At 38.6% G+C, this 65,259-nt stretch overlaps 1 protein-coding gene and 1 long non-coding RNA gene across 3 annotated transcripts; one reads left to right on the top strand and one right to left on the bottom strand.

Annotated features, from left to right (window-relative positions):
- Positions 1–17,579: 17,579 nt before the first annotated feature.
- FAM241A (family with sequence similarity 241 member A) lies at positions 17,580–60,896 on the top strand. Its single transcript, XM_019962302.2, has 2 exons — positions 17,580–17,923; positions 58,710–60,896. The coding sequence occupies exons 1-2, from the start codon at positions 17,753–17,755 to the stop codon at positions 58,953–58,955; spliced, it is 417 nt and encodes a 138-aa protein (XP_019817861.1). The 5' UTR covers positions 17,580–17,752; the 3' UTR covers positions 58,956–60,896.
- On the bottom strand, positions 23,795–57,195 carry LOC139183585 (uncharacterized). Of its 2 annotated transcripts, XR_011567066.1 has the most exons (5): positions 56,947–57,195; positions 50,688–50,758; positions 34,032–34,183; positions 30,657–31,036; positions 23,795–26,374 (listed from the first exon to the last, which is right to left on the bottom strand). It is a non-coding gene; the product is annotated as an uncharacterized lncRNA (long non-coding RNA). The 2 variants fall into 2 exon arrangements; XR_011567065.1 differs by lacking the exon at positions 23,795–26,374 and having other exon boundaries at positions 29,379–31,036; positions 56,947–57,193.
- Positions 60,897–65,259: the final 4,363 nt, after the last annotated feature.

The following is a 65,259-nucleotide window of genomic DNA, read 5'->3' as shown; positions in this document are numbered from 1 at the left end:
TTGGAGATTCAGCTTCAACATCAGTCCTTCCAATGAATATTCAGGGTTGATTTCCTTTAGGATGGACTGGTTGGATCTCCTTGCTGTCCAAGGGACTCTCAGAGTCTTCTCCAACACTGCATTTTGAAAGCATCAATCCTTTGGTGCTCAGTCTTCTTTTGGTCCAACTCTCACATCTGAAGTTATGGAATAACCATAGCTTTGACTATATGGACATTTGTCAGGCGAAGTAATATCTCTGCTTTTTAATACACTATCTAGGTTTGTCACTGGAGAAGGCAATGGCACCCCACTCCAGTACTCTTGCCTGGAAAATCACATGAATGGAGGAGCTTGGTGGGCTGCAGACCATGGGGTCGCTAAGAGTCCAAAACGACTGAGCGACTTCACTTTCACTTTTCACTTTCATGCACTGGAGAAGGAAATGGCAACCTACTCCAGTGTTCTTGCCTGGAGAATCCCAGGGACGGCGGAGCCTGGTGGGCTGCCGTCTATGGGGTTGCACAGAGTTGGACACGACTGAAGCGACTTAGCAGCTGTAGCGGGTAGGTTTGTCACAGCTCTTCTTCCAAGGAGGAAGCGTCTTTTAAGTTCATGGTTGCAGTCACCATCCACAGTGATTTTTGTCAGCACATGTTAAAAATATCTACTGAGACCAATAATCTAGGAAATAGTTCATAATAGACTACGTCCTTGAATATGAAATAGCTACAATTTTGAGGAATATTATACTGCCTAAAATAATTTTTTAAATGACAACCCCAAAACTATAACTATATTTCTACATATGGTATTTAAAACCAACTTCCATCAAGACTTTTTAATCTTAAAAAATTAAAATATGCATGTATAAAACATATATGAAAAGGGAAGTGTTAGTTGCTCAGTTGTGTTCAACTCTTTGCAACCTCATGGACTATGGGCCACCAGGCTCCTCTGTCTATGGAATTCTCCAGGCACAAATATTGGAGTTGGTAGCCATTTCTGACCCAGGGATCGAACCCAGGCCTCTTGCACTTCAGGCAAATTCTTTACCATCTGAGCCATTAGGGAAGCCCATATATACGTGTGTGTAAAAGTCCATTTTTTCAGCATTAGGAAGATACACTAGCACAGCATATGATTACTATTACTATCACTTTAGAAGACACCACCTATATTATCTAAATATGTACTAGCTTGGAGAAAGTCATAGGCCTTTTATGGATTTTTAAACCTAACCAATTATATCTTTAACGTTTTAATCTTGAAGTCTAATATGCAAGAATATAAAGCAGATTTTCCTGGAGATATACAGAAAAGTCAAGCAAAATTTAGTAAAGGACATTTCATTAAATAACCAAAAATGAACCACTTCAACAATACTTAAATAAAAATGGCTGAGTAATATGTCATTTTATATGCTCAGGGCTATACTGTAACCAGTTAATCATATGGTTTCTAACCATAATTGTCCTCCTCTCTTTACATGAATCTGCCAGTTTAGGTCTATAACAAGGCAGAACAAAGATGTTTTTCAGAATAGAAACCTTTGAAGACCCTAGAGATGTTCCATTAAATTGCTTTAGCACTTTATCTCTTATTCTTACTTGTGTAAATGTTATATAGTCCCTATCAGATTTTTAGCACGTGACAAGGAGGATCTCTTAAACAAGCATGTGTTGCTAGCTAGAAAAAAAAAGAAAAATAGTATCAGAAGATAACATTAAATAAGTTTATATTCTTGGTGACCCAAAAGTTTTAAATTTCAAGGAATATTTTAGAAAAAAAACTTAAGAGTTCCAAACCTTACACCTAGAATGTAACTTGAAGTGAAGTGAAGTCACTCAGTCGTAAAATGTAACTTAAGTCCGTGTAAATCATAGCACAAAAATTACAATCAATTCACTCCCTACCCCTACAGTTAGGATGAGGATAGTATACACTTTCATTGGTAGATCATTAGATTTGTACCAAATAATATAATTAAAACTAAAAATAATAAATATGTGCATTAACTATATCTGATGGAACACCGAAGCTGGAGATAAACTGTCTTGTAAGATACATCAAAACATAGGTCCAAAACCAAAGGCAATCTTTAACCCAGACCCAAAATCTTACTAAATCAAAGGCAAAACTTGAAGGTTGTTTTAGCACTACTGCCCAGAAACTTTAAACCAATTAGGTACCGAAAAAAACCGAGGTTTCTTCGAAACCACCCACACAGTGGCTGTCTTCCTGCTCCTCTCAGGCCTGCCCGAGGAGACCAGCTTCCAGCTCAAGCGCGAGGAGCACACGGTGCGAATGGAAAATCTTAGAGTCAGCCAAATTCCCACCCACATCAGTTCCTCTCCTCAACAGCGCCCTGACAACCCACAGAAACCAATAGGCTCCATGCGATGCGAGATGAAAGCAGGACCCGCTTCTCTTGCAGAGACTCAATCAACCCACAGAGCAGATGAATGAAGTAGCAAGAGTTTTAAACAGCAAAAGCCGAAAAGATACATGTCATTAAAAATGCAGGCTTGAAGCATGGAGCAATTGTGTTTTCCTAATTATACTTGGAAAAAGGAGCAAAACGTATTAAGTGGTCACATAAAGAAAACATATGGTAAATAAAATCCATTTTAAGGGAGTTAGAAAAGGAAAAATACTTTGAGTAATGTAAACAAAAATTTAAACCATTTCTCTTCAGAATCACTAGTGAATGAATTATGGCATGCAGAGATTTTGGGAGAGCTGGATGGTTATCCTTTAACTGACACATTGTAAACAAATTTGCCTTCTCAAATGCAAACCTTTCTAAAATCTGTTATTTTATTTTAAATGATTATCTATTACTTTGCTTTCTTAACTAGTCTTAAAGGCTTATGATAAGAAACACTGTATAATGATTTACAAACTCCAGCCTGAGCTCGGATTCTAGGTTGATTTATAAGAATCACCTGAGAAACCTTATAAAAATATGATTTACTAGGGCAGGAGTGAAGCCTAGAAATCTGTGTTTTTAAAAACCTTCCCAGGTGATCCTGGTCAGATTCATGACACTTAGAGCATAAGAGGAAGAACACTTGCCTATTTGTATTCAAATAGCTTTATTTCTAAGACCTGTGCATGCATTCAACATACAATGATAGGGCATCTAACATGTCCTAAAATTGAGCACCTAATAGGGTACTCCGCAGAAGGCAATGGCACCCCACTCCAGTACTCTTGCCTGGAAAATCCCATGGACAGAGGAGCCTGGAAGGCTGCAGTCCATGGGGTCACTGAGGGTCAGACACGACTAAGCGACTTCACTTTCACTTTTCACTTTCATGCATTGGAGAAGGAAATGGCAGCCCACTCCAGTGTTCTTGCCTGGAGAATCCCAGGGATGTGGGAGCCTGGTGGGCTGCCGTCTATGGGGTCGCACAGAGTCGGACACGACTGAAGTGACTTAGCAGCAGCAGCAGCAGGAATAAGGTACTCGGTATACAAGATGAATAAAACAAGATCTCTCAAAGAGTGCATGTTCAAAACAGAGTAGCCAAATTATAGTATAGGTCTGTCCAATAATAGGACACAATGAAAATCCATCCCTAGACAATGAAAGACCTCCTCAGTCTCAGCCTGGGCTCCCTGGAGAAGATGACATCTGAGTCCTAAAGACTGAAATATTAGCCAAGTCAATCTGGAGACAGAATGTGGAGAGAGAGAGGGAACAATGTGCCAAACACCCCCTCCCCCATTATATACCCCCATACAGTATAAGGAGTGGTAGGAAGCAGAGAAGGGCTGGATAGGGATTCAAAATTCAAGTTCCCATCTTGCAAGCAATGGAGGCTACTGCAATACAATCAGTGAATGTCACCATCAGATTTTCATTTCAACCAGATGTCTCTGGCTGTATAAGCGGTATGCAGATTTAAGAAGGATAAGAAATGGAAAAACACCAATACAGTATACTAACGCATATATATGGAATTCAGAAAGATGCTAACAATAACCCTGTGTACGAGACAGCAAAAGAGACACTGATGTATAGAACAGTCTTATGGACTCTGTTGCAGAGGAAGAGGGTGGGAAGATTTGGGAGAATGGCATTGAAACATGTATAATATCATGTATGAAACGAGTTGCCAGTCCAGGTTCGATGCACGATACTGGATGCTTGGGGCTAGTGCACTGGGACGACCCAGAGGGATGGTATGGGGAGGGAGGAGGGAGGAGAGCTCAGGATGGGGAACACATGTATACCTGTGGCGGATTCATTTTGATATTTGACAAAACTAATACAATTTGTAAAGTTTAAAAATAAAATAAATTTTTTTTAAAAAAAGAAAGAAATGGAAAGCGAAAGATGAATTAGGAACCCATGGAAGAATTCCAGACAAGAGATATTGAGGGTCTGATATAAGGCAGTGAAAACTGAGATGGAAAAGGTAATACAAATTTCAGGAAAACAAAGACAAAAAGACAAAGTGATAGCTTAGATGGAGATGGCAAGTGGGAAGGATGGAAAAGTTGGAGAAAAAGTAAAAAGGAGTCAAGGATGAGGCCAGCCCCATCGCTACCAGACTGAAGTGAGTGACTTACCCTTTCTAAATGTCGTTAATAAAATATGGAGCCTGGATGGGCTTTAAGAGAACTTCTAATTCTAGGAATCTATGTATTATTTTACAACACTGATTATTGAATTATTCAATGATGTCCTCAAAGGCTCTTAAAGTTGGCTTTACACTAAGTGGTTCCTGGACATTTCAAGTTCACGTGCCTGCTTTCTAGAATATTGCCAATTTATTTCTTAATGTTAAATCATCAGCTATAAAAGTAGTGGCTGACAGCATCCCTGCCGAAAGCAGCTCTTCCCTCTTCTAAATTTGCTATTCTAGATGTGCACTGTAGGTATGGAACTTAGGTAGATAAGTAATCTTCCTCTCTTCTGAATTACATAGCACTTCATGTGTAATTCCTTATGACACTTTCCTCATTCTACACTGCTTTATTCTTAGCTGTGTAAATGCTTTATATGGCTTATTTAAGCACCTGAGAATATGAAGAGTCTCAACATTCTTTGCACTCCTCCACATAAACCATTCCATACACAACTACCTTGCATACAAAATTTAGACAATATATAGGTGTCTTTTTGCACCAGGACCATTAGAATGTGAATAGACTGTGAGTAAGGACCCAAGTAGCATTTTTTTCTGAGTAGAGGAACTATAATATAGTGCTCAAGAGGCTTAACAGTCTTTCAGAAGATCTTTTGCTTAGTTCTTTGTTCTCAGTTGGGTTCTGGATAGATAGGATTGTTAAGAGGCAGAGATAGAAAATAGCAAGACATCATTAGAGCAAGAAAAATCAAACATATTAAAGTACAACTTGAGAAAAGAGGCAACTACCAAGTAAAATATATAGATAGTCCCCTGCTTTTGCATGTAATGCAGTTCTGAAAATCTATAAGAGGGTTAACTGTGTACATTCTCAAAAAGCTAAAAACTACAAAAAAATCTTTAGGTACATCTTATTGGTGTAATTTGAAAAATATGTCTAGCAATATGTATCAATTATTTATTTTTACTTTCCCTCATAAATAAACCTCACAGATAACTGAACAAACTTAAACTAGATAGTGTATTGTTAAGGCCAAAATTGTGCTATTAGGGACATGCCTGATGAGTTTTACTGTTGTTAAATCACGACTAAGTTTATGAGGCCTATACTGCTCATGTTTCAACAGAACTTTAATTTTCTAGCACGTAGCTTCATATCTATAAAAATTTTATATCGAAGTTCAACTGAATAGTTAAATTGTCACTATTGTGTTCAGAAAAAGAAAGCAATGTGGCCAAAACCGAGTGACTGGCCCTCTTCCTCTAATGGCTCAAAACAATCTTTTTCCAGCTGCTGAATATCACACCACCTGTGTTATCTGTGAGTGTCAATTAATGACATGGAAATTATAGGTTTGACATAATTTCAGAAGTTATGACTTCGAACTACCTATAATTTGAATATTTGAGAAGACATGTAATCATAGAATTTTGACTTTGTTTTTTAGTATTTAATGTATAATGTGTCTATGAGGTAGAAAAGAGCCAGTTAGTATGTACAAAAGATCTAAAACTTTTGCATCTCCAGGGTCTTCTATATCTCTATTTCCTACTTGAATTCTGTCCTACATGAACTCTGTAAAAGGGTTTAGCCATCAGGGGTTTACTGTTCTTTCTCGATTTTTTTTTTTAATTGGAGTTTAATTGCTTTACCATGTTGTGTTAGATTCTGCTGTACAATGAAGTGAATCACTATATGTATACATATATCCTCTTCCACTTAGACCTCCACTTAGACCACCCCACCCCCATCCCACCCATCTAGGTCACCACTGAGTTGAGCTCCCATGCTGAGCTCCTATGCTATACAGCAGGTTCCCACTAGCTAGCTACCTATTTTACACGTGGTAGTGTATATATGTCAACCCTAATCTCCCTGTTCATCCCACCCTCCCCTTCCCTCCAAGACCACACGTCTGTTCTCTATATCTGTGTCTCTACTCCTGTACTGCAAATAGTTTCATCTGTGCTATTTTTCTGGTTTCTACATATATACATTAACATATGATACTTGTTTTTCCCTTTCTGACTTACTTCACTCTGAACCACAGACTCTAGGTCAATCCACACCTCTTCAAATGACCCAATTCCATTCCTTTCTAGGCCTGAGTAATACTCAATTGTATATATGTATCATATCATCTTTATCCATTCATCTGTCAATGGATACTTAGATTGCTTTCATATTCTGGCTATTGTAAATAGTGCTGCAGTGAACACTGGGTCTCTTTGAATGTGTCTGTTTGAATTATGGTTACTCAGGGTGTATGCCCAAGCAAACATCTTTTTGCTCTTAGTTTACTAGCTATAAGATGAGAATTTTCTAAATGTATTTTTAATAAGAAACTAAGGAAGGCAGAAGGCTTCAAAAGAAGCACAGAAATGGAATGAGTTTTACAGGGTAAGGACTTTTAACCCAAATCTAATCAAAAGTTAGATACACCCAAATCAGCTCAAACATTGATTATGTACCCACTACATACATGACTGCAGCCATGAAATTAAAAGACGCTTACTCCTTGGAAGAAAAGTTATGACCAACCTAGATAGCATATTCAAAAGCAGAGACATTACTTTGCCAACTAAAGTCCATCTAGTCAAGGCTATGGTCTTTCCTGTGGTCATGTATGGATGTGAGAGTTGGACTGTGAAGAAAGCTGAGTGCCGAAGAATTGATGCTTTTGAACTGTGGTGTTGGAGAAGACTCTTGAGAGTCCCTTGGACTGCAAGGAGATCCAACCAGTCCATTCTAAAGGAAATCAGCCCTGGGATTTCTTTGGAAGGAATGATGCTAAAGCTGAAGCTCCAGTACTTTGGCCACCTCATGCGAAGAGTTGACTCATTGGAAAAGACTCTGATACTGGGAGGGATTGGAGGCAAGAGGAAAAGGGGATGACAGAGGATGAGATGGCTGGATGGCATCACCGATTCAATGGATGTGAGTCTGAGTGAACTCCGGGAGATGGTGATGGACAGGGAGGCCTGGCATGCTGCAAGTCATGGGGTCACAAAGAGTCGGACACGACTGAGCGACTGAACTGAACTGAACTGAACATACATAACACTTTATAATGCACAAAGGGTAATAGTGGGTCTTCCTTCTGGAAACTTCTATTCCAGTTAGAGAGACAAACTCATAAATAAAGGAGTTGCTATAATGCGGTAATGCTAAGATAGACATATGCACATAATACTGGTTTGCTAACAGGCTTGATGGAATATTTCATTTAAATCTAGTAATATTTCTCTCTCAGCCTTAAATGTATTTACTATCCAGTTGTCAACTTCACTTCCCATTCCTGAAACTCACTCTGTTTGTCTTTCAGACCTAGATCAGAGAGGTAAATGCACAGCACTTGTGCCATCACTCATATCTCCCATGCCACTGCAGTTATTCTTTCCCCAGAAGTTCTCACAAGCTATCTTATACAGTGTACCAGGCAGCCATGAAGAATAATTGGCACGTGAGATGTAACCCATCTGCTACTACCAAACTGCTAGTTTTACTTCCACTAGTACCCTGTTGGCAGAAGCTACTTGAAACTTTCAGCACGGGGTCTAATTTCTTGCCCAGCCAAAAATACATACTCTTTCATTTCTGTTTCAGCTTTTTGCATTCCCTTTTGGGCCAACCACAGATTTATTTCCCATGTGAGGAATCTAAAGGTCCAGCGTTATTTGGAGAGCACAGATAACTATGGTTTCCTACAAGCAATGACAAATCACACACATCTCATGTGAGCTCTACTCATATAATAATACTAATATGCTTAATATTAATACTAATTAATAGATGCCAATAATAACTGTATTTTGAAAACATGATAACTGAGGATTAGAGAGAGCCAGGATTGAAAATCAGGCAATTCCTTCTAACCTTTTGCTTTGGAGAATAAACCTCTCCAACAAGAACAACTTGACCAATTGGGATAAAAGCAAAGGACAGCAGCCAAGACACTCAGGTTAAACCTGGAGGTGAAGTCACATAGAAACCATAGAGTTTTAAAGCAGGAAGGGGTTTTTCAAATTGCCTAGTTAAACTTGCTCATTTTACTGATGATGAAATCCAGTATCAGAGACTTTAAATGAACTGCCCACATTTCTTCAGCCTGCGAGTAGCAGAACTACTCATTTCTTTTGTATCCCAGTTTAGAGCTTGTATCACTTAACTTTTTCAGTAAGTGACAAAAAGCCAAGCCAAGATGATGTATGAAGAAAGAGATGGGGAAGAAATGGCATTATTGTGATAATTTATTGGCTAGCATATTTGAAAAAACTACAGGATACAGGGATAGCTCAACTTTTGGAGTAGTTAAAAGCTGGCCTTAAGAAACTCATCTCTCAGTCATGAATTCTGCAGGACAGACTTCATTCTCAGGCCCTATAAGGTGGTTCACTTGTAGTTTCAAGCTCATATCATCATGCGCCAATCCTGTAGACAAGATCTGCTTTTTCTACAGTACAAAAACCCCAAAATTGAGTTTCACTGGCCATGATGGACCTGACTGGGGCCATGTGCATATCCTTAAACCAGGTCACTGTAGCCATGGGAGGTAGGAAGGGTAAGATGCATTTGAATTACTTAGTGAAGTTCATATTCTCCACTCCTGGACCCAAGAATAGATTTATCTTTCTCTGAAATCACAGACTGAGAGTGAAAGAAAGTTGAATCAATGTTAAAAAAAAAAAAGTTGAGGTACTGTTAACATAAGAAATAAGAAGTAGGTACAGATAACAAATGGCAAAATCTACAAATTCTACATCCTATCCATAAATAAGAGTTGAAAGAATAAAGGCTAAGAGAAGACAAAAATTGCCTTTTTAGAAACATCCAAAAGACTGTCTTGAGGGGAAAAAAAAGATTAATCAATTCTCTCGTATTTCAAGAAAGAACTGAACCAGTAGGCAGAGACAAGAATACAGATTCAACTCAGTAGATGTAAAGAACTTTCTAACAACTAGAGAGATCCAGTAATTGAACAGGTGGCATCATGAAGTAATGAATTTCCCATAGTTGGAAGCCTTCAAACAGAAGGAGGGTGACCATCTGTTATGAATGTTATAGAAGGGATCCCTATACTGGGTGGGAGTTTGTTCTAAACTGCCTCTTAGATTCCTTCCAACTCTAAGATTCTAAATTATTGAGAACAGCATGAATAAAAGATCCAAAAGTCCATTCAAGAACTAAATTATTCAACAAAAGGTAATAGAACTTTCAGCTATGAAGTCAAGTCAACCAGACTTTTCGTGCCAACCATCCGATTTTACAAAGAAAACAGAAACAGATCTATAAAAATGATTATTTTTAAATTACAACATTAAAATAAATTTTACAAAGAAACACAAAATCCAGAAAGCATTTAAAAATTTTCTCTTATGAATTTTATCTATACATTCACATAATTTCACTTCTGTCAGCTTTATCCCCTAAGTTGAACAGAGTTAAGTTCCATATTACTCTTTTTATCTTCCCAGCTCCTGAGATGTAGGATAGCTAAGTGGCTTTGTTACCATCAGGCTGTGCTTTTTCATTTAACATTTTATTAAATATGTTTACCACAATGATATAAAATCTTCATCATTACTGTTATAAGGTCTCATACATTTAATTGTTGGTATACCATAGTTTTGGAGAAGGAAATGGCAACCCACTCCAGTGTTCTTGCCTGGAGAATCCCAGAGACAGAGGAGCCTGGTGGGCTGCCATCTGTGGGGTCACACAGAGTCAAGCACGACTGAAGTGACTTAGCAGCAGCAGCAGACCATAGTTTTCTCAGCCATGTCCCTATTGAAGGGCAGGCTTCTCTCAATTTTTTACTATAGTTTTGCCTTGAACATCAAACAGTTTTTTTTAACCTCTTTTCAATTTTTTCCTAGGTCTGCAGTTGGGCAAAAGGGTATGGATATTTTTATGATTCTGAATATATGCCATATTCAGAATCATAAAAAAAGAATACCATCAGTTTGTGGTGAACTAGCAGTAATTGATTTAACCATTTCCCCAAGACATTGTCCACATTAGGCTTTATTCAACATTTTAAAAACTGCTAATACTTATTAAGTAGCACTTTATAATTGTTTACATTTCGATTTTTTTTCTCTACTAACAAGTTTGAATAGCCTTCTCAACTCTTTTTTTTTTTTTTTTAATGAAAATGCAATTCTTAATCTACTTTGCTACCATTAGGAGGAAACTCATAGTACATGTGGGTGCAAAGAAGCCACATCAGAAAAAGGGAGTAAAACAGTTAATGTAAACAGATTAGGCCCAAGATGGAATCACTCATGCTAAACCCTACCTTGGCAAACCAAAACTTAATTGCTTTGATCCTTGGAAAAGGCAGGCCTAGGTCAACTGATCAGTGCTTACTTGTCCAGCACAAGTTATCTCACCAGGCTCTAAGACCTCCCTTTGCTCCATGTAAGGGAATAACCCTGCTTTAAATGGCAACCCACTCCAGTACTCTTGCCTGGAAAATTCCATGGACTGAGGAGCCTGGTAGGCTACAGTCCATGGGGTCGCAAAGAGTCGGACATGACTGAGTGACTTCACTTTCACTTTCAACCAATCAGCAAATGCCCAGTATAACTTTCCTGTTCCTGCTCACTTTGGTCTATAACACTCTGTTGTACAATTCTTTGAAGCTTCTTTCTATCTTCTAGATTGGACACTGCCTGACTCATGAATGGCTGAATAAAGCCAATATTATTATTGTTTTTGTTTAGTCGCTAAGTTGTGTGCAACTCTTTTGTGACCCCATAGACTGTAGCCCTCCATGCTCCTCTGTCCATGGGATTTCCCAGTCAAGGATACTGGAGTGATTTGTCATTTTCTATTCCAGGGGCTCTTACCAACCCAAGGATAGAAACTGTGTCTCCTGTACTGGCAAGCAGATTCTTTACCACCAACCCACCAGGAAACAAAGCCAGTAAGATGTACTCAATTGACAGAAGCTCTATACAGTCAGCAAAAACAAGATTGGGAGCTGACTGTGGCTCAGATCATGAACTCCTTATTGCCAAATTCAGACTTAAATTGAAGAAAGTAGGGAAAACCACTAGACCATACAGGTATGACCTAAATCAAATCCCTTATGATTATACAGTGGAAGTGAGAAATAGATTTAAGGGCCTAGATCTGATAGATAGAGTGCCTGATGAACTATGGAATGAGGTTCGTGACATTGTACAGGAGACAGGGATCAAGACCATCCGCATGGAAAAGAAATGCAAAAAAGCAAAATGGCTGTCTGGGGAGGCCTTACAAATAGCTGTGAAAAGAAGAGAAGCGAAAAGCAAAGGAGAAAAGGAAAGATATAAGCATCTGAATGCAGAGTTCCAAAGAATAGCAAGAAGAGATAAGAAAGCCTTCTTCAGCGATCAATGCAAAGAAATAGAGGAAAACAACAGAATGGGAAAGACTAGAGATCTCTTCAAGAAAATCAGAGATACCAAGGGAACATTTCGTGCAAAGATGGGCTCGATAAAGGACAGAAATGGTATGGACCTAACAGAAGCAGAAGATATTAAGAAGAGGTGGCAAGAATACACAGAAGAACTGTACAAAAAAGATCTTCACGACCCAGATAATCACCATGGTGTGATAACTGACCTAGAGCCAGACATCCTGGAATGTGAAGTCAAGTGGGCCTTAGAAAGCATCACTACAAACAAAGCTAGTGGAGGTGATGGAATTTCAGTTGAGCTATTCCAAATCCTGAAAGATGATGCTGTGAAAGTGCTGTCAGTATGCCAGCAAATTTGGAAAACTCAGCAGTGGCCACAGGACTGGAAAAGGTCCATTTTCATTCCAATCTCAAAGAAAGGCAATGCCAAAGAATGCTCAAACTACCGCACAATTGCACTCATCTCACACGCTAGTAAAGTAATGCTCAAAATTCTCCAAGCCAGGCTTCAGCAATTTGTGAACCGTGAACTTCCTGATGTTCAGGCTGGTTTTAGAAAAGGCAGAGGAACCAGAGACCAAATTGCCAACATCCACTGGATCATGGAAAAAGCAAGAGAGTTCCAGAAAAACATCTATTTCTGCTTTATTGACTATGCCAAAGCCTTTGACTGTGTGGATCACAATCAACTGTGGAAAATTCTGAAAGAGATGGGAATACCAGACCACCTGATCTGCCTCTTGAGAAATTTGTATGCAGGCCAGGAAGCAACAGTTAGAACTGGACATGGAACAACAGACTAGTCCCAAATAGGATAAGAAGTACATCAAGGCTGTATATTGTCACCCTGCTTATTTAACTTATATGCAGAGTACATCATGAGAAATGCTGGGCTGGAAGAAACACAAGCTGGAATCAAGATTGCCGGGAGAAGTATCAATAACCTCAGATATGCAGATGACACCACCCTTATGGCAGAAAGTGAAGAGGAATTCAAAAGCCTCTTGATGAAAGTGAAAGTGGAGAGTGAAAAAGTTGGCTTAAAGCTCAACATTCAGAAAACGAAGATCATGGCATCTGGTCCCATCACTTCATGGGAAATAGATGGGGAAACAGTGGAAACAGTGTCAGACTTTATTTTTCTTGGCTTCAAAATCACTGCAGATGGTGACTGCAGCCATGAAATTAAAACATGCCTACTCCTTGGAAGGAAAGTTATGACCAACCTAGATAGCATATTCAAAAGCAGAGACATTACTTTGCCAACAAAGGTCCGTCTAGTCAAGGCTATGGTTTTTCCAGTGGTCATGTATGGATGTGAGAGTTGGACTGTGAAGAAAGCTGAGTGCCGAAGAATTGATGTTTTTGAACTGTGGTGTTGGAGAAGACTCTTGAGAGTCCCTTGGACTGCAAGGAGATCCAACCAGTCCATTCTAAAGGAGATCAGCCCTGTGATTTCTTTGGAAGGAATGATGCTAAAGCTGAAACTCCAGTACTTCAGCCACCTCATGCGAAGAGTTGACTCATTGGAAAAGACTCTGATGCTGGGAGGGATTGGGGGCAGAAGGAGAAGGGGATGACAGAGGATGAGATGGCTGGATGGCATCACTGACTCGATGTACGTGAGTCTGAGTGAACTCTGGGAGTTGGTGATGGACAGGGAGGCCTGGCGTGCTGTGATTCATGGGGTTGCAAAGAGTCAGACACGACTGAGTGACTGAACTGAACTGAACAAAAGAAAGAATAGAAATTAATTCCAAGAAGAAGGGCAAATTTTTCCTTCTCCCAATCAGACCGTGTTCTCTGGGATGGCTATAGAATATTGAGAAACTGTTGGTTCCACATATTTCTGATATAGCTTCCTTAAAATAAAGGAACAATAAAGGACATGAGTGTTCTCTAGTAAGTTCCTTTTCCTTTAAACTCATGTTATCCAGAAACAAATTTTTTCCTGGAATTTTAAGATTCCAAACATCTCAAAAAGTATTTCCCATACCGAAGGCTCTGCTGAACAAGAAAGAACACAAATTTTAAAAATGAGAGGCCAAAATTAAAGTATAGGAAGCATATAATAACATCATAGTATGTCAAATTTAAACTGAAAAAATGAAGTTTGGCTCAATTTCTATAAATAACTGCACTTGCTTCTAACACTATATTACTAAATGAATACAGATCACTCTGATTCATTTTTTCTTCCTAGAAAGATGTACACATGAGTGGAAGAAGATTTAAAATAAGATATTAAAGGTGTGAAAGTGAGAGATTCAAAGTCCTTGTTCCCACAGCAACTGCACAAGACACATTTGCACTACACAGGCCACTCCTGAGAAAAGAATCTGGTTTTTGCCACTTACTAATCCCTAGGAAAACACAAGGTAAACACACCAATAAAATCACAACTAAACTACATTACAATTTGAGATCAACAGATTATAGTTGCCTAGGTAATAAAAAATCTTATATTTCTCATGGGAAACTGGCAGTAATAGCTTTATGTATTTATTATTCATACTATGCAACAGAGTAAAAAGGTCCCCCCCGATAAGTTGCACTTGAAAGTATGTGATCTGTGATGCAATCTGAATAATGTCTTTTGTATAAAATGCTTCTACTGGGTTTTTGGGAAAGAGATGAGCCTCTAAATCTTTAAGAAAGACCAAAGTCTTTATAAACAAATAACAGTTCAAAGAGGAAACTCATGCACTAAATAAAGGATAGCTACTGAGAAAGAAGGTTCTGACATCAGTTCTAGGCAGGAATCAGAGAATTCTGCCCAACTTTTGCTGAAAATTCTTGGTGTTTGCCAGGAAAAGCAGAATAGAATTCAAAAGAAATAAAATGGAACCTTCACGAGAGGAGGAACCTAGACCTGAGTCTAATGCCTAGAGGTATTCAATAAATATCTGTGAAATAACTGAAAGAATACACTTCTCAAAGAATCAAGAAGCGGGACTCTTCAAAAGATCAGACATATATTCTAAAGCACTTTAATAAGACTTGTCCCCTAAGTTGAACAAAGTTAAACTGTATTATTCTTTTTTCCTGGCCATATACACACCCTGTGCCTTCTGAGTCCTCATGTATACAAGAAGTTTCTGTTCACTCTGTAACCTGAGTGAAGCATGCATAGCTGCTTGATTTACCAAGTTAACAGATAAAAGCCAAAATAGGGTGAACTTCAAAATGTGCCTTAAGCTCCACAGAGTTGGTAGTAAAAGCTGATATTCTCTGTACCACTACACATAATCCTAAAGTTTTCTTAAAATATATAAAGTCTTTTTTTTTATAAGAAACGCTGCTTCTGCTGCTGCTAAGTCGCTTCAGTCGTGTCCGACTCTGTGTGACCCCAGAGACGGCAGCTCACCAGGCTCCCCCATCCCTGGGATTCTCCAGGCAAGAACACTGGAGTGGGTTGCCATTTCCTTCTCCAATGCATGAAAGTGAAAAGTGAAAGTGAAGTCACTCAGTCACGTCTGACTCTTATCGACCCCATGGACTGCAGCCTACCAGGCCCCTCCGTCCATGGGATTTTCCAGGCAAGAGTACTGGGGTGGGTTGCCATTGCCTTCTCCGTAAGAAACGCTACTAAGAGCCAAAGCAAAATTTTCACAACAGAATGGCATTAGAGGAAAGCAATGAGGGCCATCAGGGAATGCCCTTGGGTTCCCATGGTGACATTTGTTTCTGATTATATATAATATAACATTAAATACTTTCCTCCTGGAGTCTAAAGGCTTTTAAGAAAGGAAATAAATCAGATTCATTTTCTTTCTAATTTGTGATATCCAAAGGCATATTTCCTGGTTTCTGCAGTCCTGACTACCAAAGCCAGGAAACAGGTCTTTAAAATAAGCCTTTAGGTTCCTGCCTATTTTAATTCCCTTCTCTGGGCCTAAAGACATTTTAATAAAAGAATCAAATAACTCCCTCTTCTCCATACCTAGGCATGTTTACTTTCCATTGAAACATAGTCTGCTATTATATCTATCAATAGTCTATATTTTCTCAAAGTTCAGATAAGAGATTTACAAAATTTGATATGGGATTTAAGTGCCCTGGCTTCCATTTAACAAAATGGATAGGGGAGTCTAATGTGTATTTTTCAACCACACCAAGCAATTAACTCAGTTCTGAAACTACCTATCTGGAGACAAGATCACAGATCTCAGAGGCCAAGGACTCAGTTCCACAAAACTGCTGCCTGCCTCTTCCTTCAGTCCAACTCCCCTCCACCCCACCCCACACACTTCAGAGGCCAATTGCAAGTCCAGGTTGTAACTTGTGCTTCTATTAATACCAGCCAGCTATATAGTGAAGGTTCCCTTGATCACCCTCTTTGGGTTCCGTTAGTTTGCTAGAGCTGCTCACAGAACTCAGGGAAGCATTTACTTAACCATTTTATTACAAAAGATAGTACAAAGGATATGGGTAAACAGTCAGATGAAGAGGTACCCAGGGCAAGGTGTGTGGGACAAGATGCAGAGCTTCCATGAGCACTCTAAGCTGCCCCTCTCCCCCCATTTCCACCTGTTCACCAACTCGGAAGTTCTCCACACCCCTGTCCTTTGTGTTTCTACAGAGGTTTCAGTATGTAGGCAAGGCTGATTAAATTCTTGAGCTTTGGTGATCGACTCAACCTCAGTCCCTCTGCCCTCCCAGGAAATCAGGGGATGGGACTCAAAGTTCCAATCCTCTAATCACAAGGTTGGTTCTTCTGGGAATAGGACCCATCCTTAAGTTTCATAGGGGCTACCAAAAAGTTACCTCATTAACATAACAAAGGACATCTTTATCCTTCTCACCACTTGGGAAGCTTCAAGGTTTTAGGAGCTCTGTGCCAGGAGTGGGGACAAAGGCTATATATATATATAAATCATAACACCACAAGTAGAAAGAAAAAGAATTATAAACTAAATATCCCCCACACTGAGAGTGATATATTCTTACCATTTATAGAAACATACACAAAAGCAGATACACTACCTATGGTCCCAAGGCTTTGACAACCAACACACACCAGGGAAGCAAGCACTCAACAGATACCTTCAGATCTTCGGAGAGACACAGAAAGGAGGCAAAAGGAACGAAATAGACATAGAATGTGTATTACTTGCAAGGATGGACAGTTTACTCAGGACAGGCAGCCAGCAGCGTACCCAGGCACACCAGTAGTGCCAGGCAAACACAGAGGGGTCTCGCTGGAGTGTCTGTGTGTGTTTCACACACACACACCAACACACGCTCTCCTCTCTCCCTCACAAACGCATAGATCCTGTCTTTCAGTCTCTCTCTCACAGTTCTGTCTAGTAGGCTCTCAGTCTCTCCTATGCACACACCATCTCTTACACAGTCTCTCACGGTTGTTGTACTGCTCATACACAAAATTTCTCTCTCATAGTCTCTCACACAGTCTATCATACACAGCTCCTCTCTCTCATACACAATGTCACACACACAGAGTCTCTTAACGTACAGAGTCACACAGACTCCCTCTCCTGTCACACTCGCACGCGCGCGCGCGCCCTTGGCCCCGCCCCTCCGTGGCCCCGCCCCCGTTCGGGCTCCGCCCCGGCGGCTGAGGGCGGGGCGAGCCCGTGACTCGAGGGGCCGAGCCTGGCTGGTACTTGTGGCGCCCCAGCCGGCGGGGCGCGCTCTGGAGGCGCCTGTCAGTGGCAAACGCGGACGATCCTACGGCGGCCCTCGGGCATTCGGTCGCTGCCTCCGGCTTGGCGGCCGTCCCGGGCGGCAGAAGTTGGCGGCGGGATGTGTTCGGCCGGGCAGCTGCTAGGCGGCGGCGGCGGCGGCGGAGGCAGCGGCGGGGAGCGCGACGAAGACCGAGACGCACTGGCGGAGCGAGCGGCGGCGGGGACAGAGCAGGAGTCCGGGGCGAGCCCGCGGCGGCGCGGGCGGCGGCCGCTGGAGGAGCGGGAGCAGGTGAGCCGGGCGGGTCGGCGCGCTCCGGCCGGTTTCCCGAGCCCCACGCGGCGGCGGAGGGAAGTGGTCCGGCGGGAGGGCGGCGCCCGGGCTGTGGTCGGCTCGGGGAGCTGGGCTCCGCGGCATTCCGGGAAGCCGAACAGTTGACCCCGAGAGCAGTTGACGGCGCGCTCGGGGCGGGCCGCGGGGTCGCGTGCCGAGGGCCGACCCGGAGTCGCGTGCCTGGCTGGGTGAGCGCCGCCCTTTCCCACCCGTCTGGCGGAGAGGATTCTCAGGCCAGAGCCCAGGGCTCTGGGGAAGTGCCCTCCATAACGGTCACTTATCTGAAAGCCTTACATGTAAACACTCTTCCACTTGGAATAGGTTCCCCGGGGCTGTGTTTTAGGGGCCAGCGACTCCCCTCCCGCCTTCCATCTTGGCATTTCTGAACACACCTAGCGCCTCCGTACGGTGTAGGTGTATTTCTGTAGCCATGCAGTCAGTATCTGAAGGCATGTGTAGGAGCGAGTATTACAGTGGATGTCTTGACGGGGACTCTCCCAGAGCAAGTTTTTTACATGAACAGAAAGGAGATCTAAACTTCATTGAAAAACTGAAAACGCCGGAAAATTGCTTTCAGTTGTTACCAAAGGGGGAAAAAGCATGAGTCCAGCCATAATAAAGAAAAGAGAAGTTGGGCAATTTTTGAAACTCTGACTTTGCTTTCACTAAATAAAATATGGTGATAATAGGCATTATAGCATGTATCTTGACAATTAGGCAAGACGTTTAATGAAAGAAATTGAATTATCCCACACAGTGGGATGAATTTTCACCATCAAATACAGTAGACCTTCAAAAATACCCGAGATTAGTTTACCCTCAGAATCCCATTAAAGCGCAAGAAATAAAATTATCCTTTGCCTTTATTACAGGGTATACTGTTGAGATCAATTGATGCCTGTCTTCTCTCATTATCCTTCAGCATCTTTTTGCCACATTTCACAAACTCCAACATCACTAAATGCATTAATAGGTAATTTCTCTGCCTTGTGTTTAGGAAACAGAAATAACCGTGTGGCAGGCACAAAATATGCCTTAGCATTAGGTTTTCTCACCATGTGGAAGTGTAATTTTTCATTCTTTTGACGATATAGGAGATGGTAACTGAAGCATATAATTGGTAGCTGTGAGATCTTCCTAACTAGTTTCCTGATGGTTTTCCCCCATTAAGTGTACCATGACTCAGTAGCTAAAGGACTGTTTCCTCTTACTTTAGTTGTTCAACTGGCAAAGTGAAGAAAACAGCAACAGAAATTCCCTGGGGCAGGGGAAATATATTTGAACTGAAGGTCCCAAAGTAATTTTCAAGCGGTTGTAAGAGAGTATGTAAAATACTTCATCTAAGCTTTTGTGGATTTTTCATCAGCAGCAGCTCTGGTCTTAACGGAATTGCTTAGGGTACACAAAAAGGGATGAAACAAACAAAAAAAGAAACATATACCCTAGAAAACAGATATACTTTACATACCTGCCTCTATCATTGTATGTCATGGACATTTATTTCCCTATACTCCTGTGAAAAAGTTATGATTTTATTTTTATCACATGGTTTATTTATGTACTCTAAGCCCACATACACAATACTTGAAAATTACACCTGAGATATGCATTCCCTCCTAATAATATATATGCACCAAAGAACTTCTCATAAGTAAGTCAAAAATAAACAAGAAATTGATACAACCCAACCCATTGGTATAAGAAACAAGCTATTGTGATATATCACTTCTTGATAATGAAAAGTGTTAGTCTCAGTCGTGTCCAGCTCTTTGCAACCCCCATAGACTGTATCCTACCAGGCTCCTCTGTCCATGGAATTATCCAGGTAAGAATACTAGAGTGGGTTGCCATTCCCTTCTCCAGAGGATCTTCCCAACCTAAGGATGGAAGTCTCCTGGTCTCCTACATTGCAGGTGGATTTTTTGCCATCTGAGCTATCTGGGAAGCAATAAATGTAGCTTTTTTCAAGTGCTGAAAATGAAACTTAAATTTTGTATGCACTGTCTTGTAATGACAGTAGAGACATAAAGATATTTGAGGAAGAGGTAAATGAAATTAACAACTGTAAAACATAACCTAATGAGTTGTTTTAATTTGCTTTTCTTTAGGCAGATAGTGTGTGTGTGTTTGCTGCTTTAAGGACACGTGAACTCCAAATTACAAATGGAGTACTTTTGAAAACTTGGTTTGTAAACTTGTTGTTGATATTTGGAACTTGGAGTGAACTTTTCCATAGAAACAATGATATAAACAGAATCAAAACCAAAACTAATTAGCTGGAAATGAGACAGAGGCCATCTCCTTGCTGTCCTTTCTGCTTGACACACTCAATATTCCAGAATCTGAGTAGCCTCATGGATGTTAAGAGAGAATTGGTAGCAGCGGCTACAGTAATAGCAGAGGCTCCCTTATATCTGGACCAGGGTTAAGGGTGGTGTGTTCTTGAATGCAGTAGCTCCAGAAGGCACCTGACTTCTGCTCCTCCAGCTCTTCCCAAGATTTTTGTCAGTCCCTAATTTTCTGTATTAAATCCCTTTCTATTTCTAGTTCTTTCACAGTTTGCCCTTACCTGATAATTTGATGAAGCAGGTTTCTTCCTTTGGCTCTTTCCCAGGCTAAAGTCTCCTCTACATACATCTTTCCCTTCACTTTTTCTTTACATTGTTGACTCAAAAGCTCTTGCCCTTCCTTCAACCTGGAGGGCTCTTACATCAGCTTTGATTATACCAAATGTGTCTTTGGCTCATTGTTATTATGATACCAGATAAAAATAGTATTTATTTCATGTAGTACCAAAATACTGGTTATTTATATAGGTGTTTTCTCAATAACTAAGATCTTGTCAGCGTTTTTTTGTTTTTTGTTTTTTTTTTAACAATTTATCCTTAAATCCTACTCCATCTGAGAGAAAAACTAAGGTTCCTCTGTCCTTTTGACCTGAATCTTTCCAGGTAAGATAATTGACAAGGCAGCCTGTGTCCTAGGAAAGGAGGACTTGAAAGACTGGACCAGGTTCCCCAGATGAAGGAACTGTGTTAAGTCTGAAGTAGGAGTTTGGCATCAAAAAGAAAAGCCAGGAGACAGGCAAAATGCCCAAGGAACTGAAGGGACAGGACATAGCTGTCCTGAATGTGTGTTGGTAACTGTGTGCATGCTGCTGCTGCTGCTGCTGCTAAGTCGCTCAGTCGTGTCCGACTCTGTGCCACCCCAGAGACGGCAGCCCACCAGGCTCCCCCATCCCTGGGATTCTCCAGGCAAGAACACTGGAGTGGGTTGCCATTTCCTACTCCAGTGCATGAAAGTGAAAAGTGAAAGGGAAGTCGCTCAGTCGTGTCCGACTCTTAGCGACCCCATGGACTGCAGCCCACCAGACTTCTCCATCCATGGGATTTTCCAGGCAAGAGTACTGGAGTGGGGTGCCATTGAGAGATGATCAAAATATGTTCTGACTCTGAATGCCAGGTCCCTTAGAGTATCTGCCCTGCTGTATACCTAGAAGGTTAAAGTTTCTAGTCCTTTTATTACATTTATGTGTGTAATGTGAGTGGCATCCACTCAGACGTGGCATTTACAACCTGAATAACCTAAGATGTCCCTGCCATCTTAGAGCATAGAAAGGTACCACTATTCTTGGATTGACTTTAGAATCATTATTTCTAGCTTTAAGGTCTTCATGATTATGTGTTATGTACTTTGGAAAATGTAGAAATATAGAACAATCTAAAGAAGAAAACAAGAGCATTTGAAATCTGAGTAATATTGTGCTATAAAATGTGAAATATTTGGTGTTACTGCATTCATATATCTGTGTGTATGTGTGTATATACACACATTTTTTAACAAGGTTTAATGTAATATTTGAATGTGGTATCTTGTTTTATCTACTTAGGCATGTTATGCCGTTTTCCAACTTTATCAAAAATTCTTTGCAAAAATTATTTTTAAGGCTGCTTAATTGTCAGTCCCTTAATACTACATATTTAATGTGCTTTATACATAATACTGCAGTAAAAATCTTTGCTTATAGAGTTCTACCTTGTTGTCACAGTTCCTCACAGTTCTACCTTAGAATAAATTTCTAAAAGTGGAAGGCATAGGTCAGTAAGTCAAACTCTTTGAAGTCTCTTGAAACATCCTAAAGAATTACATTCAGGAAAGCCTGCACCAGTGTACATTTCTGGCATTAGTATGTAAGAGTGTCAGTTAGAAGGCATCCGTGTCAGCAATGATTTAATTGGTAGATTAATCTTTGCCAGTTTCCGTTCAGTTCAGTTGCTCAGTCGTGTCCGACTCTTTGCATCCCCATGAATCGCAGCACGCCAGGCCTCCCTGTCCATCACCAACTCCCAGAGTTCACTCAGACTCACGTCCATCGAGTCGGTGATGCCATCCAGCCATCTCATCCTCTGTCGTCCCCTTCTCCTCCTGCCCCCAATCCCTCCCAGCATCAGGGTCTTTTCCAATGAGTCAACTCTTCACATGAGGTGGCCAAAGTACTGGAGTTTCAGCTTCAGCATCAGTCCTTCCAGTGAACACCCAGGACTGATCTCCTTGCAGTCCAGGGGACTCTCAAGAGTCTTCTCCAACACCACAGTTCAAAAGCATCAATTCTTTGGCGCTCAGCTTGCTTCACAGTCCAACTCTCACATCCATACATGACCACTGGAAAAACTATAGCCTTGACTAGATGGACCTTTGTTGGCAAAGTAATGTCTCTGCTTTTCAATATGCTATCTAGGTTGGTCATAACTTTCCTTCCAAGGAGTAAGTGTCTTTTAATTTCATGGCTGTAGTCACCATCTGCAGTGATTTTGGAGCCCCCCCAAAAAAGTCTGACACTGTTTCCACTGTTTTCCCATCTATTTCCCATGAAGTGATGGGACCAGATGCCATGATCTTCGTCTTCTGAATGTTGAGCTTTAAGCCAACTTTTTCACTCTCTTTCACTTTCAAGAGGCTTTTTAGTTCCTCTTCACTTTCTGCCATAAGGGTGATGTCATCTGCATATCTGAGGTTATTGATATTTCTCCCGCCAATCTTGATTCCAGCTTGTGCTTTTTCCAGCCCAGCGTTTCTCATGATGCACTCTGCATATAAGTTAAATAAGCAGGGTGACAATATACAGCCTTGATGTACTCCTTTTCCTATTTGGAACCAATCTGTTGTTCCATGTCCAGTTCTAACTATTGCTTCCTGACCTGCATACATTTCTCAAGAGGCAGATCAGGTGGTCTGGTATGCCCATCTCTTTCAGAATTTTCCACAGTTGATTGTGATCCACACAGTCAAAGGCTTTGGCATAGTCAATAAAGCAGAAATAGATGTTTTTCTGGAACTCTGTTGCTTTTTCCATGATCCAGCGGATATTGGCAATTTGATCTCTGGTTCCTCTGCCTTTTCTAAAACCAGCTTGAACATCAGGAAGTTCACGGTTCACGTTTAGTAGGCAAAAATTATCTTACTGTCATAAGATATTGCTAGAGAGGTTTACTAGACCATTCATATATTTACCGAGCATCTGCACTTTTCCCCTAGATTTTAAAAATGTTATTTATTTATGTATTTTTGGCTGCGCTGGTCTTCCTGGCTGCACACCAGCTTCAATAGTCGTGGCCCTGAAGCAGGTGCACTCTTACCATACCAGGGATTGAATTCGTAGCCCCTGCATCAGCAGGCAGATTCTTAACCACTGGACCACCAGGGAAGTTCTGCATTTCTTTTTAATCATGGTCTTTGACCATTTTTTCTTTTGGCATTATTATAAGATATTAATGCCATATTTCACATTGCTTATAATTATTTTCCCTGCTTGCTATTTGCTTTATAATTTTATGATGTTTTTGATTTAGAAATGCTTTAAATTTTTATTAGCCAAAGGAATACTTTTGGAAATTTAATACACACATCTTACACCCTCAAACATGCACACACACACACACACATATATTTTTATATATTTCTTTAGAACATTCTTTCTAATCCTACAGTTAATTAAAATATCCACCAATGTTTCCTTTATGTGTGTGTTTATAGTTTTATTTTTATTTTTTTTACTCTCTGTATTTAATCTCTTTACAATGACTTCATGTATTGTGTGAGGTATGGAACTAATCTTATTTTCCCCCTAATCACTGAATAATCCACTTTCTCTTTGGGTTCACAATCCTTTATAGTAGTTATAAATACTGAAATAAGCTTTTACATTTTTCTGTTGGCATTCTGCAGGGGGTTTCTTTTTCCATATCACATTTTTACTGCTGGTTTTTAGCTATTGGTTTTTATATATTAGTTTTAAACTAACTACCTTTCTGAATTCTTGTATTAATTCACTTTTTAAGAGTGTTCCGGGGATGAAGCCTTTTTTATATTAATGTATTTATTTGGCTGCTCTGGGTCTTAGCTGCGGCGTGTGGATCTTCTGTCTTCATTGCGGCTTGTGGGTCCTTCAGTTGCAACAGGTCAGCTTTTAGTTGCAGCATGTGACATCTGACCAAGAATCAAACCTGGGCCCCAATGCATTGGGAGTGTGGTGTCTTGGCCATGGGATCATCAGAGGAAGTCCCTATTAATTCTAACACTAATATATACTAATATCTCTTAGACTTCTAGGTGTATAATCATCCACTCTATAGATAAGGTTGATTTTGATTTCTTTCAAATGGTAACGCTTTATTTCTGCTTCTTGCCTTTTGCAGTCCTGGAACTTTCAGATAAGTGTTGGCTTATAGATATTTACATAAATAAATGAAGGAATGTGCATAATAGCATTTAGCAAAGAATGTTCCACAAGATCATCTGTTTAAAAAAAAAGTGGCAGCAGCAGAAAGCCTTATACCTGCTCTTTGATCTGTCATTAAAGATATGATTAGCAGTACATATTCTAGATCCAGAATACCTAAGTTTGAATCCTCACTCTGCTACTTACTAACTGTAACTTTGGGCAAGTTAATTGACCTCTTTGGCCCTCAGTTTCTTCATCTGTCTAAAGGGGAAAATAGTTGTGTCAACCTCACAAAATTGTTATACGTATGTATATACATATATATGTGTGTATATATATGCATGTGTATATGTAATACATGTAGAATGTTAGAGTAGTATCTGGCTATAAGCATGTAAGGGTTAGTATTTGGACCTAATTTTCAACTAGAACCCTAACTAAAAAGAAATCTGAGAAATGTTGTTTATAAGTTTTGCACACTCCACAGTTAGAAAGCCACCCTAGGAAGAAGGAGGACTAGAACAGTGCTCCTCAGCTTTAATGTGCAAACAAAGCATCTGTTGTTAAATACAGGTTATGATTTCGTTGTTCTGGGGTGAGGCCTGAGACTTTGCATCTCTCACAAGCGCTTAAAGTGAGGCTGCTGCTATGCCCGTGGGCCACACTCTGAGTGGCAGGGAGTAATAAGCATGCCAACCCACCATCCTTTCCCTTCAACATGGTATCAGTAATAGAAATGTAGAAGTTATTTTACTTTTTACTATTTCCCTCGAAGGGTATATTTGAACTCTAGGTAAAGTGTAAGAAGCCAACAAGCCTTGGTTCCCCAGGCCAAGTGATTTGCTCTCAGTCTTACAACTGTCTCGTACTAGAACACACCAGAACCCAGGTCTCCAAACTCCAGAGCCGGTTTTGTTTTTGTTTTCAGAAATAAGAGCCTTCACCCATGATGGAAGAACAGTCTGATAAATCTGCTGCCCCCCTTTAGATTGTGTAGTTCAAAAACAGATATCTGTTTGTACCCACTTCCTTTCACATCTTTTAAAAACAGTCTGCAAACAATACTGTAGCAAGTTCCTTGAGTTTAGATGAACTTGGCCCTAGACGTAATCTAATTTCTTTCCAATGGGCATCTAGTCACTAGAGTAACTCCCGGGATAATTTTGTATATGGTAGATACCTTTTGTTCATTTTTGTCGTCATGCAAGGGTGGAACCTCTAAATCAATGGCTCTTAGGGCAATTAGACTCACAAGGGGCACTTGGCAATGTCTCGAGAGACATTTGAATGTTAAAACTGAGGAGGTATAGTACCATTGGCATCTAATAAGAGTCCAGGGATCCTGCTGAACAGCCTGTAATGCACAGAACAGTCGCCTACAGCAAAGCATTGTCTGACCCAAAATGTCACTAGTGCTCAAGTTGAGAAACTCTGCTCAAAATGAATTACGGTTACAGTGATTTGAGTTGTTGAAAATGCTCTACTGATAGATACTCCAGTGGATACGTAATAATTGTTTATTTTCTTGACACCTACATTCCAAACACGTAGTCTCCCAACAGATCTTTTCTCACATCTTTTCTTCAAGCAACTCCTTATATGCAACTTTCTCCAGTTTTCTTTCCCTCTCTGTTGGAGGATGGAGGGAACAAAAGGTGCTCACCAAACTAAGAAGGTATCTCTAGAGACTGAAAGAAACAAGGCAGGCAGTTCCATGTAATCAGTGGATCACTATATTATAGGGTAACTTGCTTACAGAGTGGGATTGAGGAGACAAGGATATGCAAGCATTTGCAGCTGCACTCCACACTGCCAAGGGGCCACAGAGACAATTTTACAGTTAACCTCGGGTATGGGGGTACATGCTTGGAAACAGGAAGTGCCTTCCTAAGTCAATATTTATGAATAGATAACTAGTCTTGTGGACACAGGGAATAAGTCAGTGAAGGTTTTCATCATTGTTTGGGGACTACAGAGCAAGAGGCCAGCCTGGCCCTAATGATTATTAAACAATGCTGATTAGCTCCAAAGCCCTTGACAACAGAGAAATGACTTACTGCACAGTACAGTCCTGGGTGGGGTCAGCAGAACAGGAGGAACCCTGTGGGCCCACAGTGGAGTCACTTATGCCAATGGCCACATACGTTCATGTTCTTTTTCTGCCCTTCTCTGCTACTACCCATCTCTTTTTCATCTCTGCTTACTGAGTGTCGCACTCTCCTGTTGCCTTTTATTCTTCCTCACCTCCCATCCTAGCCACTTTCTCTTCATTTCCATGCACCTTCTCCACCCCACTGCCGCCTCTCTTCTATAGAAGCCGATGTTGCAGAGCAGTGGAAAAGGTATTGGAGTGTGACTGTTCTAAGTTTGAGTCTTGGCTTTACTGCTTTATGGGTCTTATCATCCTAATAACTTAATCCCTCAGAGACTCAGTTTCCTCATGTGATGGGTATAATTCTATCTACTTAAAATTCTTATGAGGGTTCAGGAACATTTTGTGTTATGAAAGACCTACCATATAGTAAGCCCTCAATGAATATTAGCTACCTGTTTTACCCTCATCTTCTCTCTCATCTTTTTTCTCTGGTTGCCTTCTTTTTCTTATCTAACCACATCATAGAACTGTATTTTTAGTCTCTGCAATTTTCAGATTTATAGAATAAGTATTATTTATTGAATAAAGTATTAAGATTTCCTAATCTGAAAATCAGATAAGTATTTCATATTTCTTTTTTTTTAAAGTAGATTATGTTGCTTTTTGTATAGATCTCTAGTTTGATTTTTTTTTTTTTTTCTTGTTGTGGATCACTGATCCTTGATGGGAAAAATACCCACCCTCCTCTGTTCATGTTGTTCTCAATTTACTGATCAGAAGTGGCAAAGCAAGGCTAAAGGGAAAAACCGAAAGTAGTTCTATGATATTAACCTTGCACCAAAAGACCTAAGTAGAAACTATGTCTTTTTTTCATATTTCCTTTAAGCTTTAGCCACACTATCTTTAATTTCTGTGATCTCTGGAGTCATAGTGTTATCTTGCAATAACAGCCACATATCTTCAAGAAACTTTGAGTCTCTACTAGTCATGTTTTGGTTCCTAAAGAGTGTGGTGTATTCGTGTGTGTGTGTGTGTGTGTGTGTGTGTGTGTGTGTTTAGGGGAATTAACAAGATAATCAAAGGGTAGTTTCATTTGGACAAAGAAACTGAATTTCTAATTAAGTTAATGCAAAAGATACTTTCTGTCTTCTGATCTAATTTTTCCCACATCCAGGGGGATTTTTTTCTGTTGTTTTTTGTTTTTCTACTTAACATCATTGGCAGCTATGTCTTGTCTTGGCTTAGGAAGAGGAAATAATTGGCTTTATTTGTGGCTGCTGTTTTCTTATGGCAAAACTAGAGCTTATCTGATCAAAGGGAACGCATGGTCCAAATGTTTTGAACTTTATGGAAAACAAAGGATAAAATTATTATTAATACTTTATATCAAACACAGTGTTAAGAAAATTCAGTTTCCATTTGTGGTTTTTACTATATTCCTTTGATATAATTTTTTCTAACATTGGTGAGTTTTTTTTTAATTCCCTCTTCCAATCCAAAAATTTTTATTTTTGTCTTTTATCCTCTTCATCAAAATTTTACTGGGATGTGTGCACACCACCTACAGAGGCAGGGAATTTAAGGTGTATTTCCCATGGCTGGCAAATTTCATGAGTTTGATTAAATTCAGAATTCCTTATTCCATGGTTTTCAGAGATAATAAAATCTAACAGAAGCTGTTGTCATGCCACAAATTGAGAATTAAGAAAAAATTCATTTTTAAGGAAAAATGTTTGATTTTGGCTTCTTTAAATAAACAAACTGTTCCATCTGTGGTAGCAGCCAGCATACTTCCCTATATGTACAAGGTACTCAATAATGTCACCAGAAACTTCATTTCTTTAAAAAAAAAAAATTGATTTTAGGGTAAGTACAAAAGGTAGAAAATTTTAACCTGCAGCTTGAATCAGTCATACTCTTCACTTCATGGCCTGTTATTATCTATCGTTAGTTCATTCATAGCATTAACTTTAATTGATTTATTTTTTATTTAATTAATTTACTTCTTCATTGCAGAAATGTTCTCTTCCACTGCAGTAGGCAACTCTTTTAATATGCTTGGTAGATATGGCTGAAATTGTGTGTATATTTTTTAATACTTGGTTTCATTTGTCTAAGTTTGTAACTATGATTTTAAATACTGAATTCTATTGGTTAAAATGACAATGAAAGCAAATTTTAGTATTTTTCCATTTATAGTAATTTCAAAAACTAATTCAAGAACTAGCTGATATTCTCAATGATTTGTATCCATCCTCCCAAATGGATACAAAAAAAGTTTTTCTCCTTTATTGGTTATATGTAGTTTAGTGTAAGATGAGAAGGCAATGGCACTCCACTCCAAGATTCTTGCCTGGAAAATCCCATGGACAGAGGAGCTTGGTAGGCTGCAGTCCATGGGATCGCAAAGAGTCGGACACGACTGAGTGACTTCCCTTTCACTTTTCACTTTCATGCATTGGAGAAGGAAATGGCAACTCACTCCAATGTTCTTGCCTGGAGAACCTCAGGGATGGGGGAGCCTGGTGGGCTGCTGTCTATGGGGTCGCACAGAGTCGGACATGACTGAAGCGACTTAGCAGCAGCAGCAGCAGCAGTGTAAATAAATGTTAAAACTTTGCATTTAATTTAAAAGTGACAAATTATAAATGTAATAATAAACATGGTATAAATTATATATGCTGCAGCTAGGTGAAGCTTTACATACTTAGTAAAAGTTTATATTTAACATCTTGTTTTTGTACAGTTTGTAGGCAATAAAACCTGCAGTGACATTTAGTATCCAGTAAGGAGGAAAACATGTCCAGCATCACTGGAAATAAAAGAAATGCAAATTAAAACTATTAGAGATAATATTTCACCTAGCAACTTGATCATTTTAAAAATGAATAATGTGGATTTAAAGAAATAGTTTACGAAATAACAATACACTGAAGTTAGAAGTAAAATTGATTTGGTCTTTCTGGAAGGAAATCTGGTATGAAACCTCACAGGTTTGATCTACTGCTGTTGCTTCCCACTTTAAAGTTGTAAACACTGCAGAACAGGGAGGCTAAGTAATATACTGAAAGTATCACAGCTAGAACATTGCAGAGTTGCGATACAAACCCATGCTAAATAACTATCAAGCTAGTGTTGGTTCATGAAATTAATTTAGTGAATTGTGAACAGGATAGGATAGGACAGAAATCATTAGAATGCTTCACATGTGGTATGAATGTCATTTTGTGGAACTTTAGTTTATATGTATTAGGTCAAGAAATAAAATATATCTCTTATTGTGGATCACAGTCAAAATCACTGCACTAGCCCAGACAGCTCAGTTCTGTCTCAAAGCCTCTGCCTGGGTTCTTTTCCCCAGATATTCCTTTGGCAAATCTTCATATCATTGGCTTAACTATAACCTCTCTGAGATCCCAGCTCTGCCTAATGTAGGCAGTCCAACCCATCTTCCTCTCTGCCATTACTCTGTTTTATTCATAGCCCTCACACTACTTGATATTATTTTGTTTGTTTGTTAATATATTTATTCTCTGCAACTTCCCACTCTCCCCTTCACAGGCTCACACAGGAAACGTCATCTCCATGAGAGCAGAAATTGCATATGGCAAATGCTTCAGACAATTATTTTGGCATCTGTGAGGTAGTATAGAGTCTATAAAATTTTCTATCTAAAATGACACTGCTGGTATAAATGCAGTTGATGTTTTTGTTGAAGCAATGTGGCTTCCCAGGGGAAACTTTCATAACAAAAATTAGTTTTAAGAGAGAGAGAACTTTTTGTATAACAGGAACATATTCTATTGTCAGAATCAACAGAAAGGAAATGAATGATGTTAGCTGTGCATTGAGCTAAGTTCAGTTCAGTCACTCACTTGTGTCCAACGCTTTGCAACCCCATGGATTGCAACATGGCAGGCCTCCCTGTCCATCATCAACTCCCAGAGTTTACTCAAACACATGTCCATTGAGTCGGTGATGCCATCCAACCATCTTATCCTCTGTCGTCTCCTTCTCTTCCCACCTTCAATCTTTCCCAGCATCAGGGTCTTTTCCAACGAGTCAGTTCTTTACATCAGGTGGCCAAAGTATTGGAGTTTCAGCTTCAGCATCAGTCCTTCTAATGAATATTCAGGACTGATTTCTTTTAGGATGGACTGATTGGATCTCCTTGCTGTCCAAGGGACTCTTAAGAGTCTTCTCCAACACCACAGTTCAAAAGCATCAATTCTTCGGCGCATTGAGCTAAAGATCCCTGTAAAACAGTTGTAAGAATTTAGGCAAAGATTATGTTCCTTGATGTGCTGTATTTTAAAAACCACAGTATCAAGAAGGTGAAATTTAACAAACAGGATCTTGGAATACTAACTAGCATTAATTTATGTAAGTGGTCAGAACTTGCTATCTTGTTTTTAATTTTTCTTGAACTAAACAGAGGAAAGACAGTAAATGAAATGCATAACTAACATAGGTTAAAATTCAGATCAGCCATTTCAATAATAGCAAAGTTGAAGGATAATTTTCAAAAAGAGGTAAAATTATAATGCTCATTAAATATAAAATGAATACATGTTAAGGGGTTTATTTAGCTCATCAGTAGTGAGGGAACCAGACAAATGTGAAAACTGCTTCAATGGAGAAATCAGTCAGAAATGTATATGGAAAAAGGTATGTTGAAATGAATTTACAAATAGCCGAGAGACTGGCTTTTTCCATAGGTGGGGTGGGAAGACAGTTGAACCTCTAATGGAACAGAATTTGTCTGTCTGTTAATAAAAATTATTTGCATTGCTGTTGGTTATTTATAATTTACCAACTTGTAAAATATCTTGAAAGTCATAAAGGCTAAACATTCTTTTAAACGATGCACAGTTTTCCATGGAGATACCCATAATTTTTTTACTTATTCTTAATTTTCTTAAAGTATAAAAAAAGTCATTTCCAAAATGTGCTACACAGAGTAGATTAATTTGTATATTGTGAGGGCACTTGAACTTTTCCTTTACAATGTCTCGTGTTCTTGTGCTGCTATAAAAGATTAATTCTATTCTAGTCTTCCATGGTAGTACTGTACAATATACATTCAGAGTACATGTGGAAATGCATGATTTATATGCATGTGAAAAGCAAGGGTTGATTTATATTTGAAGTTCTTTCTGCTGAGTTATTTAACTGAAATTAACCTGATACTAAGATAACTACTGGGGCTTTCCTAGTAGCTCAGCTGATAAAGAATCCGCCTGCAATGCAGAAGACCTGGGTTCGATCCCTGGGTTGGGAAGATCTCCTGGAGGAGGACATGGCAACACACTCTAGTATTCTTGCCTGGAGAATCCCCATGGACAGAGGAGCCTGGCGGGGTCACAGAGTTGGATACAACCGAGTGACTAAGCACAGCACAGCACAAGACAACTACCAAAAGCAAATTTTAATAAGAACAGGATGGCTGCTCCAAGGATTCCATATTCATGTCTAGTTTTTATTCAGCACACAAATCCCAATTGCTTGTTCCTAGCATTCTAGCATACTTTCTCCATGTGTTGAATGGTTATTGGTTTCACAGACGATTATGTCTTCTCAAGAGTTTCATGGGAGTGTAGATGTTCATTTAGTTTAAGCTTTTAAATTTAAAGGAGGGCAAGAATGAAGTGATTTCTTCATAGAGAATTAGCCAGTTAATTATAACCATTTCTGGTATCCATAAAAATACTCAGTGGAAAACACATGAAAATAATATATGAAGAATAAATTAAAAGAAGACACTAAACTCCCTCCTTCATTATTCAGTATGTGAAGTTTATTTAACAGTAACATCATGAAAATGGCATAATGATTCTTCCATTTCTGGATGACAGCATTTTCCCTTTGGAATTTAAGTGATTAAGCATTTGGAAATCAGTCTTTGAGCACTCTATATTAGGCTACTAATTTAAGACTTCAGTTGCTCCAACAACCTGGCCATACACTAAAGACATTTTCATTATTCATTTGTATCATATGGAACATCAATTGCTTTAGCAACTGGTAATAGTCATTGTATTATAGACAGTTTTCTGTATTATTTGTTTGTATTCCTTATTTGTTATTTATTAAGTATTATTATTTGTTTGTTCCTTATTTTCTTGGTAGTTTTTAATTCATTCATTTAAAACATTTAATGAGCTCCTATTCTTTCCTGGGCAGTGCTGTAGGCACCCAGAATACCAAGAAACAAACAGAAAGAGGCCCAAATCTCTCCTGTCTTTAATCTCCCGTTGTAGGAAGGAGACAAAGACAGTGAATCAATGAGCAAGTACATCGGTGAGTTATAGTGCTATGGGAAAAAATAAATGGAAGGTGGGTAGAGAGTATGTATAAGGGATAGGGCTGCTATTTTAAATAACATGATCACGGAAGGGCTCACTAAGGTAATGTTTGAGCCGACACTTCCAGGAAGTAGGAATTACTTGGCTATACCACGCTTGCTTTGAATCCCTGGAGGATAGAACCCAATTTGAGGATCAGTGTTGGTAATCGTGGTTACATCTTTCCCCAGTCTAGACTCTCAGTTATTTCTTATCCATCCCCCATTCCAGGTTTCTATATTTCATTACTGTTTTATTCATTTGTTCCTACTATAAACAAATTCAACTCCCTTGTAGAAAGATGAGAGGAAAAAGTAAATTAATTATGGGCTTAAGTAAATTAATTAAAGACTATATCTTTTAAAAAGTACCTTTCTTAAGTGTTATATAATCACACCTTATGATGCATTTGTTTAAATATTTTGCTTTCTTCTTAATATACCTGATTCCTTTGTACTAAGGTCTTTAGAGATTTGCAGTACAGTTTATTGAGAAGAGCTTAGAATTTATAGTCAGAAAATTCCTGTTTTCCAAAACTCAAATTCTGGCTGGTTGTATACTTCTGAAAAAGTCACTCGACCTCTAGAGTCTAATAATACCCATCTTATGGTGTTTTTGTGAGGAGCAAACACTTGGAATGTGTATTTAATAAGTTTATTGAACAAATGGCTAATAAGGAATAAAATGGGGATAGGATTTTATTTTTAAATGGGGGAGGATCAAAACTAGAGCAATTTTTTCCTGAAGAAATTAAAAATATTTCACTCATAATTTTCTCTTAGCAAGGGTATGATTTAAAATGAAAGAGTCTTCAGCATATAAACTATATAAGAATTAGTAAAATCATTAGAGTACATGAAACCTCCATCAAGAAAGACTATAGGGTAAGAAGAGAACACAGACTACCCATAAGTTCCTGAGAAGATCCAGCACAGACTCAGAGGGGAATGAGCCGGCAAACGTAGACCAAAAAGGAGAAGGGTGATGAAGACATCTAGAATAACTAGCAGTCTTCTTGCTTGTACTTCTGGATTGTGCAGTTTACTGAGGTAGTGGACCTGTGGAGGAAAACCAATATTAAGGCAGATGATTATGAGTTTGGGACAGGGGATGCTGAGTTTCAGGTCCTCAGTGAAGAGGAACTAAAGAGCCTCTTGATGAGAGAGAAAGAGGAGTGACAAAACTGGCTCGAAGCTCAACATTAAAATAACTAAGATTATGGCATTCATTTCCATCACTTCATGGCAAAGAGAAGGAAAAAAAAAGTGGAAGCAGTAATAGATTTTATTTTCTTGGTCTCCAAAAGTCCCTGCAGACAGTGACTGCAGCCATGAAATTAAAAGATGCTTACTCCTTGGAAGGACAGCTATGACAAACCTAGACAGTGTATTAAAAAGCAGAGACATCATTTTGCTGACAAAAGTCTGTGTAGTCAAAGCTGTAGTTTTTCCAGTAGTCATGTACAGATGTGAGAGTTGGACCATAAAGGCTGAGCACTAAAGAATTGATCATTTCAAATGTTGGTGCTAGAGAAGACTCTTGAGAGTTTCTTGGACTGCAGGGGGATCCAACCAGTCAATCCTAAAGGATTCAACCCTGAACATTCATTGGAAGGACTGATAACTGAAGCTGAAACTCCAATACTTTGGCCACCTGATGTGAGAGCTGACTCACTGGAAAAGACCCTGCTGGGAAAGACTGAAGGCAAAAAGAGGAGGAAATGGCAGAGGATGAGACAGTTAGATGGTATCATCGATTCAATGGACATGACTTTGAGCAAACTGGGAGATAGTGGAGGACAGAGGAGCCTGGAGTGCTAAAGTCCACGAGGTCGCAGAGAGTCAGACACAACTTAGCGGCTGAACAACAAGATCAGTTCAGTCACTCAGTCATGTCCAACTCTTTGCAACTGCAGCAGGCCAGACTTCCCTGTCCATCACCAACTCATGGAGCCTGCTCAAACTCATGTCCATTGAGTCAGTGATACCATCCAACCATCTCACCCTCTGTCATCCCCTTATCCTCCTGCCTTCAATCTTTCCCAGAATCAGGGTCTTTTCCAGTGAGTCAGTTATTCACATCAGGTGGCCAAAGAATTGGAGCTTTAGCATCAGGACTGACTCCTACCTGGGTCCAGCCCCAGTAGGATCCAGGGATTCCCTCCGGAGACGGCGTCAGCGATTAAAAGAATAGATAAAGAGATAAAGATAAGGAAAGAATTTTGCAGTTAAGAAAATAGAGGAGAGAAAAGAGGCTGATATTCCTTGGTTTACGCAGAAAGCCAATAAAGCCCCAGCACGGGACGTGCTCTGTTCACGTAGGCCAAGGTGCCCTCTCGAATCACGGAAGGTACCCCACCTTAGGCACCTTCTCAAGTGGGTCTTAGGAGCGCAGGCAGGAAAGTGAACACAGAGAGCCCCTGTGCTCCATGGAATCAGCCTGAATAGGAAAAGGAAAGAGAAAGAACGACATGGGGAGACCAAGCTTCAGTGAACAAGGCCCACACTTTATTTTTCAAAGTAGTTTTTATACCTTAAGTTGTGCATAGAGGCTAAGGGGTGGGGTGGGGGGTGGGGGTGGCGGGGAGCGGGTAGAGTCATGCAAGGTCAGCAGTCCTTGATGCTTATCGAAGCCAGGCTTTCTTTCTGCAAACTTATATGCAAAAGTTTTAGGTGATTTACATCATCTTCTGGCCAGGAAGCCTGTTAACATTTTATGACCCTTTCTTCAGAAAACTTATTTTTCTCTAAAGGTGATTATTCTAAAGTCAGGCGCCACCCTCCGAAAACATTAGGTAAAGTTGTATTCCTATAGGGCAAAAGTGTGGTGGGCTACAACAAGAAAAGAATTAACTCAAGGGTCCAAGGTTACAAACATTAAAGCTACTACTTACATTTCTATACACCAACTATATGAATCAATACACTCCCAGGGACACAATAGGTAAGGGATATGGAAACTTGGCAGCAAGCATTAGCTCAACAAAGAAATCCTCTACTAGTTCTATTTTAACAATTTTAACTCTCTGAGAAGCTGTGCATTGTTAGAATATCTTAAGCTTTCCGTGCCTCTCGTGGTTGGGAGGCTGTGAATATGAACAAACCTGTCAGGCAAGCTAGAAAAGTCATCAGAGGGGTTTGAATTGAAACACTCCTATTACACCCAGGAGACTTATTATTAACTAGGTTTTAAGTTGATTTTCTTACAGAGAAAGGTGGTCGGGGATAGCACCCTGTTAATGTCAGAGGAGTTGGTGAAAGTCGTAAAATAGTAAAACAGACAGATTCTGGTTTTGGGGTAGACGCTCAGGCAGGCCCAGAGGGGCACCCCTCGAGTTCTGGCTCGCCTTGCACCAGAACTCTCCCACATGACCTTGTCATGGGTGGAGACTCCCGTGCTGGCTCCCGGTAGACTCCTTTAGGATTGAATGGTTTGATCTCCTTGTAGTCCAAGGAATTCTCAAGAGTCTTCTCCACCACCACAGTTCAAAAGCATCAATTCTTTAGTGCTCAGCTTTCTTTATAGTCCAACTCTCACATCCATATATGACTACTGGAAAAACCATAGCTTGGAGTAGAGGGACTTTTGTTGGCAAAGTAATGTCTCTGCTTTTTAATATGCTGTCTAGGTTGGTCATACATATCCTTTCTTCCAAGGAGCAAGCATCTTTTAATTTCATGGCTGCAGTCACCATCTGCAGTGATTTTGGAGCCCATGAAAAGAGAGTCTGTCACTGTTTCCATTGTTTCCCCATGTATTTACATGAGGTGATGAGACCAGATGACATGATCTTAGTTTTTTGAATGCTGAGTTTTAAACCAGCTTTTTCACTCCCCTCTTTTATTTTCATCAAGAGGCTGTTTAGTTCTTCTTCACTTTTTGCCATAAGGGTGTCATCTGCATATCTGAGGTTGTTGATATTTTTCCCAGCAGTCTTGATTCCAGCTTATGCTTCATCCAGTCCAGCATTTCACATGATGTACTCTGCATATAAGTTAAATAACAATATAACAAGGGTAACAATATACATTCTTGACATACTCCTTTTCCAATTTGGAACCAGTCCTTTGTACTACGTCTGGTTCTAACTGTTGCTTCTTGACCTCTATACAGATTTCTCAGAAGACAGGTAAGGTGGTGTGGTATTCCCATCTCTTTAAGAATTTTTCACAGTTTGTTGTGAGCCACACAAAGGCTTTGGCATAGTCAGTAAAGCAGAAGTAGATGTTTTTCTAGAACTCTCTTGCTTTTTCGGTGATCCAACAGATGTTGGCAATTTGATCTCTGGTTACTCTGCCTTTTCTAAATCCAGCTTGAACATCTGGAGGTTCATGGTTCACATACTGTTGAAGCCTGGCTTGGAGAATTTTAAGCATTACTCTACTATCATGTGAGATGAGTGCAATTGTGCCATTGTTTGAACATTCTTTGGCATTGCCTTTCTTTGGGATTGGAATGAAAACTGATCTTTTCCAGTCCTGTGGCCACTGCTGAGTTTTCCAAATTTTCTGGCATATTGAGTGCAGCACTTTCATAGCATCATCTTTTAGGATTTGAAATAGCTCAACTGGAATTCTGTCACCTCCACTAGCTTTGTTCATAGTGATATTTCCTGAGACTCACTTGATTTCACATTCCAGAATGTCTGGGTTTAGGTGATTGATCACACCATTGTGGTTATCTGGGTCATTAAGCTCTTTTTTGTATAGTTCTTCTATGTATTCTTGCCACCTCTTCTTAATATCTTCTGCTTCAGATATCTACATAGAAATGTTGAATATGCAATTGAGCGTACAAGTCTAGAAATTTGAAAAGTTGCCTTAACTGAGAAAAATAAGAAAACTATGAATCTTTTATAAAAAGTACAGGTCATTTTCATTGTTAGGGGCAGCCTCAGCCGTGTTTGAATATGGTGATTTGAGTGCATATCTTTGCTTATATATTAAGCAGCTTAATAGCAAGGAGTATAGATTATTTGCTTTCTGTACCTCACAGCACTTACCTTGCTTGTGGTAGGCATCCAGTTATTATTTATTGAATTGAACTGAATTGACTAAAGGATTTATTTTGCAAGCCAGATTATTCTGCGAGTCAAGGACTGTGAGTTATGAGAGTTGGAGTTTAGTAATCAAAGACTAGTGGTACTCAGGGAGGACGTGACACACACCAAGAACAAGAGTATGATTTCCTGAAAGTAAGCAGCTGTTGGTCTGGCAAATCTTTCAGATCTGTGCAGGCTTGCCACAAGTAGGGCACAGCACATCTTGCATAAAACGCAGGTACAAAACAGGCCGAGAGAAGATTGTAACTTTAGAACATGACTATAGGCTTTATTACAGTAGGCAGAAAACCTGTCATTTTCATTATATTACTATTTACGTAAGATTAAACTAAGTAATACACTTTATTATAAAATAAGGTAGCTTATGTAGATATACTGTTTTTCAAAAAAAAATGTTTTCCATAAGAAATTTTATAAACCCACATACTTTTATTTACAAGACTAGATTCCTACAAATTCTTTAGTGTCATAAATAAGGAGAAGCAGTTAAATTTTTCACCACTTAGTCCAAATGGTTGATTGCTAATGCAATAGACATTTATTTCATTTCATAAGAAACTGCACAGAAGTGGTTATTTCAGAATGCAAGGAAAAAATATCAGCCAAGTCACTGAATCAGACAAAAGTGCAGTATATAAAACAAGAAGCTGTTATTATACAGAACACAATAAACCACTCATGAACATTGTTATGTGAGTGGCATTTTCATAGCTTTTTAAAACATTGTCCCATTCGTAAGTACTCTTAGATTTTCTGTGAGACAGAAATCCCATTATAGATCTTAGTAAAAAATTAATGATAAAAAGCTAACCATAGAGGAAAGAGGGAACTTAATTCTAACAAGGATGGTCCATATTTTTGCCTAGTTTTAGTATACATAGCAGCCATATTTATCTTTAAGTCTTTAAATATACTATGGAAAAGATAACGTAATAGCATAACCAAGTAGAATTTTCAAATTTTCATAAAGCTATATACTTCCTTAAGCCTAGGAATAAACTTAAAACTCCTACGATAAAATTTAATTTTAAAAGGGGGCATTTCCAAAGTCATAAATGTTGGCTCTTTCAATAGGTATGGTCAAGCAACTGGGACAACAACAATGGACCCAGTGGTTTTAAGAACCAGCCCTCACCTACTTAGTGCTTCACATTCTGACAAGTGTCTTTGATTTTGTAATGTCTTTTCCTTTCTTGATTTTGTCTTGGAAGGAAGTGTGACTTGCCTGATACACAAATGTTCCAGTTTCAATCAGGATCTCCATATTGCTTCTTTTGCTTTAGGAATTAAAGTATGTTACAGTTTAAATCCATTTTTGTATTTAAATTTATGGATGCAGACATTTGGAATTATGAATCTTGTTTAACCTTAAAAATAATAACACCTCCTCTAAGGAGGAATGATAAAGTAGGAAAGATTTGGAACAATAAAAATTTGGAATTGGATGGGTAGTTATCAAGAGGTGACCCCCTCCACTTATGTAGGAGTACCAAGATGCTGAGGCAACATGATTTTGTAAGGAGGCATCTGAGCAGTTTTTACCAACACCACCACCATGTAGCAGCTCAGAAGGAGCAGGGAGACTGGAGGTTGCTGGAAATCTGAGAGTGTGGGAGAACATGTAGCTATGAATTTGTGGTTGAATGTAGACTGTGGGTTCCGCAAGGAGAAAGTAAATAGCTAAATCTAGAAGTAATCCAGAGGCTTTTAAATTTTATAGCTACTTTCTTACTGTCTATTTGTTTATCACAGTATGACACTGTCTCTTGAATATCTTTTGCAAATGTGAGACTCCTGCCCATTTAAAAGAAAGCCTCAAGATATTTTTCAAAACAGGTCTTTCTTTTGAGAGGTCTAGTAAGATGGTGAGGTGGATTGAGAGAAACAAAATTCTGATGTTTTGGAGGGGGAGACTTTTCAGGCTAAGTGAAAGTGAAGGTCGCTCAGTCGTGTCTGACTCTTTGCGACCCCATGGACTAGACAGTTCATGGAATTCTCCAGGCCAGAATACTGGAGTGGGTAGCCTTTCCCCTCTCCAGGGGATCTTCCCAACCCAGGCATCAAACCTAGGTCTCCTGCATTGCAGGCAGATTCTTTACCAGCTGAGCCACAGGGAAGCCCTTTCAGTCTAAAACCCCTCTGAAACTGACTTCCAGCTTGTTTCTGTTGTTGTTCTTGATCCTTCATTTTGCCTCTCCTTAATTATAATCAATCAAAAATCATTTTATTAAGAAAGGCAGCCTTTCTGTGATCATTGGAGCACATTCTACTGTATTAGAAATTCATTGTTCATACTGTGAGGACAAGAACATTTCAAGGGGAAAGAAAAGGTGTTTATTTTCTGTCCAAATAAAATACATGTTTCTCTCAAGTGGTGGAATTAAGAATTCGATGTTGGTTTGGTTTTTAGTTTTAAAGAAAGAAAAATTTTAAATCTTAGTCAAATTTTATCACAATGAAGACCAGTTGCTATATTGTACAGTGAGTCAAATGTAAACTAGTCAAAGCTATTTTTAAATGCCATTATTTTTACTGAATATAAATTAACCAAGACAAGTATAACTTTGAACTGCTGTTAAAACTGATGCATTAAAACAAATAGAATGTGAGTGATTACAAGAGTGATTTTATGTTTATTTATAAGAGAGCTTACAGTATAGGGCTTTAGAACATGGGCTTTAGGGCAGACTGTCTGAACGTGTGTGTTCACTCCACCAGTTATTAGTGATCTTGACTAAATTACATAATCTTTCTTCAGTTTTCTTTATATTTTGAAGATTGAAGTACTTAAAACACTAGCCAACACATAATAGATATTCAATAAATATTAGGGTTTTAAAAATTAATGCTATGTTGTGAAATTCTTTAAAAACTTCATTTAAGCATTATTTATTGTGTTTAAAGCATATTGTGTTTAGAGCATCTCCACAGAGGGCCAGCCTTTGAGATGAAAAGGAATAAAGAGAGGAAAAATGAGTCTCTTCAGGTAACGAAATGCTGAGGTAAAGATGTTTTAACCATGGAGTCAGTTTATAGTGCATTAGTGCTATAAACCACTATTCTGTTATATAATAAGACAAAAGCAGTTAAACATGCTTATATCGTTTTTAAAGACATCATCTAAATATTTGAAAACATTGCAGTCACTTTTTTTGCCAGTTCTCCTGATTTAATTTTTTTTTTTTTTTACTAAATTCACCTTTTGTTATCTAAATGCCAAGCATTTTGCAACTCTTAAACACATCATACTTTGCCTTAAAAATCTACTTATTTTTATATAAATATTAACATTTTACTGAATTGTTACTCCAATTGTTCTTGGAGTTAAGGATATAGTCTTATTTATCTAATACATTTTAGGTATCAGGAAAATTTTATTGAATTGGTTCTCAAAGCAGAAGTGTTTTGAAAGTAAAATAATTTTAAATGTTTTATTGAATAAACATGATAGCTTAAGATAGCCTTATTTGTTCTTACATATATTAATATGTTTATTTCTTTATTTACTTTTTTCTTTCTGGGCTGTAAAGATTTATTAATAATATGGGGAGTTAGAAAGGAAGAGATGATTTTAATGCTCACAAAGCATTCTTGATTTACTTCTGACATTTCTGCATCTCTTACAAGCTTTTCCAGAGGGTTATAAATACTGATAACAAAGAACAAAGTATTTTACTATGGTAAAAATTATTTTAAAAAACAACTTGGGGGTACAAGATTTAATGTATTGGAAGCAAGTAAAGGGAAAAGCAAGACTATTCTGAGATTTGAATTTCCAGTTAACTTTCCTTAGGCTTAATTTTTAAAAAATGAATTAATTACCAACTAAAATATTTGCTAGACTCTGCTGTGTAAAGAAGGAAAACTGCCTCTTTAATGGTTGATATGAGAGGAAATGAGAAAGAACAAAAGAGCCATTGTTTTTTATTCATTTAGGCTTTATGTATAAGTAAATGCTTAAAGTTTTTTTTTAAGTCCTTTTTTAAAAAAATAAAGTGTTAGTGGGACCATATGACTAAATGGGAACTTCAAAAATTGAACTTGTATACCCAGAATTTGACTATCACAGCATATATGAAAAATAAACACTCTTCAAAATGCTTAACGTCCTACAGTTAATTCCAGAAAACATGCTGAGTACTACCCAGGATCCCCTGGCTTATCCTTACAGGAATTATCCTTCAATACACCATCAAAAGTAAGTAATGTCCAGAAACAACTGTGGTAGGACTTCCAGAAAAATGGAGTAAGGAACTCAGCAGACTTTGTCCCAGGAAAACAACAATTTAAGAGGAGAAAATTTAAAATAAAATATCATTTAAAATCTTTGGGAATCACCCTAAAGAGCATACAGCAAGTGAAAAACATTCATTTTAAAAAATCTACCAAATCTAGGTAAGAGCAGTAAGTATTTGTGAGCCACAACCTAATCCATTACCTCCCCATCACAGTGCTGTGTTACAGAAGCTCCATCCCCAGCATGTGTAGCCAAGAAAATTAGGTTCCCCTGTCCCGCTAACTCTCAGTCTAGGGCTATAGTTTCACCCTGGAAGGGTAGGGCTTCTCATGCCTTCCCTGCCTCCCCTCTCAGTTCCGTGTTACAGGAAGTCTGTTTCAGGTCTATGTGGCTGAAGTCTGTTCCAAGTCTCCCTTCCCCCAAGCAACCCCCACCCTAAGCACAGCAGCTGAGAACACTGAGGCCCAGTTACCCTGCCCCACACCACTACAGAGCAGAGGCTCCACACCAAGAGGAGCAAGCCAAGACCAAGAGCGGCTCCCCACCCTCAGTACCTACTTACAGAGCAGGACTGTCACTCTAGGAAAACAGAGTCTCTGCCCCCAGCTGCAGTGCAGTGGTGCGGGTGTTCTGCCCAGGGGAAAGGCAAATAATAAAAATAGAGAGGTCTTTGGATCTGACTTCGTTGGGAAGAAAGAGTGGAGAACTCCATGCCTAATGGTGGTGTTGAAAACAGTACAGATCTTGCTGAAGCGCAATTGAAAGGAGTCTGGTAGCCCCATAATACATGAAAACAACAGAGCATCCAGAAGTTTTGCAGAAAGAGCCAGGGAGAGTCGGCCATGAAGAACCCTCTTGGGCTCATAGTCACCTGTGAGGATCAGGAAGGCAAGTGTGCAGGTGTGAGGCTGCGTCTACTTGGGAGCATTACAGCAGGATGTGGAGCAGACTTGAAAGCATTCCCTAAGCTGCACAGAGACCCACTGACATAGGGCAGAAGCCTCAGTAAGAACAAGGGGCTTCATTACAACCTGTGACCAAACACTGACTAAATGGTACGCTATGCTGACCCAGGGACAACTCCTAGGAAGCAAGGATCAGAGATTTCACAATCACCTGCGGCAGTCCGGAAAATTGTATACATGCCCGAGGCTGTACCCTCTCATGAGTAGTAAGTGTAGGCACCTCCACGCTACCAGTCCCCTGGCTGAATGTAGGGCAAAGAAGTAAAGTCTCTGAACTATAATAGCAGTTTCTAGTACGGCTAGTGGTGAAGAATAAAAATAAAGGCTAAGGAATCATAAGCACAACCTCTAACCAATAAACGGCTATACTACCCCAGGGGGAGCCTCTAGGTAATGAGAGTAAAAGATGAAAACAAGGGAGAAAACATGAATAGGAACATCAGAGGCTGAACACTGCAAAGGACTAGACTGCTGAATTAGCTCAGCCAACTCACTAAACAAATAAGCAAACCACCACCACCACCTCCAGAGTAGTGGTAGGGGTCAGTATCTAGTGTTGCAAAAATAAATCAGAAATGTCCAATTATTGAAAAAAGATTATGAAACATGGTAAAAAAAAAAAAAAAACAGGAAAATACGATCCATCAATAGGAAAAAAAATCAGACAATAAAAAATGTCTTTGATGGGGCCCAATGATATATGGACGTGAGTCTGAATGAACTCCGGGAGTTGATGATGGACAGGGAGGCCTGGCGTGCTGCGATTCATGGGGTCGCAAAGAGTCGGACATGACTGAGTGACTGGACTGAACTGAACTGAATGATATATACTTAGCAGACAAAGACTTCAAAACAGTTATTATAATATGCAACAAACTAAAGGAAACATGCTTAAAGAACTAAAGTATGATGACAGTGTCTCATCAAGTAGACAATATTGAGAGAAATTGTTTTTCTTTTTAATTAAATGGAAATTCTGGAGTTGCAAGTACAGTTCAGTTCAGTTGCTCAGTCGTGTCCGACTCTGCAACCCCATGGACTGCAGCACACCAGGCCTCCCTGTCCATCACCAGCTCCCGGAGTTCAGTCAAACTCATGTCCATCGAGTCGGTGATGCCATCCAGCCATCTCATCCTCTGTCTTCCCCTTCTCCTCCTGCCCCCAATCCCTCCCAGCATCAGACTCTTTTCCAATGAGTCAACTCTTCATGTGAGGTGGCGAAAGTATTGGAGTTTCAGCTTTAGCATCAGTGCTTCCAATGAACACCCAGGACTGATCTCCTTTAGAATGGATTGGTTGGATCTCCTTGCAGTCCAAGGGACTCTCAAGAGTCTTCTCCAACACCACAGTTCAAAAGGATCAATTCTTTGGTGCTCAGCTTTTTTCACAGTCCAACTCTTACATCCATACATGACCACTAGAAAAGCCATAGCCTTGACTAGACGGACCTTTGTTGGCAAAGTAATGTCTCTGCTTTTCAACATGCTATCTAGGTCATAACTTTCCTTCCAAGGAGTAAGTGTCTTTTAATTTCATGGCTGCATTCACCATCTGCAGTGATTTTGGAGCCCAAAAAAATAAAGCCAGCCACTGTTTCCCCATCTATTTGCCATGAAGTGATGGGGCCAGATGCCATGATCTTCTTTTTCTGAATGTTGAGCTTTAAGCCAACTTTTTCACTCTCCTCTTTCACTTTTATCAAGAGGCTTGTTAGTTGAAAGTACAGTAGCCCAATTGAATAAGCAGAAGATAAAAATCAGTGAATTTGAAGTAGAGCAACAGAAATTATGCAACCTGAAGAATGGAGAGAGAGAAGAATAGAAAAAAATAAACAGAGCCTCAGAGAATTGTGGAACATGATTAAACACATCAGTATACAAATAATAGGAATATTAGAAGAGAAGAGACAGAAATATTCTATAGAATATAAGATACTCAGGACTTCCCTGGTGGTCAAGTGGTTAATACTCCATGCTCCCAAAGCAGGGGGAGCAGGTTTGATCACTGGCCAGGGAACTGAGATCCCACATGCCATGTGACATGGCCAAAAATTAAATAAAAAATAAGAATAATAAAGTAATTTTTAAAAATATAAGAAATATTCTAAGATATAATGGCTTAACATTTTTTAAACTTAATGAAAAGCATTAAGCTACACATACAAGAAATAACAATGAAATCCAGACACATTGTGGTCAAAATGTTGAAAGAGCATGAGAAAGTCTTGAAAGCAGCAAAGGAAGAACAACTCATCACATACAAGGAAACCCCAGTAAGATCAAGTCAATTGCTCATCAGAAACTTGAAGGACAGAAGGACAACACATTAAAAGTGCTGAGAGTTAAAACCTGTTCACCGTCCTATATCCAGCAGAATTAATTTTCAAAAATAAAAGTGAAACATTCCCAGATAAAAACAATTTTTTCCCAAAACATCTATCTTACAGGAACATTTAAAGGCAATCATAAGGATGAAAGCAGTTGATAGCGACAGTGCTTTGAATCCACACACCCAGAAAAAAAGAGGATTGATAAAGGCAATTATGTGGATAATTACAAACGATAGTATAATAGCACATCTTCTCTTGATGGATTTAAAAAAGCAATTGCATAAAGTATATATATAATTATATTGTTGAGCCTATCACATACTGAAATATATTTTGACAATATCAGCACAAAATACAAAGGTGGAAATCAAGATGTATTGGAGTAAGGAAATGACACCAACTAGTAGCTCACATCCATAGGAAGGAATAAAAAGAACCAGAAAGGGAGGTGTTAAGAAGGCAGACTGTATACCAGTCAACACGGAAGAAAAATTAGAAAACTATAAATGCCTGAAATATTTAGGATTTAAGATCAACAGAACCCATTGATAAATTGGTTACAGGAAATTAGGAAAAAGAAGGCTTTACAGATCATTCTTGAGTTTCTGACTTGTAGAAATTAAGGATAGATTTTATTCCTGAGGGTCTGTTCATTGAATGAAGACCAGTTTTGAGGAGGAAAATCAGGTTTGGCCTTGGATGTGTTGAATATTGAAGTATATTCAAGATAAATGCTGCTGTGCTACGAGTTGTGTCAGTCAGTCTTTGCAAGCATGTGGACTGTAGCCTGCCAGGCTCCTCTGTCTACAGGGATTCTCTAGACAAGAATACTGGGGTGGGTTGCCATGCCCTCCTCCAGGGGATCTTCCCAACCTAGGAATCAAACCTGCATCTCTTAGGTCTCCTACGTTGGCAGGTGGGTTCTTTACCACTAGCGCCACCTGGGAAGCCCATATTCAAGATATCCAAGTGTAAATGTTGAATATATGGTTTTAGAGTGCAGAAGAAAGGTCTGAGCTGGATATAATGTTTAAGTAATTAATGTACTGGTGGTAATTGAAACTGTAAAATTTGATTGAGCTTATTTGGGAAGAAAATATGGAGAGAAAAGAGATGAAAGCTTAAGACCAGAGGTTGAGGATAGATACTTAATAGCTAGGTTGGGGATGGTGACCTCACAAAGCAGACTGAGAAAAGCGTGGCCAGAGAGAGAAAAATAGAATAATACCATATAATTCAGAAGAAAAGAAAAAGTTATTGCTGTTCAGTCGCTCAGTCGTATCTGACTCTTTACGACCTTGCAGACTGCAGCATACCAGGCTTCCCTGTCCTTCATTGTTTCCCGGAGTTTGCTCAAATTCAAGTCAGTTGAGACAGTGATGCCATCCAACCATCTCATCCTCTGTTGTCCCCTTCTCCTCCTGCCTTCAATCTTTCCCAGCATCAGGGTCTTTTCTAATGAGTTGGCTCTTCACATCAGGTAGCCAAAGTATTGGAACTTGAGTTTTAGTATCAGTCCTTCCAATGAATATTCAGGATTGATTTCTTTTAGAATTGACCGACTTGATCTCCTTACTGTCCAAGGAACTCTTAAGAGTCTTCTCCAACACCACAGTTCAAAAGCATCAATTCTTCGGCACTCAGCTTTCTTTATGGTCCAACTCTCACATCCATACATGGCTACTGGAAAAACCATAGCTTTGACTATGTGGACCTTTGTTGGCAAAGTAATGTCTCTGCTTTTTAATATGCTGTCTAGGTTAGTCATAGCTTTTCTTCCAAGGAGCAAGCATCTTAATTTCATTGCTGCAGTCACCATCTGCAGTGATTTTGGAACCGAAGAAAATAAAGTCTGTCACTGTTTCCATTGTTTCCCCATCTATTTGCCATGAAGTGATGGGACCAGATGCCATGATCTTAGGTTTGTGAATGTTGAGTTTTGAGCCAGCTTTTTCGCTCTCCTCTTTCACCTTCATCAAGAAGCTCTTTAGTTCCTCTTTGCTTTCTGCTATAAGGGTGGTGTCATCTGTATATCTGATGTTATTGATATTTCTCCCACCAGTCTTGATTACAGCTTATGCTTCATCCAGTCCAGCATTTCACATAATGTACTCTGCATATAAATTAAATAAGCAGGGTGACAATATACAGCCTTGACATAACTCCTTTCCCAATTTTGAGCCAGTCCATTGTTCCATGTCCAGTTCTAACTGTTGCTTCTTGACCTGCATACAAATTTCTCAGGAGACAGGTAAGGTGGTCTGGTATTCCCATCTCTTGAAGAATTTTCCACAGTTTGTTGTGATGCACAGAGTCAAAGGCTTTAGCATAGTCAATGAAGCAGAAGTAGATGTAATTCTGCTTAGAAGTTGAATCAAATGAGAACTGAAAAACTTTTTTCTGTTTGTTTTTTGGGTTTTTTTGGGGGGTTTTTTTGGCCATGCTGCACAACTTGTCGGATCCTAGTTGCCTGACCAGGGACTGAACCTGAGCCCCCAGCAGTGAAAGCACACAGTCCTAACCACTGGACTGCCAGGGACTGCCCCCTAACAGATCTCTTAATTTATTGATATGGCAGTTTATTGGTAATCTTTACAAGAGCTGTTTTGGTGGTATAAAAGAACAGAAGCCAACAGAAGTTGAGGTCTGATTGGAAAATTGTTAGGAGCAATTCTCCATGGGTCTCTTGCATTGAGAACTTTTGTTAAGGACTCTTTTTCAAAGATGTTTGCTAAATGAACAGACTTGGAAGATAGGAATAGTGTCTCCTTTCAGAGTAGAGGACAGACTGTTTGCCACCCAGTGTAATAAAGATGATGTCTCCCCCGGGACAAACGTCAGGCAGATTTGCTTACAGCCCATTATAAAAGATGAGAGTTCCCTAAGCTCAAAGTCCCTCAGCTGTGACAGAAACGCACTGCATGCAGCATCTGCTTGGCTACTCTGTCACCCTGTGGGACTTAAAGAGAACCAACGTCAACATGAAACTCAGGCCGCTTCTTGTGGCATGAGTAGTGAAGTCATTTCTCTCTGACCCAGGAGACTTGTGTCTGGTACCAATATCCCTGATGCCAAGACAGGGATCCTAACTTGGAGGATAAAACAGGAGTCCCCAGTCCCAGGTCTCAAAACAGGAGGTGAGTGGAGGGCAAGTGAGTGAAGCTTCATCTGTGTTTGTGGCTGCTCCCCATCTCCTGCATTATCACCTGAGCGCCACCCCCATCAGATCAGCAGTGGCGTTAGATTCCATAGGAGCTTGCACCCTAACCCTAAAGTCAAGGCAGAATATCCTGAGATCACCACAGACTAGAAATAAAGCACACAATAATACAGTCTGCGTGGACCATCCCTTCCCCACCCCAGCCCTGGTCCATGGAAAAACTGTCTCCACGAAACCAGTCCCTGGTGCCAAAAAGGTTGGGAACTGCTGGGGTGAAACACCAGTCCCTTCACAGTTCCTGACAAAGATTAAAAAAATGGAAACAAGCAGAGGGAATTGTTTCAAACAGTTTGGTTATGAAGAAGAAAAGGCCAGGCAGAGCTAGTGGCATTAATGGAGGAAAATCTAAGCATGTCTAAATACTGATGAGAAGGAGCCAACAGAGGGAAAGACTGAATATATATGAGACAGAGGGGTAATGGAAAAGGAATACTTCCTTGTTTCTGTGTTTGTAACGAAAGAGGAGAAAAGATGGACATAAACTTTGGTAGCTGATACATTTAGTATCACAAAGTTAAGGAAATTCTTCTGACTTCTCTTTTTCCTGAGAAATAGGAGGTCAAGCAATTTGCTGGAGGAGAGGGCGAAAGGAGTAGGAGGCAGTTGAAGATTTTTAAAAGAGATCTGAAATAGCTCTGTGTAAAGAGCAAAAAAAAAAAAACATTCAGCAGAGAAATGAAATAGGAATGTACTTGAAGATCTGTTTAGGGTTGTCATAAACTGTTGGTACCCTATGGTATAACTTTCTCCAGCACCACAGGTACTCAGGTACAGACATAGAAAATAATTCTTATTCCAAGATTAGAGTTTCCCCATGAGACAATGGAGTTTTAAATTTTAAAGAGATTTGGGTCATAGAGCTCAAGCTGAAGGAGAAAAGTGAAGAAGTACAATCCCAGTAAAGTTGAAAAGAAGTTAGTGGGAGTACATACAGGTAGTCCCTGCTTTCAAAAATTTGCTTTGCACCACTTCACTTTGTGAAAGTTGGTACCTGTTTTTGATGAGCAAAGAAATCCAAAGAGGATTTTTTCTTATAAGAAAAAAAAAAGTCTAAAGCAAAAACAGCATTCAGTTTTTGTTTGTAGTGAACTGTTTGAGGGCAGCACACTCCCAAGTAGCTAGAGTGACCACACCAGCCTCCTTCCTCAGGAACTACACTCAGCATCAGGCCAACAGCGCTCTGAATTGTGTCTGTGAGCATCTGTGCTTTTTCTCAGTTTGTTTTATGTATCTATTATTAATACCAAGATGTGCCCTAAGATAATTGCTTCTTTGCTTTATACCACTTCAGTTTACCGAAGGTTTCATAGGAACACTCTACTTTTGGATAGCAGGGAAAACCTAGAGTTGAAAAAACAGTTGAAAGGAGAAGTTGCAGAAAGATTTAGGAGTTGTTCATTCATTCATTCATTTCTTCATTCATTTAATAAGCCTCAGTCTACAGGTTACTATGTGCTATCGGTCTAGTGGTTAGGATTCGGCACTCTCACCACCATGCCCAGGTTCAGTTCCCAGTTAGGGAAGACCTTCTTCTGGGTTTCCCTATTGGCTCAGCTGGTGAAGAATCCACCTGCAATACGGGAGACCTGGGTTCAATCCCTGGGTTGGGAAGATCCCCTGGAAAAGGGAATAGCTATCCACTCCAGTATTCTGACCTGGTCACAAAGAGTCAGACATGACTGAGCAACTTTCACTTCACATCATCCAAAAATCATTCCCCTTTTGCTCGCTGTGCATTTATAAGTTTACCTTCTCAGTTATGGTTTCCATGGACTTGGGTTATTGAGGCTGGCTCTGCTTGACAACTCAGGAAGGTTAACCTAAAGTAGCAAGAAGAAATCAGCATTTTAGTCTTTACTCTTTGTGTTATCTGAATACAGTCACCATTTACCCATTTTTATTTATTTATTTTTTAATTGGAGGGAAATTGCTCTACAGTGTTTTGTTGGTTTATTCTTGTGTAGTTTTTAAAACCTTTCAAGAAGTTATCTAAAATTTTCTACTTGCCTAACCCCATTATTATTTTTTAATATTATTAATATATTCTTCATGTTAATTATTGCTAGTAACAATAAAACAAAATTAATGAGGAAGTTCTTGAGCACTATTATTAACACAGGGCTTTGAAATTAGCTAATAATACTTATTATAATAAATAATGATTAAATAGCATAATGAATATAAAGCACTTGGCACAGTATCTAGCATATAGTAGACATTCAGTTAATGGAAGCTATTGCTACTTTTCTTCTTTTTGCGATGCCCTGAGGCATGCCTAATCTTAGTTCCCCAGCCAGGGATGGAACTCACGCTCCCTGCATTGGAAGGGTGGAGGTTTAACCACTGGACCACCAGGGAAGTCTCTAATGGTAGCTGTTAACTACTTTGATCATCATCATCATCATCATCAGAACTCTCAGTTCCAAGTGACAAAAATTCAACTTTTACTAGATTTTGCAAAATAGGAATTTATTGGCTCATGTTATTTTTAAAAAACAAAACAAACAAGAAACAGAGGTAGATGCCCTAGCTGGATTCAAGTATTCAGACAATATCCACTATGTCATTTCTTGGCTTTATTTTATATTGACTTCATTCATAGCAAGCTTCCTCCTCATTGTAATAAGAGGCTCTACACCTTAGCAGCTAACCGTTACCAGCTGGGGAGGGGGGATGCCCATTTATCAGTAGTTGCAGCAAACATCTTTGGTAGAACTTTCACTGGCCTGTCTTGGGTTATATGCTCATTCCTTAACTAATCACGTGCTCAAGGAAACGAAATGTTCTGAGTGACCAGGCCTGGAACTTGGGAGTGGGCACACATTCCAGCAGAACACAGGAACCAAGAGTGGGTGGGGGAGGATTTTCCCAAGGTTAAATCAAGATGATATCAACAGAAGAAAGTAGAATAAAAACCAGACAGGCAAAACCAGCAGACTTCCAATATTACACTCGGAAAAAAACAGTTGAAAGTGAATCTTGAATTGTTACCCACTCAGTGAAAACCTGTTTACAAAATGTAGCTTGTACTCTTCTTAAAGTGAATAAGCAGATTCTGCCATACTAATGTGCACAGATTGTTCCATAGATAAGGTTGTGCCATAGAAAACATCCCACCTCAACTTCTATATGATTAAGTTGTCGTAACACATGGAGAAAAACACAGCTGAATTTAATTATCACAAGAAAGATAATCACTAAGGTATTAGGCAGCATGTTAAAGTAGAAAGAAAACAAAATAAAAAAAAAATCACAAGATATAATTTCTACCAAAAATGTAGTAATAATATTAGTTACCATACACTGAGTGATGATTGTCTGATTTAACCTCTTATTTCTTGTTTCTGAAGTAAGAGACTTTAATTATCCTTAAAGATCCTTTGCTCTCAAAAATCCTATGATGATTTCAGGGCTCACCTTTAATTTCTCATCACTAATTCTGCATAGTTTTAAGAGATTTTCAGTCAATTATAACACTCGTATGTCATTAATTATGGACAAAATAATAACATCACTATTTAATGTGCATGTCATGGTCTGTACTATTATATGATCATGAAGTAAACTGTCATTTGATAAATATTCTTCCATTGGGACCTCACATACAAAGAATAAAATTTGGCAAAGATACAAAGTGATTAATGTTAGGACGGGAGAAATGCCATCTACATTTTCATATTGGTGTGTGTTATGTGTAAAGAGTTTTGTGTGTGTGTGTGTGTATTTGGTTGGTTGGTTTGGGTTTTTGCCTTATTGCAACTCTGCCAAGCGTATCTCCTCATTCTTGCTTGGAGTCTCTCTTTTTTGCATTTGAATCTGAATTCTAGTCAATACTGAATAGACTATAAAAAGATTTACTAAACTGCTGCAAATAGCTTTACCTTGTCTAAATTGTTATATAAGACAGAAATTAAAATTTGAGCAATTTTATGCTTGATAAAACTCACCTTCAAGTATGCTATAAACTGGGAAAAGATGTAAAGCACAGAAAGATACTGATGTTCATTTCACTGTGTTAAATGTACTCTTTCTGTGAAAAATGAAAATGTGTTTACATAGTTTTTCTTTTTTCAGAGATCAAATATGTAGAAGTTCTCTGAAAGCTTACATTACACAGATGTTAGCTATTAATAATATAATACCTGGAGAGAGTATAACATAGGGATTACTGGTGTGGTCTCTGGAGTAAGAATGTCGGAGTTCATATCATAGCTCCTTCAATTACTAATATAAGTCAGTGGCCAACATTTAACTCCTCTGAAACTTAGTTTCCTTATCTGCAAATGGCGAAAATCATAGTGCCTCCCTCACAGCCTGTTGGAAAGACGACACAAGGAAACGCGCGTACAGCACAGTGTGTGCCACAGAGTAGGCACTGAGCACTCGAAAACTGTAGACCTCTGACTAAGTCAGGGACTTAAGAACTCATCTGTTCATATTAGCCTCTGCTCTTAAAGTACAGTTGTTTAGCAAATGAACTAAGCATGTAAATTTTAGCTAACAGCTACTATATCTTACAGTCTCTCTAAAATTTATTTATATGTATTTGAACAAATTCACAGATGTACTCATGGGGAAATAAAATAATTGATGTTGTTTGTAAATTTTGTTTTTATTTTTGAGGAGCTTTTTGCCTAATATGTTATTATTATAGAATATTTCTATTGTTCATTCAACAAATATTTATTATGAGCCTGCTAAGGGCCAGGCATAATGCAGTATAATAAGTACTCTTTTTCGAATTTATATGGTTCTTGTCTTCAGTGACCTTACCCCTCCTATCATAGATAGTGACAGAAAGTAGATCTATAAAGAAATAATTTTAAAATTAAATATTGAGGTGGGTAGAATAATGGTTTCTCCCCCCTCAAAGATGTCCACATCTTAATCCTTGGTACCTATGAATATGATATCTTACATGGCAAAAAAGATTTTGTAGATATGATCAAATTTAAGGACTTTGAGATGGGAAAATGAACCTGGATTATCTAAGTGGACTAAACTTAATCACATTGGTCCTTAAACACAGAAAACCTTACCCTGTTATGGTCAGAGGAAAAAGTTAACTACAGAAGGATGGTCTGAGAGTTACAATGTTGCTGGATTTGAAGGTGGAGGAAGGGGACTAGGAGCCAAGTAAGACGGACACCCTCTAGCAGCTAGAAAAAGTAGAGAAATGGATTCTTTACTTGAGCCTCCAGAAAGAAACAAGCCTGCCAGTTTTGACTTCTCACCTGCAAAACAGGTTAGAAAACAGTGATACATTCGTGTCATTTTAAGTCACTAAGTTTGTACTAATTTCATATGGCAGTGATGGAAAGCTAATCCAAATATAGTAAATTCTCTTTACTTACTGTCTATCTGTGCAGAAATAGTTCTTCTATTTCTCCTAAAGTGTTAAGAATCACTGTCCAAAGTTGTATCAGAAGAGCTTGAAAGAATTTTCCCCAGAAGACACTCAAAAGTCATCAGTCCAGAGTAGATCCCATGCCCTTTCCAAGGCCAGCTTCTCATCAAGGACAGGGGATTACTCTTAGACTTGCCATCTCTGAAGCTATAGATGGGTTTTCCTCAGGTAAAGAATATGGACTGGATTAAAGTTTGGTCTGGATTAAGGAAAAAGTAAGTGGATCTTAATAATATCCACAACAAAACATACTGATAATTCCATAAAAATATATAATTGCTTTGAGATTACAATTATAAATAATACAAATAATATAAATATAAAATATAAATAATCCAAATAATATTTGGAAAAAATAAGGCCATCTTTTTGTTTGGCAAGAAGTGGAGCAGGTAGGTAAAAATCTGTCAAGATATTGCTCTAATGCTTGCCAGCCACAAGATAAATTCTCCCCATGTATTCAACAGATATTTACTGATACAGAAAACACTGTAGTGAGACTGACTGTAATGTCAGTGATTTAAGAATGCTGCCTGTTTTCTTTTCCATGTCTTTAAGTGTCTTTCCTCTAGGGTTATTTGAACCTTTATCCAGTTCTTTGCTGAATATCGTTGATGTTTCCAGAGAACTTTATTTGTGAAGATATGCCACTTTTAGGCATTCTTCTAGTGACTTTTTTTTCTCCTTCAGATTGCCCAGATTAAATGCTTCTGTAAGGTGGCAGATTTTTAGTAATTATTTTATCTGGTTGATAGGTATTTAGGGGTTCATTGTACTATTTTCTCTAATTTTGTGTTTGAAATTTTTCATATTAAAAAAAAAAAGAAGCAGCAGCAGGCTGCCACAGCCACAGCATCCCCAGGCCAGTTGGCCTCCCATCTCTAGTCCCCGTCCCCCTAGCTGCTCCCTGGATCTCAGACTGCTGCCTCTCCCCCTGGCCTCGAGGAGTTAACTGAGCATTGCAACACCTACTTCTTCCCCTGAAAAACCCACAAACAGTTTGTAGAAGAATTTAAAGTGAATCTTCAGAAAGAACTGTTTTAGATTAGGGTACTCACTTTGTACTAAAACCACAAATATACTGAAAAAGTTTTAAAAAGCTTCAGTAACAACAGAAAACCCCAAAGTACAATAAGTGCATAGATTAAAAGAAATTAGAGGTGGTAAAAAAGAAAAAGAAATTAAAAAATAAAGAAAGAGGCCAAAAATGATACCAGCAATGATAGACACTGGAGTAGAAGAGAAGTTGAGGGAACAGAAGAATTACAAACTAAATCAAGAACTCTTTGAGTTCTGTCCTAAAGAAAAGAAAGCCTTAATCTCAAGTAAGTACAAAAAAAATCTCAAGATTTTTGTTTTTCTTTTTTAATATAGTGTATTATTGTGGAACACATTAAAAAGTATGAGAAGCTAAGAAACAAAATTAATCACAGCACATCAGTGAACAAAAATATAATTTAAAAGTTAAAATACAAAAAATAAGGAAAGGTTAACAAATAAACTATAATTCACGAGTATATTATCTGTATCAAAAAGGATTCATAAAATCCCATTTTATGGATTAGAAAACTGAAGCTCAGGAAACTGAAGTAGTTTGATCAAGGTCATTCAGTTTAAGTGTTGGGAGCCTAGATTTAAACTCTCCAAATATCTCAACAACATTTTGTTTTTCTCATTCTTTTTTTGGTAGAAATTAAAATCCAAAAGTAATTTATTAAATTATATGTATAGATTAACTCTAATTCTGGCTTAAACTTATATACATTTAACAATGATGCCCCATTGAGTCTCATTTTTTCATTACATCAATGATACTCTGTACTCAACATAAATTACTATTATATGGGAAAACACTGCCTTAAAATGAAACACTTTAAGTGAAACACTTCAGTGAAACACTGAAAATCATTTTGTCTGACTATTGCACATAAAAGTTAGATTTTTTGCATTTTTCCTTATATATGTAAACTATTATGTAGAATAAAAAATAATGCATTTAAGTGAAAAAATATTTTTAGTTATTTACTTATTGATTACTGAAATGATTAAGTTTTGGTTTCTACTAAAGGAATCTAAGTCCAATTCATGTGTTTGAAGTGTGTCTCAAGTTAAGTTAATTAACTATTTTCTGGCCTAGACAGCCTACTTAGTAGCTTTTAATATTTACTTGTTATTATATGAAACTCTATACCCAAAGTCGTCTTTTTTCAGTTCAGTTCAGTCACTCAGTCATGTCCGACTCTTTGCGACCCCATGAATCGCAGCACACCAGGCCTCCCTGTCCATCACCAACTCCAATTTTCTATCTTGCACCTACTATGAGCAAGTATATGTTCAATAAATAATTACTGATTTGAATCATCATGCCTAAAAGAGATTAGGTTTAATAAATTACAATTACAACTGTGTCACTGTGACATAGGTTTTCTTTTGTGACCAAATTAGGGGCTAGTGAAAAGAGAGAAACTATACCAATTATTTTAACAAAGATAAGTTAATACAAAGAATTGTTAAGCAGGCATTGAAGAACAGGAAAGGCAAAAACATGAAGGCAGTCATAGTCAAAAGATGTAAAAAAAATACCAGCATCATAAGCATTACCTGGAAACTTGTTAGAAGTGCAAATTCTCAGACTCCAAGCCCCAATTGTGGCTTACTGAATCAGAAACCCTGGCAGTGGGCTTTCAGAGCCCTCCAAGGGAGTCTAACATATCAAGTTTTAAAAACCACTTTAGTAGGCTAGAGTGCCACAGGTAGTAACACCAGGAACCAGCCACCACTCCTGGGCCTGAGGAAGCAGAGAAGAGAGAGAATTACTAAAACTGAGAAAACTGGGGAAGGCCCCATGACACGCAGCTGAGACTCAGGCTTCCAAGAGCCAATCACCGCCCACCTGGTACTGGTGTTTCTGAGCTCAAAGGAGGAACACCACAGACCCTGGGGACCAGAGATCTGAGGGAAAGGAACCCACAGGTTTGATCTGGTGTCTCAGGAAGGCACATTGAGATAGTTTCTGCAGGTGCTGGGAAGTCACTAAACTGAAATCAGTAGCTGCTACCAGAAGGACCTACTACCGCCAGAGTGAACTATCACTGGAGACCAAGAGGACCAAGAAACCCATGAGAGGCAAACAAGAAAGAGCAAGCCCCTTCCTCCTCCTCTTGCTGTGCAGTGTCTCTCTAGTTCCTCTACTGGCAGAGCCTAACAGGGAACCAGATATGTTTGTAGAATTTCAAAGAGTAGGGTTGAAGCTAAGAGATAGTAACTTAATATCTATCTACTAGAAGGCAATGGCACCCCACTCCAGTACTCTTGCCTGGAAAATCCCACGGATGGAGGAGCCTGGTGGGCTGCAGCCCATGGGGTCGCAAAGAGTCGGACACGACTGAGCGACTTAACTTCGACTTTTCACTTTCATGCATTGGAGAAGGAAATGGCAACCCACTCCAGTGTTCTTGCCTAGAGAATCCCAGGGGCAGCAGAGCCTGGTGGGCTGCCGTCTATGGGGTCGCACAGAGTCGGACACGACTGAAGTGACTTGGCAGCAAGATAGTAGTATAAAGACCCTAATTGTAATAAGACTGAGAGGTAATAGAAATAGTACATAATTTTTGGTATGTATAATTGGGTACACATGGACATTTTCTGGGGAACTGATATGTAGGTAAACTTTTAGGCTTATTATACAAAATTATTCCTATGTGGAAACTGTATGTTTCTTCTGATGAGATTAATAAGCATTTAGGACATCAAGGACCTACACTGAATTCTTAGCTTCCCAGCTAAAATCGAAGGATCACAGACATAATAGCTGAGAATTGCTCAACAGTAGCAGCAAGCTCTACTCCAGAGAGAGGAGGCTGGGTCATTGAAGTCTTAGTGTCAAATGAATGGACTGAAAAGAAGCTTACTTAGCAGGACAGAGCAATCCAGAGCCTGCCTCTGAACAGCAGATTGGTATAAAAAGGTTGTTCAGTAATCACAATCATTGATAAGAACAATACGAACATGATTTTTCACTTAATAAGTTGTTGTGTGCAATTCCAGGGAGCTAGAAAATGAAATGATCAGCTACTTCCTTCATCTTGTAAATCTGTGTTCTAGTAGTTGAGTGTCCAGTCAATGTCAAGGCCACATAAATCAATAAATCAGTGCTTTCCATATTCTTGAAAGGTGATCACAGTCACAGCTGTTCTGGGTGACAATCAAAAGGAACATTCCCAGATATTATCGAATGGTTATCACAAGTATGCCCAGTACATACTCTGGAAGATAAAGAACTATGAAATGATCATTATTCTTAAAAGACCTTCACCTGTTTCTCATTTTATGTTTATATTTTGTCTTGTTTTTGTTTTTCAAAGGATATTGAAGAATCACAAAACCACACTGGCGAGCCTGTGGGAGATGACTACAAAAAGATGGGAACGCTTTTTGGTGAACTGAACAAAAGCCTCCTCAACATGGGCTTCACAAGGATGTATTTTGGAGAACAAATTGTAGAACCAGTAATAGTCATTTTCTTTTGGGTTATGCTGTGGTTCCTTGGCCTACCAGCCTTCGGACTAGTTGCTCTTCTTTGCCTTGTCATTATTTATGTGCAGCAGTAAAATATGGCCAAATGAACATTTGGTTTGACATTTGGTAGCCAGATATGTAATTAGTGAAGTTATACATTTCACTACATAAAGGCTGAAAAGTTTGCCTTGTTTCAAATTGTGTGTTGTTGTTTTGCAATTAAATTTGTAAGTTGATGTTTAAAATTAAATTCAACTTGATTTTAAGAGGGTTGAATATATATAGTAGCTTATTCATAACTTGTTTAACTACTGTGATCTGTGCCCACTTTTAAATACTCCTATTCCCATGCCAGACCTTAAATAACACCAAAAAGTGAGCAGGGAAAATAGGATACAAAATTCAAATCAGACAATATAGATCTTGTAAAAGCTCTAATAAAACATTTTAGAAGAAAAAGGGTGAAACAGGGAGTGAAAAATTTTGACTGGAGAATTGCTCTTCACTTACCCCAACCAAATAAATCCATATTTTCTGGGAAATAACTTGAATTTCCATTGTCCCTGCTCAGCCAAAACTAATGTAAATGACAACTTCTATACACTACCTTAATATTTTGAAAATTGGTAAAGCTAGCACATTTTCTAAAGATTGTAAAGAAATATATTTATTATAACTGGGAAAACTTCCAAGTTAAATATAACTTTTTTATAATGTAATACTTGGGCTTGGAATTACTTCAGTATATCATTTGGAGTTTTAGACAATTTTGGTGCTAATTAGTTTTTGTGAATTTTTAAAGGCTCATAAGCCAGGTCCATAGTTGACTGTACCCCGTAGTAGTGAATGTTTTCCTTGTATTTTTTCCTAGATAAACATTTTCAGTGTATTTTTTTTAGAAATTTACATTTTTATAATTCTTTTATAGCAATTAGTCTAAGATTTTAAAAATCTATTTCCTATCTTGATATGGATTTTCCCCTCAAAGTTGATTTGTATTATGGCTGAAATTCTTTATTATTCCTTTTTTTAAAAGAAAAAGCTCATTTTCTTTAATATCTGTATTAGACATTACAGTATTACAATATAAAACCAAATGCTTAAATTTGGAACTCAACAGCCAATTGTATCATATTCCTCTAATGCTAAAGTCAAGTCAGTAATTGGCCAGGCATGTTATTAATGTGTCTTAATTCAACACTTTGGGGTTTTATATTGAAAAATAGCATTTCTGTAAACATATTTAGAAAATGAAAAACGGCTTACTGATATTTTGGATTTTGTTAAAAAAAAAATCTAAAATCTTTATACTTTGGTCTAAAAAAACTTTCTATGTAGACAAAAGATAGGTATTTGAGATAGTTATCTAGAAAGTTAAATAGAGGAAGATGGAGCAATGGGTTATTTTTATCTTTGGCAGGGCAATAACTAAAGTGTGTAAAATGTTTACTATTCTACTTTATAAAGTTTTTACCCAGTCCTGTTTCTAAAATTTATTCTGTATGTCCTCAGCATCTTCCATACTGAAGCAGAAAAATGGTGAAAATGTTCAATTTAGATTTCTAAAATTAGATTATCCTGAACAACAGTACCAATCAGAGGGCACTAAAAAATATTATTCCTTTGTGTAAATACAGATCTTTTAAAGTTTGACTTTGAAAAAAGACTTTGTACTATATCATTGTGTTTTTACTGGGTTTGCAGTATTTTTAATAGTAACCTTTATGAACCTGGCATAAGAGCAAGTTATTTGACATTATTCGTGTCCAGTAGAGTTGCGAGGTTTTTAACAGAAGTCATGAGATTTTGTATATCTGCATTCAATATTTAAAAGTGTATTCCTTTGTAATACTACTAGAAGTTTTAATTTCCTTTTGGAATGTAAAAAAAGAAATAGTATGCATAATAGCAGCTCTGGTTCTACCAGAGCTAATATTGAAAATATTTTTAAAAGTAATTTTTAATTGTCAAATATTATACATCTGTACACTGCTGTTAATAGGATGTATATTAAATTCTATAAAGAAATGAGATATTTTGATGCTATCCTTTCTGCATATATTATTAGAAGAGCATACCAACAAATAATTTGCTTTAATAGGGAAAAAACAAACTTTGCTCATTTGATGGAAATAAAATATTTTCTTTTATGAAAGGTATTAGAATGCAAATTATACTGATATCTTGAAATAAAAAGAAACTGGTCATTTCTTTGGTTCATGGTATAAGGAATTGATTCACAAACATTCTCAATCATTTCAATCTCAGACACAAGGCAATTTTAGAAACTACTATTACTATGAATAAAGAGAAATTATAGTGCTATATTATTAGATTTGTGTATGTATATATCACTCATACCTCTATTCAAAAGGAAAAGGTCAAGACCTATAAGTAAACTGACTGTAGATGAATAAATCAATTTTCACTAAAGGAAAAACTAAGTTATGTAGAATTCAGTTGTCTCATATGCTGAACTCATATGCAAGGTATATTTCCATTCCTGGCCACCAGTCAGATCATTCTTAGTTCACTAGTGTGCTGGAGCCAGCTTACACTGGCTTGCAAAAGCCAACTGTATACATTTAATCCCTCTTTGCCTTCAGTGACATCAAGTTGGTGGCCTGACATTGAATATGAAGGGAGTATTTACACTATAATTGGCAAACACAACAAATCAGGGCTCTTTTTTTGTGGGAAGCCAGTTGTTGAACATGTATCATCAGCACATCACTGATTAGCCACTCTAGAGGCCACATTTCCATTTCTACTCTTAAAAAGATAAAGGAAGTATATCAAGGCAAATCCCCACAGACCCATCCAAAATTGCATTTGAATCTTTTCCATGTGGGAACTATGGACCATAGTTGTCTTCTGACCAAAGTGTATCTCTATTTAATCACGTTTTGATCAGAGAAAATCTTCCTGGGCTATCACTAAACTGCCAATCTATTAAAGACTATCCAAATGATCAGGAAATAAGAAACAGTTACAGAACTGAGAGAGAGCAAATTACAGCATAAGGTCTGTTGTAAAGTATTAAGCTCAAAATAATCAAAGCTGGGTATTTGAGCAATCAAGGGCTGTTTGTCTGGTTTGTGATTCTATAATATAATTACATATTTTAGCTATTTATTATTTTAATTATTTAGTTATTTTACAAATGTTTATTGATTTCAGTTTATTTTAGAAGTTTTCATTGTGAATTAATGGCTTGACAGGGTGAAATAAGAATTTAAAAAATCAGACTGTCATACTTGTTAGTACTTCTAGTACTAGAATTGGCCAAGAAGAATATCAACTAATGTACAAACTATTGCTTCAGGATTATTGCTGGACTGAATATTTTCTAAGTCCTATTTCTCTGCCGTACAGTTGTGTTCATTTCACATGCTAGTAAGGTTAACACTCAAAATCCTTCAAGCTCAGCTTTAGCAGTACGTGAACCAACAACTTCCAGATGTACAAGCTGGATTTAGAAAAGGCAGAGGAACCAGAGATCAAATCGCCAACATCCGCTGGATCACAGAAAAAGCAAGGGAATTCCAGAAAAACATTTACTTCATTGACTACACTAAAGCCTTTGACAATGTGGATCACAACAAACTGGAAAATTGTTCAAGAGATTGGAGTACCAGACCACCTTAGCTGTCTCCTGAGAAACCTGTATGCAGTTCAAGAAGCAACAGTTAGAACCAGACATGGAATAATGAACTGGTTAAAAATTGAGAAAGGAGTATGTCAAGGCTGTATATCGTCACCCTGCTTATTTAACTTCTACGCAGAGTACATCATGCGAAATTCTGGGCTGGATGAAGCACAAGCTGGAATCAAGATTGTAGGGAGAAATATCAGTAACCCCAGATATGCAGATGATACCACTCTAATGGTGGAAAGTGAAGAAGAACTAAAGAGCCTCTTGATGAGGGTGAAAGAGGAGAGTGAAACAGCTGGTTTAAAACTCAACATTGAGAAAACTAAGATCATGACATCTGGTCTCATCATTTCATGGCAAATAGATGGGGGGAAAATGGAAACAGAGACTAATTTTATTTTCTTGGGCTCCAAAAAATCACTGCAGATGGTGACTGCAGCCATGAAATTAGAATACGCTTGCTCCTTGGAAGGAAAGCTATGACAAACCTAGACAGTGTATTAAAAAGCAGAAACATCATTTTGCCAGCAAAGGTCCGTATAGTCAAAGCTATGGTTTTTCCAGTAGTCATATATGGATGTGAGAGTTGGACCATAAAGAAGGCTGAGTGCCAGAGAATTGATGCTTTTGAACTGTGGTTGGAGAAGACTCTTGAGAGTCCCTTGGACAGCAAGGAGATCAAATCAGTTCAATCCTAAGGGAAATCAACCCTGAATATTCATTGGAAGGACTGACGCTGAAGCTGAAACTCCAATACAGCAGCCACCTGATGGAAAGAGCTGACTCATTGGAAAAGACCCTGATGCTGGGAATGATGGAAGGCAAGAGGAGAAAGGGGTGACAGTTGGCTGGATGGCATCACTGACACAATGGACACGAGTTTGAGCAAACTCAGGGAGACAGTGAAGGACAGGGAAGCCTGGTATGCTGCAGTCCATGGTGATGAAAAGAGTTGGACACGACTTAGAGACTGAACAATAACAGTTTCTCTGCCCAACCCTTGATTTTTGATGTTCCAGACTGTTCTTTCATGGGTCTACATATTACCTTGAGCAATACCACCACTCCCATGGCTTCAGTTACCATTTCACACTAACAGCTCTCCAGTCTACATCTCCATTTCAGAGAGTTCTATGCAGAATATCAGATTCATACATTCAACTGCTTGCCCAACATCTGTTCTTGCTTATCCCTTAGTACCCAAAATTTAACATGTCCAGAAAAGGAACTCGGCATCTTTTTCCCATTTTCTTCTTCCTGTGTTTCTAGTCTTAGCGAACGACACGATTGCCTCCTACACAGCCCACATGTAACCTATCACTCTTTCACCTTGTTTTACCTCCTAAAAAATCTTGCCACTTCCTTCCATTCACAGTATCACTAACCTAGTCCATACTGCCATCCATAGATTGCTATCTTAGAATCCTCACTGATCTCCTGCCTTCATTTTTCCATGTTATAATCAGAATAATTTTTCTAAAATGTGACTGACGTCCTTGGCCTAAATCTTTTCAATGACTTCCTGTTACCATTATGATAAAATGTTTAGTCCTTAGTATAGTTTTCATGAACCCTTTGTGAACTGGTTCTTAACATACCTTACCTGTCTATGCAGCCACCTTCCCTTCCCAAGTCTCACTATACTGATTGTGTTTTCAGCTGAAAGCTGTACTTTCTTCCAAAATCTTTTACCTTCTTTCTTTAGCTCCTCCCTACCAAATTGACCAGCACATCCACAGCTTTAAGGCTTATTTAGATATTGTGTCCCCTGGGGAAAATTTCTCCACCTCTTTTAAATCCAGTTTTGGTATTTCATAGGGCTTCCCTGATAGCTCAGTTGGTAAAGAATCTGCCTGCAATTCAGGGACCCTGGTTCGATTCCTGGGTCGGGAAGAGCAGCTGCAGAAGGGACAGGCTACCCACTGCAGTATTCTTGGGCTTCCCTTGTGGCTCAGCTGGTAAAGAATCCACCTGCAATGCAGGAGACCTGGTTTGGGAAGATCCCCTGGAGAAGGGAATGGCTACACACTCCAGTATTCTGGAGAATTCGACAGACTGTATAGTCCGTGGGGTCGCAAAGAGTCGGACACGACTGAGCGACTTTTACTTTCACTTTTCACTTTGGTATTTCATGTGCTTTCAGAGGACCCTGTGTTTCCCCTGTCCCCATTTGTCATGTTATATTGTAAAAGTTTATGGTCAGCTTCTTCCATTAAACAATAGGCTTCACAGGCAGAGACATGTCTATCATGTTCATAACTGCATCACCGAACACAATGACTGGCATACAGTATGTCCTCAAAATCTTTGCCAAATAAATAAATCAGCTTCATTTATTCATATTCTCCCTAGAAGGTATTCACAAAGAAGACCTAGAGTTGGTTGCACTTTAAAGTTTTTTTGACTCCAAAAATACACCCTATTTGCATAAAGAGCATGGATTGATTTATGTGTTATCACTTATAAAGTTTATTTACTTTCAATGGAAGAATATTGCTATTTTTTGCATACATATACAGTATTGCTACTCTATGCTTACATTTTTAGAAGAAAAATGTATTTTCATGTCATGCTTGATGAAATCACTATTTCTTCAGAATGCAAATGGTAACTCATGCTACCTAAATTTCATATTTTTCCAGTATTTTTCAATAGATCTTTCTTTTCTAAACGTTAATCTTTAAAAATCTCAGAAATGTGAGCAGGAATTCTCAAGTATCTAAGCTTGGTATTTTAGGCTC

The sequence above is a fragment of the Bos indicus genome, chromosome 6 (genome assembly GCF_029378745.1).
Source record: "Bos indicus isolate NIAB-ARS_2022 breed Sahiwal x Tharparkar chromosome 6, NIAB-ARS_B.indTharparkar_mat_pri_1.0, whole genome shotgun sequence".
Taxonomy (NCBI): domain Eukaryota; kingdom Metazoa; phylum Chordata; class Mammalia; order Artiodactyla; family Bovidae; genus Bos; species Bos indicus.
This window is presented reverse-complemented; position numbering and strand designations above follow the sequence as displayed.

Excerpts from the sequence above, each read along its gene's own strand:
- FAM241A (XM_019962302.2), top strand. The coding sequence starts at position 17,753 with ATGTGTTCGGCCGGGCAGCTGCTAGGCGGCGGCGGCGGCGGCGGAGGC. Across the intron at positions 17,924-58,709 it reads CGCTGGAGGAGCGGGAGCAG|GATATTGAAGAATCACAAAA; the intron begins GTGAGCCGGGCG and ends TGTTTTTCAAAG.